General features: G+C 37.0%; 3 protein-coding genes across 5 annotated transcripts; 1 reads left to right on the top strand and 2 right to left on the bottom strand.

Annotated features, from left to right (window-relative positions):
* The first annotated feature begins 17907 nt into the window (after window positions 1-17907).
* On the top strand, window positions 17908-21913 carry LOC116163275. 3 transcript variants are annotated; one of them, XM_031477146.1, is made up of 11 exons: window positions 17908-20160; window positions 20212-20269; window positions 20316-20375; window positions 20423-20614; window positions 20677-20760; window positions 20808-20855; window positions 20902-20958; window positions 21008-21222; window positions 21268-21458; window positions 21743-21828; window positions 21880-21913. In XM_031477146.1, exons 1-11 carry the CDS (start codon window positions 20127-20129, stop codon window positions 21896-21898), a joined length of 1044 nt encoding a protein of 347 aa, XP_031333006.1. In that variant the 5' UTR covers window positions 17908-20126; the 3' UTR covers window positions 21899-21913. The 3 variants fall into 3 exon arrangements, with proteins under 3 accessions (XP_031333006.1, XP_031333007.1, XP_031333008.1); XM_031477147.1 differs by lacking the exons at window positions 21743-21828; window positions 21880-21913 and adding an exon at window positions 21515-21712; XM_031477148.1 differs by lacking the exons at window positions 21743-21828; window positions 21880-21913 and adding an exon at window positions 21502-21711.
* A 13572-nt stretch (window positions 21914-35485) lies between these two features.
* Window positions 35486-46495, bottom strand: LOC116163269 (phenoloxidase-activating factor 1-like). Its single transcript, XM_031477139.1, has 5 exons — window positions 46332-46495; window positions 36737-37247; window positions 36497-36687; window positions 36349-36444; window positions 35486-36295 (listed from the first exon to the last, which is right to left on the bottom strand). Exons 1-5 carry the CDS (start codon window positions 46390-46392, stop codon window positions 35973-35975), a joined length of 1182 nt encoding a protein of 393 aa, XP_031332999.1. The 5' UTR covers window positions 46393-46495; the 3' UTR covers window positions 35486-35972.
* A 336-nt stretch (window positions 46496-46831) lies between these two features.
* Window positions 46832-48492, bottom strand: LOC116163270 (phenoloxidase-activating factor 1-like). The gene is made up of 5 exons (XM_031477140.1): window positions 48332-48492; window positions 47777-48272; window positions 47528-47724; window positions 47383-47478; window positions 46832-47330 (listed from the first exon to the last, which is right to left on the bottom strand). The coding sequence occupies exons 1-5, from the start codon at window positions 48375-48377 to the stop codon at window positions 47005-47007; spliced, it is 1161 nt and encodes a 386-aa protein (XP_031333000.1). The 5' UTR covers window positions 48378-48492; the 3' UTR covers window positions 46832-47004.
* Window positions 48493-53290: the final 4798 nt, after the last annotated feature.

The raw sequence follows: 53290 nt of genomic DNA on the forward strand, positions 1-53290 counted from the left end.
CACTAAACGTGAAACAAATATTGGCCACGAAATTGTATCTTGCGCAATTTATTTGTAAGTCGCTCAATTCTTTATCCATAGTACGAGTATTATCAACATTTGAGATAACTACGGAAGCGTTTGCGTTTGAGACAACGTTTATTATTGACTTTATAAAAACGGCCATATTTTTGAAAACGATCTTTTCACTGTTGGGTCGTAACTAGTTACAGAAAGTTGACTTTTTTCTCGGTAACACAATGCGATATATGTGGCGAATACCTTGCTTTAGTAATGTCATAATCAAATTCCTTCGTATTTTGCTGATTTCTTGCTATATGCCCTGCCCTATATGATGGAGCTACGCGATAAACTTATTTATTGGTGAAAAAGATCCAACGCGATCGTTCTCTTTCTGGCCATTCTCATGCTTAAACTGGTTAGCAATTTTGAACACCGCATTTTTCTTCTCTCAATGATATGTTTCTGATGGTTCTGCACCAGCCGGGTGGTCCTCATTATCGACCCGAGGTACAACAACACTGAGCCACAAGCCGAGCATATTCTTGAACATGTACACAATTTTTTATCGAGCCGAACCTCGTGCAGTCAAAAACATCGTCACGATCCACGTAATTTATTTCAGTATTAACTCTGGAGCAATGTAATTCCAAGCATCTTATCGCTTCAATTTATTGAAACGCTGGGAATGCGAGAAGTTCCTTTGATTCATATGGGGTGATTAGTTGGAGACACGGACACGGCTTTTTTAGACATCTAGGGATGTCTACCCACATGACAAAATTGTGCAACATTAGCGTTTAATAAACGTTTAATGGTGACTTGTAACGTTAGCGTATAAGTACCATTAACGTCACCGCGACTGCTAATGTCCGCCTTCAAGAACGTTTCTCTGTAACGTCTAAATACCTACGTTTAGCAAACGTTACATCATATAACACTTCATAACATCAGCATTTAACGTTAATTGAACGTTTGAAACAAAAGCCAATGCGATGTAACTCTCTTATGTTGTATAAACGTGGTACAAAAATGTTTATTAACCAATACTAAATTACGTTTATATAATCCTTATACATTGACGGTTGGTATTATTAAAGTCATATTTACTATGTTGTAACCTAACAGTGTTCTTAAGGAATGCCTTAACAACACCGTTAGCTGACAACAAAGTTAAGTCTGGCTTTATAATACCGGCCGTCAAAGTACAAGTATGACATAAACGTAATTTAGTATTGTCACAGATCGTGTACTTTAATAAACATTTTTGCACTTTGATACTAAAGTGCACAATGTAAAAAAATTCAAATTCAAAATAATTCAAATAATTTTTTACCAGAAATTTAATGTATAAAAAATTATTTCATTCACATCAATCACTTCACAAAATTGTTAAAAATGTCCCACCATTATAAAGAATGCACAGTTACACACATATTTTCATATCATCGAAAATTCATTCTAACATTACTAGTGTAATGTTCATTAGTTCCTCTTCGATTGCATTTTGAAGCTCCTCAGTGATGTGCAGACGATTTAAAAAAATATTGTATTTCACAATCAGAAAGAAAATCTAGCGGGCTTAGATCTGGAGAACGTGGTGACCACAATCCTCTGCTAATTAATCGATCATCGTAAAACTGTTGTTCGGCATCATGGAGTATTTGTAAATGGAAAATACCTTGTAGAAAAACGTTGCATATCAGAAAATTCTTGATAGAATTGCTGGCGACAGGACTGAATTGAATACGTCCATGTTCCATCCTGTAGACTTGCACTTCGACAATGTTCCTTTAAGACGAACGCGTCATGTTTTGGTGAAAAAGACATTGTTGAAGATTCTAAAAAAGTAAAGTTATACATCCATAAAATAATTTTCGTCCTTTACTTACTTTTACATACTGCTAACGCCTAGGAGGAGCCCTGGTAGAACTGCTTGATTTAAAATAAAAAGATGAGCGTACAAGGTGGAAAATACAAAGAGAAATTCAACACGTAAAAATCGCCGTAAATGGATAGCTTATTCAGCTTATTTGTTGAAGTCGTTGTCGTTCATCCTTGATGAAAAAAACCACAATCGCCAATGTCTACCCCAAAAAACTCCACAATTTTTAAGCACTTAATTCAAACTATCCTCCACTTATTTTGAATCACATCACTCAATTCACAGAAAACCAACATTCAACAAGCATGTTAAACTGCAAATGAAGATAAACCGAGTGATGAGTCACCGACCAGCTATTTTTTTCGTTGCGCAATGCCCAAAGGCACATTTTTAATATTACAAGAACGTTACTGTAACTGTGCAACTTAACAGTACCAAAATGTCGTTGTTGTAATGTTAAGCTTTTAAAAGTTGAACTAACGTAGTTATGTATGGTTCCGTCAACATACGCTAATAACATCACATTACTTAACATTATAATGACATCGCAACAAGGTTTTGCATAAAAACGTTGTCAAAGTAATATTGGTATAACGTTAGCCTTCTGAATGTTATTTTAACGTAATAATGTCCCGTTCCAGCGATGCAAGTCCAAAAGGTTACAATTTTTAACATTACAAAAACGTAGTATCCACGGTTTAGAAAGAATAGCCATTCAAGTATCGTTGGTATAACGTTGATGTTTTGTTTACTTGAGTTGTTTCAAAATGCAACATTCGTTTAACGTACCAAACGTTTTTTTAACATTGCTTGTCAAGTGGGTAGGTTCATATTCACCGACAAGATTGCGACTGGGATTTCGTGGAATTGGTCGAAATATGAGTTGCGATACTTAGAAGAACGAAACTTATACAGAGAACCAAGTATCATCTCCATAAAAGCTGTCGCACCGCTCGGACGAAAGATCCAGCAGCACTTTGAGAACGAGGTACTCAAGAATTTCCACTACAGCGCGTTTGTTTCGTGACCGGTCCATGCAAAACCCACCTGGGAAGTCAATTCCATTACCACATCGAATCAACAACAAGCCACGCTTAAATTTCGGTAGGTCTGAATACGTCCAACTGTATCTGAGTTCTGGGGCCAGATCCAGACCATCCACATTGAAGCATCCACAAAAGCGCATGGCTTTGTACCGTAGTTTGTTCCGTTGTAGTTGCATTAAGAGAGTGTTTTTCGGACACCAATAATAATTGTTCGTAACATTTTCGACTCATGCCTAGACATTCTTAAACTATTGACGTATTGCAGTTCGTTTTATTGTTATTGTAGGCACCTAGTATTTGTAAAAATATAAATAATTTTCTTTTAGCACCTAACGGTGACTCATTTGATATTAATTTAGTTTCGCACACGATTATAAATACAGTTTGAATATTTCCTACCATTTATTAAAATGTGTTCTCTTACAGTAAAGGCGATAGAAAAACAAGAACTAATTCACAGTTAATAAAGAGTAGTGACTATTATTAATCTTTTACCCCTTATGTTTGAGGCCAGGTTATTAACCGACGAGTAGCCGAGGCATATTAATATAATTACCTAAGAAGAACTACTAACACCCAATTTAATTAACCAGAAGAAGGAGAAAAGGAAAAACCGAGGGAAAAACACTTTGCATGAAGAATCGACACCTGTACGGATTCAAGGAAGAGTCCTTACACGACACGAAAAATCATACCGTTCGAGCATTAAATTATTTGCACATAAGATGATGTTGATGATCTGGCAAATAAATACCTATGTGCCTTTGGAAGGCGCTGTTATGACCATTTTTTCCGTTCGTCCGAGGTCTTAAGTACTCCTACAGTTTTCAGATATTTAGTTTGCTCTCTTTGCATTCGGTAGCGAATAGCTCCGGCACCTCAACCAAGAAAAATCTTGACGATTAATGTGCGCATGCGCATTCTGCGCAATGTAAACTTTCTTATTTATGGAGATCTTTCTTTCATGTTTTAACCACAGATTCTTTTAGTAAAGACCAACGTATCGCATATTTTGAACATCATGAGTGCGGTTGTAATAATAATAATAAGAATGGAATTAACGTAAAATCAAAAATCGAAAAAATCGTATAAAACTCTTGAATTTAGAGCGCTCCATCCTCTCCCGCTCTTCCCCTGAGATAAACAGAACATAATTTTGCCTCAGCGAAGTCATTGAATAAAATTTTTTATTCAATGATGAAGTAATGCATGATGTTGAGATTGGTTTATGAAATAATTGATCAAGTAAATTAATTAAATTTGCTCAAAAAATCAAGAAAAGTCAATAACCGTTCATTTTAGTTCCGCGATTTTCCAGCATTAACTTAAAAGAAGAGCCGCCAGCTCCAATTTTGTTTGAGAGTATTTCCCCGAATTATCCGCGCGCGATTTGTCCGCACACCCATGTGTGCGCATGCGCAAAGTGTAAATAAATAGTTCATTATATCACTTTCCCGGAAGTACTGCTCAATTTATAGAAAATGCGCCTTAAGGCGTAAACCTTTTTTTTTTCATTTTTCTGAATAAGGTCTTTTGGTGTAGTTCTTGGGATAAATCGACTATGCTCCTTTTGAAGAGGTACGTTTTGTTCTTATGCAGATCCTTTCACTCGTTTCACGCGGAGTACGTCGGGGAGAGATTTTCAGCAATAGAACTGCAATTGACCGTTAACGGCTTTTATCCACTGCTTGGAGAGTTACCAGTTTCCATGGTGAACTGCAACCTCACACATTGCTTCAGCTGTTGAACAACTTTTGTACTTTTGATGGCGAAAGAATTCGTAATTCTTGTTGTCCGCAAGTAATTACACTACACTTTGTTCTGAATAACCAACACATACCTATTTAAAACCACTACAATTCCTATCATTTTAGTTTATTTTACATATATATTGCAACAAACAGTTTGACGTAAAATGTGATCCCAAGCGGCGCTTTCCGGATGTGGCCGAATGTTTGGTATTAATTGCATGAGGATGCCTCAGTATAACAACCTACGCAGATTAGTTCAGAAATCAGAATCGAACGTTTCTAAACTCTTTCACTTCTTTCCCTATAGCAATAATGTATAAGCAGCTAAACAAGTCCATTATTTTACTATTTTTAATATTTATTATTTAATTATTAATGACATGTCATTATTAAATGTAATCTATTCTCGCAGGTGCCCAACATCACGTAGGTACTTATTAAAAAAGGCAATTAGCATATCATTGTCATTTCATTCTTACATTCTGTTCAACACGTCCTCTTGTTTCCATTGCCTTAATTGCGCACTGTGCTATAAACTGAATAGAAATTTTTTATTTAAAAAAAGGTATGCTAAAGTGAAGTAAGTGTTATTAGGAGTAGGTACATACTCTTAATTAAGGGCTCATTAATCATATCTCCATAGTCGGATTTATGGACCCACCTGCGCCTTGGTCACCACTTACGCCCAGGGTAATTAAATGGGCCAGTTTGACCTTCAAATTGCTTTTCTTAATGATGATGTCACTATTGTTAATAAAGGTGAGGCAATTGCGCCCCACAAAACAGCACCTTGGATGAAAGTTTATCCAAAATTTGGACAAATATTTATTACATCAGTTGTTACGACAAATTCAAACAAACAAAAAATGTATACGTACGGTTGTGCTAGACACAGCCGTCCTTAGCAAATGCGAGGCCAAGAGCGAAACATTTTTACAGGTCCTTTTTTAACAATGATTATCGGCGGGGGGAGGAGGTACTCCCCCGGAAATTTTTGCAAAATTATACTTGCCAAGTGGTCATTTTAAGCACTGACTGTGAATGACTTACGCAGCGAAAGGGAGGGGAGGAGATCATGCAAGAATGACTCACCGGCAGCGCGTGACTTGGGCTCCGTCACTCGGCTCCCCGCCCCGTCAATCAAACGATGTTTTGCATTTGTATTTTTTTTCGCGACTGACTATCTCGTACGAATGAGAATCGTATATGTACAGTGTGTAAAGCGATGGGGTATACAAGAGGGAATTTTTTTTAAAATATTGATTTATGAAAAAAATTTATTCTTCATGATATGTTTTGCTTGCTTTGAAAGTACCAATAACGTTTCGATTGTTTGTGGTTTGATAGCAATACTCTATCTTAATTATAACGTAGAATGATAACTTTCAATAAAAAAAATTAATTTTATTATTTTTCCAGATTTCTATAAATAAATTTTAGATTATCGAAACCTTATTCGTACTTTCAAAGCAAGCAAAATATATCATGAAGAATAAATTTTTTTCATAAATCAATATTTAAAAAAAAATCCCTCTTGTATACCCCTTCGTTTTACACACTGTATAAATCGATACAACTTCAATATATTTTCCCCGTCACAGAAAACAAGTATAAATTGTGCACAACTCTTGTGCAGATAACGCGTATTTTTTTAAACCGAAATAGCTTTTGTTTTGACATCACCAATGGATATATTTCTTGCAGACGTCTCAATCGCCCTTTGTGAGTACTCTCTCTCTCCCGACAATCCGTTCTTGAGGTATAAGGGAATATACCCGATCACGATAAAAGGTCGAGGAGGAGGGCTATGGTTGGTAGAAATTCATTCCCTTCGTTGAGACCTTTCATTAGAGTACCATGAAGGATAAAACTAGTTCCACTTCCCCCTCCCCCTCCGCCCCGTACCTGGCCCCGTACATTGATAAGAGGACAGAAAGAAGGGCAGTAGTTGGTAGAAAACGGTTCCTTTCGTTGAGACCTTTAATTAGAATACAACGAGAGATAAAATTAATGTTTACCCCACCCCCACCCCTCCTTCAGGCCCCGTCGCTCATTGATCTCGAAAAAGAGTCGCACGAGAAAGAGTATAGTTTGTACAAACCAATTTATTTCGATGAGATCTTTCATTAGAATACCATGAAGGGTAGAACATGTGTTTACTCTCTTCCCCTCCAATTTTCTAAAGTTTAACTAACCACTAAAGGCATGCGTATGCAAAATCTGATGCCAATTGGTTGTTGTATGTAAAAGTTATGCACGTTTTACTTTCAAAAACAGCATCTCAGGAAATAATTCGTGGGGGGGGGGGGCCTTTTAGACAGCGAAATTTGATGCCGTCTGACCACACCTTCAAGGTATAGACTACCTACTGCCAGTGGCGGCGCGTAGTGGTGCGTCTTGGGGGTGCACAATTTAAAAAAAAGGAGGAAAAATGGGACCACGGGCAAAGCGCCGTTGGCGAAAATTTTTTGAGTGTCATCGCAACACGAAGTTTTTTGGGCCTATTAAATGGCATAAAAAAGCTTACTGATGAGACCTCTAAATACTCCAGGGTTTATTGAATTTTCTCGTTTTGTCAATGGCTGCGGAGAGCAGTTCCAAAGCACCACAACATTTTATACGGTCTATAATTTTGGATAAAACATACCTGTTCTTTTTTACTTCCTCGTTACGTTTTTCGATACTCAAACGGTATGCACTATTTAACTGTTGCCGTATATCTTGCTTACCTAATTATCAATTTAGCAGATATATGATGTGCCTTTGAAGATTGATATTTTTTAATTTATTCGGATAAATGCACTAAGTCTGTAACGCCATTCTTTGTCCATTCTGATGCCTCATCACCGAGCTCATTCCCAAACAACAAACACGGAAAACAATACAGACTATTGTTAAAGTTACAACTGCATAACCAGTCAGTTTTTTCATATACATGTCTATGTATTTTAATACGATCGTTTATAATCCCGACTTCCCTTTGATTTTCGATATTTCCAAACTCGGTTTTGGGCGACCCGCATTTTTTATTTTAATTTGATCTTCTAATTTTAGTAAATTAAATTTAATAAGTGTCTTTAAATAATGAACGGTAACGTCGCAACGTTACTTGTTAAAACCGAAACGATCAACAAGCCCTACTTCGTAGTCCGGCGAATACTGGTACACAATGAGAGTGTGCTCTTGCTATACTTTACAACTTGGACCTTCGCGGGGCGCACGGGGAAAGGCGACGTAGCGTTTGAACGAATCAGAGATCGTAGCGAAGTGTGCACTGCACGTGAAGGCGGGATGGGAATAATTCTTAATACACGTTCAGCGGTGTGTCAATGTACCCGTTAGGTTTTGCATTTCAGATAAGATAAGTGAACTATTTTTATTGCGAGATACGAACGTGCAAGAATGTTAAATACATAAATAGAATTGCTATTGTTTTCGTTTTTTTAAAATGATTTTTGGGAGTGCACGTGCTCATGTGCACTTATTGAGAAACCGCCACTGCCTACTGCAAACAATTCCAGGACTCTAGGACCTTTCCCCTAGAAGTAGTTCAAAACGGTAGAAGTGGGTCCGGAAGGACGGACGGTCGGCCGGACAAAACGCAAACAATAGTACATTTTTAAGTTCTTAAAAATGCGCTAAAAATAGTGTATTATATACGGGGAAAATGTTAGATTTTAGCTCTCGAGCTCAAATCTAATACTTTTTTCCCTTGTATAATAAATAACTATTACATTTACTTATTTTTTAGCGAGAGTTAAGCAGGCCTTCCACGTGCATTCATTTCATCGAACTTTGAATTAACGCCATGTCTTCGAACTTGGAACAGAATGTTGAAACACCACTTCCACGTTCGCACATGGTTCCTACAAACTTGGCGAACAAATACACGTACGATTGTGCACGCGAAGACAACGATATGCGTTTTCGGTTCCTCATATACTACAATGCGTAAATCTATCTCACTTAGGTCTAAACTCCAGGAGCAACAACCACACCAATTTAGGATTGGCAAAACTCTTCGCTCCGCACCAAGAACGATGCAAACTTTGCGCGATGATCCCTTCCACGTTCGAACTTGAACTGTTTGCAGGAGTGTACACTCAAAGTTCGATGAAATGAATGCACGTGGAAGGCCTGCTTAAGGCCGCTCCACTCGTTCCACCCTAAGCACGGTTCTGGTGCTAGGGTGCCCATATGTCGAATCAAACACACTAACTATAGCAATAAGGGCGCAGCCCAATTCGACGTATAGCGAGAAAGGGGATCCACCGACTCGCGAGCTCAAAAAATAAAGGGAATTTTCAAATTTTATGTCCAAATGATTAAAAGGTAATTCAAACCCGCTTCGATACGGGATTGAAAGTGCTCTTCTCTTTATCTAGCCCCTCTTTTAGCGGTTCAAAACCTACCAAAAAATTAGGAAAGCGGCACACATACTCCATCTAACTTAAAATTAAATAATAAACTAATATTAAAGCTAATGACGACATTTTCCCGGGGATGAAGTACAGTTTCGAACTTCAGGATGCCATAAATAATTTTTTCTTCAACAATATCTAACTAACAAACCAAATTCTAAGAAAGATAAAGTAAAAGTAATGTAATATTAAAGAAAGTCACAAAATATGAGTATATTGCGTTGGTAAAGGACATCAGTCCATTTACAAAAGTAATGGTCGCCGAAGAATAGGTAAATCCTGCAGTATACAAGACCTACATTTGAATATATTGTGTAACTGGGAAAATACGAACCAAGAAATTAAGGTATCTGATCCTTTGAAGAAACCGACGAAGCCTGATGTGATAGGCATGCTGGTTGCTTATGCTGCAGAGTTTGCCTATTAGTCTATCATTATTTTTGTCACTGAGCGTACTAGTCAGGGCCATTAATGTAAAATTTTTAATTATATTTATCAGCCGAATACAAGCACCAAATTTTGCATAAAGCTTATCAAGACCCTAACAAACAGTTTCCGAAGGGGGGTCAGTGGTAACCCTTTTTATAAGGGTTCGAACCCTTGAACTACAGTTTATTGGCCGTGAAAAGACCTTTAATATGGTACCATGGTATACCGTCCACTTCCGGTTGCTGATGTAAACCATAAGTTGAGTGACATGTACCGTTTTAACGCGGGTTTTCTGCATTATAACTGCGATTACGTACGCTTAAGACTCGTTATTATTCAAACTGGTATATTTAATGTATTAGGTATGTATAACCTACTGAGAATTATTCCTCAAGTTTTGGTCACACGGAGCCATCAGTACTGCATAATATGTTACAATATTCGACCAATTGAAGTAATTTTGATACATCATTGTATCCATCCCCTAAAGTTCTTGACTTAATCTCATGTCCATCCTTTAATTTTACTAAACTTTTGCCTATTTTATTCAGGTGCTTTGCGCGCAATGTTAGCTTCCCGCAATGCAGTAATTACCGAATTCTCTGCAGACGTTTGATATTTCTGGTATTGTGATCCACATCAGGGGACCCACTTCTTGTTGTCAATTTTTGGTATACCCGCAAATTAAAAATTAAAACAAAAGTCATGGCTATTGCTACTAATAACAGAAATGTTGAAATTTACTTTTAGCGCATTTTTTAAGAATTAAAAAAAATGTGCTATTGTTTGCGTTTTGTACGTCCGTCCGTCCGGAAATACTTCTGCCGTTTTGACCTACTTCTAGGGGAATGGTCCTAGAGTCCTGGAATTGTTTGCAGTAGGTAGCCTATACCTTGAAGGTGTGCCAGACGGCCATAAAATTTCGCTGTCTAAAAGGGGGCCCCCCCCCCACGAATTATTTCCTGAGATGCTGTTTTTGAAAGTAAAACGTGCATAACTTTTACTCATCGAAATAAACTGGTTTGTACAAACTATACTCTTTCTCGTGCGACTCTTTTTCGAGATCAGGGAGCGACGGCGCCTGAGGAGGGGGGGGGGGACATTTTATTATTTTATTTTATGTATTCTAATTAAAGGTCTCAACGAAAGGAACCGTTTTCTACCAACTACTGCCCGTCTTTCTGTCCTCTTATCAAAGTACGGGGCCAGGTACGTGGCGGTGGGGGAGAGGGGAGTGGAACTAGTTTTGGGGGGGGGGGATTAAACATTAATCTCTCATTGTATTCTAATTAAAGGTCTCAAGGAACCGTTTTCTACCAACTACTGCCCTTCTTTTTGTCCTCTTATTGTCAGAAGAGGGTACTCACAAGGGCGATTGAGACGCCTGCAAGAAATATATCCATTGGTGATGTCAAAACAAAAACTATTTCGGTTAAAAAATGCGCTTTATCTGCACAAGAGTTGTGCACAATTTATACTTGTTTTTCTCGTCTAATGATATACGAATTAGTTTATTTTCAGGTGTATTTCTCATTATTTTATCAAAAATTCGGCAATAAATCCTACTAGCAAAATCATGTTAAGCCATGGAAATTTCCTAAAGAATTGAAATAGGTTTTCACACAAACGGAATGGGACGGTCATTAAAATGCACGGAAAACAAATATCGCGTACTAGAGAAAATATTTCCGCTGTAAACGTTGTTTATTATAAATACTTTTTTCTCAGTGAACCGCATTTTACAAAAAAAATTAATGCCAGTTGTCATAAACTGATATTGATTTCGACGTTTGAATCTGCTTTTTGTCTGACTAGTCATGGCTTAATATGATTTTGGTAAGTGGATTTATTGCCGAATTTTTGATAAAATAGTGAGAAATACCCTGAAAATGAACTAATTCGTGTATTATTAGACGAGGAAAAAAATCTTTCGATTAGTGTCATTATAAAACCCTTATTAGCATGGGGAGCAACTATCTACAAAAATCCTTTTTCCCATGTTAATTCCCTATTCAATTTGGGAATATTCACCCGGTATGTTTTACCATTATTGACAAAATTGGAGTTCAGTATTATGTTGTAAGATAGTGAAATAGTTCATACATTAGTGCGACTGGTTTACCATAAGGGATTCGATGCTCAGCTACGGTGGAAACCCCATCCACAAAAGTAAATTGAGGAAAAATACATAAAAATTGGCAATGGAATGTCTATAAGAATTCAACAGAAATTCAAATATAGAATTTAGTTTAAATTGATGCGATAAATTAGTACGGAGCGTGTCCGGAGGTTTAACATTTTCAACTTTTGTCACTGAATATCAAAGGTCTCGTTATTTCCCGTACATCAGTTAACAATATGAAATGACTCATACTAACGACTGGGAAATCAAACGAATTAATTTTGTAATTGTCATATATTTTTGTTTCAAGGTTCGCAGGAGGTATAGAAGTACCTTGTAATGTATTAAGTATTACAAAAAAAATATTGCACAATGGTATTACCATTCACCAGAGAAATCGTTAAGATTTAGAGTCAATCAAGGGCAAAATTTAGTGTTGTGTTCTGTATTAACGGCGGTGGAGTTGCGATACAAATTTTCTACATTAGATCAAATTTGGCACGATAAAAAAATGCAAAAAAATTCTCTATTAAAACCATATGATATATAGAGAGTATATAATAGTTATTTATGTATTAAGGGCATAAAAGCGATGTTTATATTCTCGAGGGCGACGAGTTAAAAAACTCAAGGGACGTTTTCTGGTTTGTTCTTTTCTTAGTTTATGAAGAATTAGTTATTTGCTCAATATATTATGGATTATGCTCAAAAATGTTCTATTTTTATACGTATAATGAACGTATAGAAAAAAAAGGCATACGCTCTCGGATATGAACCTGGGTTGTCGCGATGTAAGCCAACGGTTATACTATCTGCGCCAACACGACGTATGTTTTACGTACCTATACTTATACCTATATTATATAGTATCCTTAATTGACTTATACCGATATTAAGCGGATCCACATAATCTTGCCAACATCCCTAGATCCATACACCACCTAGCATCTAAGTAAAGGACTGCGAGTTTGACGACACGTAAGAGCCTCAACTCAAACAACAGCGTTTCCAGACTTGTGTATACGTCCGTGATCGATACGAACGACGAAAGCTAGTCGGCCATTGATGATCGGCAGTTTCTCAACGAAGAGGAGTCGACGGGTTCTCATCGGGACGGGTTGTGCGCAAGCGCGATGAGTACAAATTTTCGGTTCTGCTGCTCATGCGCGCACACGTAACAAGTAGGAATATATACAGACACGGGTAACATGATTATGTACAGAGTATTTTCATTAAAAGAAAAACGAAAGGATATTTTATTCTAGTTTGGGGACGCAACATCTGTAGTAAATGTCTTTTAGGTCAAATTTGATCATTATTCAGTCATAATAACACTATATCAAGATACATTAATGCACTCCACCATGTCAACCCCAATTATGCATAGCAACGGGCGTTATTTATGTAACGCCGCAACGGCATCGAACTTTTTTTTTTCAAATAGCACCCTAAGCTGTCAATTTTGATTTTAATACTTGAATCAAGAGAAATGATCAGAGGTTATGTACCTACGCATAACTTGGTAGGTTTATTTGAAAAACAATTAATTCAGGAACTTCCGCCCCTATGATGAGTTATGTGCTGCGTATTTATAAAATGGGATGAACTACACTTTTAAAATACCTGATGTCATTGACGAGTTCAAACAAGGGACCTTCCGTGATACCAATATTCTGCATGAGCATTAATCAGGCTCTGGTTTGTATTTAAAGTATCTATACCTCGGTCTAGGACTGTTCAGCGCCGCCGTTTCTTCGTCGAGCGGTTTCAGCGCCGCCGTTTCTTCGCCAAGCCGTTTTATCGCCGAGGTCGTTTTAATGCCGCCTAATGTTGGGAAAACAAACGGGAGAGCCACAGTTCTCCCGAAAAGTTCTGAAAGCATTTCAAAAACATAGTCTTGCATTATAAATTCCTAGAATCTCATTTAGCAATCTCTGCCGTTACACTTATCATTATCAAGTAGGTCATTTGTGTTTAACTAAAACAACCTTTTGTAACAGCATTTTAGAGCTTAATTAGTAAACTGCGAGTTAATGTGCTTTTAAAGGGCAGTTTAATGTTGAGTCTATATAAGGTGAGTTTTGCCAAATTGACTTCCAATATCTCGTTAACACCTTAAAATAAACAATTTTATTGTTTGTTGTAATTATAATGACAGCGTTAATTAATTGCCTATAGAAGTAAATACTATACTGCAACAGCATTACCACAACGTTTCTTGAAAAATAAACTGGCTGTATCTCTAGAGCAATAAAAACTTTTATCCAGTGCGCTCGCTACAATATTAAATACAGGGTGTTTTTTTGGGAGCTTTAGTTAAAAGTTTCTGAGAAAGTAAAACAGGTAGGTTTTTGAAAATTTGTACTTAGGAGTTACTCTGAAGGCCGAATCGATGTAAAATATTTTCAAAATGGCCGCACTTCCGGAAACACCGGAAATAGATAGTAACTTCGTTATTTTAAATGGCAACCCCTATTTTTTATTGCATTTTTGGATTCTACGTGAAATTTCACTTCTTTTGATACCCATATGTCGATATCTACCATTTATGGTTTTTAAGTTATTTTGACTTTAAGAAAAAAAATGGCGGATGCAGATGGTACCTTGATAATTGATTACTTGCAAACGGTTTTAGTCATGGCAACCTATTTTTATCAGTGCATAGAGAATGAATAGGGCTTCCTTTTTGTGCACTTAAAAAAAAGTTAAGTTGCGTACGACCGCCCCTATGGATATCCAAATTTATGAAACTTCAAAGACTAAAAACTCAGTTTTTTTAAGTAGAATGACCATGTTCTTACTATTCCATGAGATAGAGAATCGAAATGGGCATATTTTGACAATACATGTTCCTATAGCTATTTTTAACAGTTTCTGACTTATTCCCATTTTATTGAATTGACACTATTTTTTTAGGATTTTCTTTTTAGTAGTCGGCCATGATTCTATAACAATTGAATTTTAAACAAATCTAGTGACACTAATCCATCACCCACTGTTATAGGTTAACAAGTTTTTCAATAATCGAAAAATGACTCGCAGTGGTTTCATCTATTTTGAAATTTAATTATTATTTATGGTGAAATGGGCAGAATCGCGGCGCGTGCTTTCCGTACATTCATTCGAAAACTAGAACGAAATTGTATGAATTTTGGAAATTTTGTACCCCTAATGCACTGCAAACCGTTGAAACACAAGTGATACAAAGCTCTACAAGAGAATATTTAAGATAATTAATTGAATTGAAAATGCAAGATTAACAAAATAAATTCAATGCAAAATATAAAAAACTTCGTTGAAACATTTTTGGTATGGAATTGTTGCTAGAACAGATATCGTATTACCTCTCTTAATTTCCAGACTTATACGTTGTTTAAGAAATTCAGTTGAACGACTCTGTTTAGATTTTTCAAAAATTTTCTGTCCTATATCCTTAATAAATGATTTATTTATTAATGAATTATTTAGACTAGAACTAGAATCAGTGGTATTAAAGAATCCATTCCTTGATTTGTTTAAAATTCGATTGTTATAAAATCATGGCCAACTACTAAAAAGAAAATGCGAAAAAAAATGGCATCAATTCCTAAATCAATTCAATGAAATGGGAATAAATCAGAAACTGTTAAAGATAGCTATAGGAACATGTAATATCAAAATATGCCAATTTCGATTCTCTATCTCATGCAATATTAAGAACATGGTCATTCCATTTAAAAAAACTGAGTTTATAGACTTTGAAGTTTCTTAAATTTGGATCTCCATAGGTGTGGTTGTACGCAACTTAACTTTTTTTTAAGTACACTAAAAGAAAGCCCTATTCATTCTCTATGCACTGATAAAAATGGGTTGCCATGACTATAACCTTTTTTAAGTAATCAATTATCAAGGTACCATCTGCATCCGCCATTTTTTTTCTTAAAGTCAAAATAACTTAAAAACCATAAATGGCAGATATGACATATGGGTATCAAAAGAACTGAAATTTCACGTAGAATCCAAAAATGCAATAAAAAATAGGGGTTGCCATTTAAAATAACGAAGTTACTATCTACTTCCGATGTTTCCGGAAGTGCGGCCATTTTGAAAATATTTTACATCGACTCGGCCTTCAGAGTAACTCCTAAGTACAAATTTTCAAAAACCTACGTATTTTACTTTCCCAGAAACGTTTAACTAAAGCTCCCAAAAAAACACCCTGTATATACACGACGATAAGTGCCGATTTCATGTAACTGGCGATGAACCGGGCCGGCGCTGAAACGGCGGCGATGAAACGTCCCTTTCCGTTTAAACCTACCTTCATATTCACAAGGAATTATTTGTAGCATAATGGATTACCGGAAGCCCCAATTCGAAGATTATTGTTTTTACGAGGAGAAACATGTTTCGTACAACAGATGTGCTATTTTGGTTGAAATTGTGCCATTATGATACTAAGCAATAACATATTGTAAACTCGTTGACACTAAGATATGTATTGTCGTAGCACTTAATAATTACCGTTTTGCATTATTTATTGATGATAATTCGTACAAGAGCTCTTACATACTAGGCATTGACTGACCAAATTGATTAAATAATGGCTATATAATAAGTATACGTTAACTAATACAACACCTCTTGCCCTTAAATTTGCAATAAAACTATAACACTTAAACTTCGTTTCTAAAACAGGAAGAAAGTTGTTGGATGTAGGCCCGAAAAGCGTAACGAAGTCCAAAAAATTAGATTATGTATGCGAAATAAAATGTTGTATTCCATTTGACAGCATTTCTGCAGCCATAATTGATACATCGGGATCGGATTTAGACAATAATTGTACATAGAAATTGTACCTACATACACATCACAATAAATAACAACCTAATAATGATCTCCTTAGGTTATGTAACAATCTCAAACTTAAACAATGAAAAATGAATGACAACCATTTACATTAACAATAATCTTACCTGTAAAATTACGTGTTGAATTAATGACGTTTGCTGGGGACTTCTGGCCGTTTGCACCGACAAATTTAAGCGGAACTTAGCTTAAGCGTAGCTTAAAATCAATGGTAACGATTATTGAGACAATCGTTGCCATGGAGTTTACGCTACGCTTAAATTTGTCGGTGAAAACGAGCATTAATAGGATAAATTGCCTATTTAGTTCGCCACTTACATTGCGATACCTAGGTACATTCTTAGACTATGAAAGAAAGTTCTCTAAGGGTACATTGAATTAGATTTGAGGTTAGGTAGCGTCAACGAACACAAACCATAGGTGTAGGTACATACATTCACATTGCGCTGTCTCTATGAAATTGTCACGTCTCCAAACATCCAACTCATTCGATTCCCGTATTTACTTATATGTAGGCAATTAAATAGTCGTAGATGATAAAATAGCGTATTTTACTTGCATAATAAAGGCGATTATGACACTCGGAAAAACCTTCACCTCGTATCTAATCGCACTCCTATAATATATGCTCGTACATGTACATATAATAATATAGGTACTAGTGTTTCTTTGACACTGTACCCATGGTGGTATAGACACTGTACCTAACAAGTATGTATAATGTTCTTTACCATAATTTAATCTTTGCTAGATTTCTACATGAAAGATAAGCAATTTGGATGTAATCTGAAACGAACATTTTGTAATGTAGTAGATGTTACAAAAAATGAGATTAGACTTTATTGCGAACGCATCGTAATATTTACCAAGAATCTTTTTGACGAAACATGATGCACTGTATATTTATCATATTCATCGCCATTTTAAATGTAAGTAGTTTTTACTAACGCCATATGTAATGATGTAACTACTTCACCTTTTCTAGCTGCAGCATCAAATACACGCAGGATGGGAACCGATAGATGAAATTTGCATTAACAGGCTTAATCTGGATCGGAAAGTGATGGAACCTATTGTAAATAAAGCCCTTCACACATTAGAAGATAAAGATTATCTGTCATATTCAGAATGCTATTGGAAGGAGTCCAAATTAATAAACGATAACGACGAAATAGATTGGGTACAAATCGAAAATATAGTGCCGAAAAGATTAAAAAGAATTAAACATATTTCTAATGTCATTCAATCATGTAAAAAATTAAATCTTCAGGGTAGGAATAACGGTGAAACGGCCGTCCAAATTCAAAATTGCATTTTCTTAACGCCTCTGTTTAGAGTATTAAATGCTGTCATACAACAAAAAAATAGTTCCGCAAACACAGTAATTGAAAATTGAAATACGCGTATTACTAAAATGTTTACAAAATCTACGTGCCTACATTATGCAAACTTATTTTTCTATTTTTTGGGTATGAAGTTTGGAAAAAAAGTCGGCGCGGGTTACTGTTTTGCGATTTTTCTCAACATTGTTTTGAAAACTGTAATTGCAGGCAGTCATGATTTTACTCTAACCTAATATAACCATCAATGTTTAAATTTCGCGTCACAATTTGCTATTTACATTTTGGATTAAACGCATGGCGTGGTCCAAGCTGTTATTTCTCTGTACCTTTATAGTAATTGTTTGTTAACCTATATTATACAATATACATGCATCTCTGGACTCTGGCTATGGATAGGTTCTCTTTATTATAATAATTGCAACCTACATATTTGGGTTTCACACTGCAAAATTTAGCATAGGTATATATTAATGGTTTACACTTCTCTATTAGGTATATTTATTCATTTTCTCGAATGAGCCTAATGACATTTCAAATCAATTTTGATACTATTACATGATTGAAATAAACGTAATAGCGAATAAAATTGAGCCACCGTCCAAAATGATTGCTGTTCCAAAGTCGAATTTATTTATTTATTTATTTTGCCTTTATTTTTGAGTCGGCGGAGTTTCAGCCAAGGCTGCTCTACCAACCCAACCCACTATACATTTGCAAATATCTATGCACGAAACCGAATTCGAACTAGGGACACATCGCACCGCAATCTATCAGCTTCATCTGAAATGCGCCACACGGACTGGAAAAGAAGGACACGGACACCTACTAACCCGTATCAACTGGAAAGTTTCAAACCGTCAAATTTGATATATTCTAAAACTCTCCTTTACTATATGATCATGTACCAACGCGCACTGTAATTCTGAAATAATGAAAGGTCATTTGATTATACCTACTTAATTATCCACTTTTAAAAACTACAATACGCGAGGCTTCAGATTCCAATCGACCCTAGACTAGTCCCGACTAAAGTATCTCAAAAGAAAGCTTCGCCCTCTCCTCCCTCCCATCCAACATCATGGATCTGCACTGATTGGAAATTGTCATCAACACCTAATAGCCTGCCCTATTGCTTTGATTACTTTGTATTTACTTTACTTTACATTACTTCGAGCCTAGCGTTGAAACTTAGGTCCAGTATCGCCTCATCGAGAAAGTTGAGACAAGAACTAAGTATTTCTGTTTTCTGCTTCTGAATCCACCTGGTAAAGCTGAAAGTTGGCGTATCATCTCTATTTAAAAAAGAATGTCTATAGTGCTTCCTTTCGGTTACTTCGCGACCATGATTTTAATAACGCTCTTAGGATTACGTTTTACGAAAGAACGCGCGAATTTAAATCAAAGTATGGTTAAGTTTAGGTACGTAGTACTACACATTTGCATTCGAATTACGTATTTTTTGTTTGGATTATGAAAATAATATTATAAGTACAAGTAGGGGTATTTGCACCATTATGCTCCTCTTCAGTTATAAATATTGACTAGCCTAACATTTAGAGCAAAAATATCCTTGCATTTAGGTAGGTTAGGAATTCGCAGGGGAATTCGTGATCAGTAAACAAATCTTAAAACTTTTATGTTCAGTTTGTTTGTTCAGTTTGTTCACGATTTTAACAATCATGATTATATAAGATCACACTTCGTAGGAACGCGATTTGACAATCCAAAGGCGTTTGGATCACCGAAAGAAAGCGCCTTATATCACAAATTGAGGAAACCCCAAAATAACAATTTTCCGGGTTATTTACAAAAGACGTAATTTGATAGCACAAATGTATTTTACCCCATTAATTAAGAAAAGCTTGACAAATACATACTTTGATGACATATCTTTCCCCATCGTCCTGTCACTGCCTTAGATGCCCGTATGAATAAAAGTAAACAAATGCTTATACTTGCAACATTCAAAGTAAATACTCGTAACTGCCCCTTCATACTGGTCTGTTCAGCATGGTTTAGCAGCGCTGCACTGCGTCCTGTCCTTCTGCTTAGAAGCGCTGCCCGCCCCAGTGCGAAGGGGCACTTACGAGTATTTACTTTGAATTTTGCAAGTATAAGCATTTGCTTACTTTTATTCATACGGGCCATGGTCTAAGGTCACCGCCCATCCAAACAAATTATCATAGTTCCCTGGTCAGATGTTTACATTTTTGATTTTTGTTTTGACATTTCCATTTTTCCCTTTTCAAGTATACATTTAATATTACAGTTCAATGCAATAATGAGCAAATCAATCACAAATTTGAAAGTATTTGGTAAAATTGTTCGATTTTTTGTAGAGTCTAATGGATTAGTATGATTTTTAGTTTCAGACGAAGTACTTAACCTCCGATTAGTAGACATCGATCAGCTCCCGAAGCTCAAGTAAGGTATCAAAATCAAGTACAATAAGTACTAGTAAACATTGTAGAGATATCGACGATATTCCGCTCGGATTAAACCGGAAGAGTGACATCAAATACAATGATGTGTATGTGTGAAAGGGGAACTACAAAAAATTTAAGTGAACTTTTAAAGGTGTTTGTTGGATTGCTTGAAGTCTAAGCGGCACAACCAGAAAGCACGATCGAGAGCTGTTGATGCGAGGATTCGTAGATCTCATTCCCTACACCGCCGAGTGTGTACTACTCAATCGAGCGAGACACTTGGTAAACCAGTGGACATGACAATTAAGAAATCCTCTTCAAGTACTCCAACTGTCAACAAAGAGTAAGTTAGATTAGTTAGATTGTGGACCGTGCAAAAGTAGTTTAGGTCCCTACTTTACCTAGATCTTGCGAAAACGAGAACCAATTAGAAACTCCGACAGGAAGGTCGTTTATTGAAGGAGAAGACATCAGTACTAAACCAAATTAGTAAGTGCTTACACTTTTCCACAATGATAAATAACCAACACTTTTAGTGGAGAAGTTTTAAATGCATTTGAGAGCGTCGAAAGAGAAGTTGATTAGTAAGTAAAAATGTTTTCAAGTATAGTGAAAGAGCCCAATTTGTAGCGATGATTTAAATTCGTTCATTAGTGAAGACGAAACTATAAAGGGCGACGAAAAATTGTGAGTGGATTTAATTTTAGACGTTGGATTTTGAGTAGGTGCCTTTCAGTAAACCATATTGGGAAGACCCGCGATACACACCAAATTCCAATAATATTACAGTCGATACATTACCTTTGTTGCCAAACCTTTCAAAATATTCCGGTCAACTGCTATGCAAAATTGCACCTCCAAAAAATCTCTCATATAAGTACGATCAGGAATCGGATGTATGTAGCTGTTCTGTAATTAATAATGGTTATAATCGACGATACCTAGAGCAAGGTAAGTTAAAGACAACCAGTATATAGATCAAAACCCACATTTTAGATTTTCCATTATTTTACCATTTGTTATGCTCACTAATCAGTATAATTATTGCATCTTGCATTTTTTTCTTTATACACACGTTTCGATGGGACGTGCAAGATTTTCAAAAAGAAAACAAAAGACATGGAGGTGTTTTGGGCTACTTGTATCAAATTCCGGATTATCTACTGAAAGAACTTGGCATTGGCAAGGTATTCAATTTTTTAAATTCTAATGTTGTACAAAAGCGTATAGGTTCCAAATTAAGGATCGATACCACAAATTTATAACGAAAAGTCAACGAAATAGTTTCTTTTTGTCTTTTACGCATTAATCACAACTATCAAGATTATGTACTTCAAAAATTTCTGAGAGACATTAAAACATACCTCATTTCTTCTTCTTCTAGATTAATCGACTCTTAGAATAATTCGTCCTGCGAATAATTTTTCTGAGAAATCTGTACAAATTTAGTAGTATATTTTTTAATTTACAGCAATTACCAGCATCCCTTCCCAAGAAGCATTACTGGTGGTATCATGTATATCTATACATATGCAAATTAATAAATAAATGTGATGGGTGAACTGAAACTTATTTATTTACTACTTTTATTTACTCTTTATTTTTCAGTTTTATTATGACAATGTAATAGAGCAGGGGTCGGCAACCGGCGGCCCGCACGCCGTTTCTTAGTGACCCGCCAAGTGTTTTAAATTTTACTAAGTATACTATAACCCGAACTATTCAACCACAAAAATCTCATTAATTTTTTGTATAATTCTTCTTGTTTACAATAAATGTAAAACGTTTCTTATTCTATCCCTTTTGCAAGTAATAGTATTTTAATTTTTTCCTCAAGAATATTAAACCATTCTTTCAGGAACAAAAACTCTCTTTAATCCCTTGTTACTTAATATACTATTTTGCTGTCGCTCCAACGCAAATTACTACATGAAAAATAACTGTTTTGTACTCATTTCGGGCGCTAAAACTGTGAATTCGAATTCAAATTTTCCAGGGGAGGACCCTCGGACCCCCCTCCCCTTGAGAGGTACTCCCCCCCAAACCCCCCGGTGGCCCCTCATACACATCACAACTACACATTCGCCCACATTTACCAAAAGGTTGCCGACCCCTGCAATAGAGGATTCAATGACACAATAATAACTTCGTACAAGCTCGTTTATTCCACGAAGAAGCATGAAAATTTCACTCGATGCGCATAGCTAGCGAGTGGAAAAGCATTCGGATAGAAAAAGATAACCTCTACGCGCGACGACTGTCGTAAAACAACTTGACAAATTTTTTTTATTACACGCACTCTTACGACAAATGGCCGTTTGCACCGACAGATTTAAGCCGAGTTTAGCTTAAGCGTAGCTTAAAATCCATGGAACCATTGTCTCAATAATCGTTGCCATGGATAAGCTACGCTTAAGCTAAGCTCTACTTAAAATTGTCGGTGCAAACGGCCATAAGTACATTAACTAAACAGTAATCGAAATAATTCTGCCCATTTTATATCAATTATTAATGACCATTATATTGGCATTAGGATTTGTCATAATTTTATAGAAAATGTAATTTTAATAACCCAGTAAAGGTCAATCTTAATAATACTTTCAACGTATGGAGAAATCCCCCACCAGTATCGGCCACTGTTTACTGCGCATCTAATAAGCGGGGTTACACTAATATTCTCATGCTTCTTCGAAGAGGAATAAACGAGCTGTAATTATTTATACGCCACGATTCTCATGCAACAGCACTAATGAGTACCGTATGTTGCGAACTCTAACAATAAGTCACGTCTATCATGTTCACAACACCATTGTAAGTTTACCAGGAAGGTGAAATTAAAAAAAAAACTCAAAGATAAGGTGTGAATGATACTCCAGTGGTACTTACAAAAGCTATAAAAAATGTCAGTTCTAAAGTGTCTTCTCAAACAAATTTTGGCCATGATAATCTAAAGAATTTATCTGGACGATTGGAGCAACTAAACATATGTCATTCTTGAACCAAACATTATTCTGCTGGTGATATGTGCAAGCAGGAGCATGTTTGAGAAATCCTGCTTCCAGTGTTGCTGAGAGGGAAGTTAGGAACTACATTTAAAAAATTCGTATCTCTTGAACGGATTGTGCTGCTGACGTGAAATTTGGAGCAGGATGAGGCAGAATGCTAGCAGGATGAGGTTTTAGTGATACTGATTCTAAAGTGTTGTAACTTCCCTCGCCTATCAAAATATAGTTTGCGATTAAACTTGGATTTCATTCCCATTCTAAACATTTGAGTATACACGCGCGTAATGCTTTCTTTTGTAACACGAAACTGCTCCATACACAGATTACATCCACGATTACATTACAATTTTTAGCGCATTTTTTAAGAATTAAAAAATGTGCTATTGTTTGCGTTTTGTCCGTCTGTCCGTCCGTCCGGACCCACATCTACCGTGTAGAAGTACTTCCAGGGGAATGGTCCTAGAGTCCTGGAATTTTTTGCAGTAGGTAGCCTATACCTTGAAAGTGTGCCAGACGGCCATCAAATTTCACTGTCTAAAAGGGGGGCCCTGGAACTAGTTTTATCCTTCATGGTACTCTAATGAAAGGTCTCAACGAAAGGAATTAATTTCTACCAACCATAACCCTCCTCCTCGACCTCTTATCGGGTATATTCCCTGATATACCTCAAGAACGGATTGTCGGAAGAGGGTACTCACAAAGGGCGATTGAGACGTCTGCAAGAAATATATCCATTGGTGATGTCAAAACAAAAGCTATTTCGGTTAAAAAAAATGCGCTTTATCTGCACTAGTGCACAATTTATACTTGTTTATTTTACCGCGATTACAATCCGTAGTTACAATGTAATCTGGGTTCAAGACACTTTTGTCTTAGAACACTATTCCTATCGTCTGTCCGGTGTTCTGTTTGTCCATCATACTATATCCTAGCCCCTACATTTTTCGCGCTATGTTGTAGCAGCGTAGCTTATTTGCTCTAGTACAGGGCTGCATGCCGTTAGCCTCCACGGGCCTTGGGAATACACTTTATGACCGGGCTCCTATAATGATAAAATTGTTTGTTCATCACTCTCATCTTAAACTAGACATTTTGATACAGCCACAGGAATGTTCATAATTTATTATGAATTTATCAGAATTTAAATAACCAATAATACCATACATTTTAGTGCTTGCTTACAATGAACGTATACGTAAGAAATGCATAAAACTTAAAAATTTCGCAAAGTTGAACTATATAGAAACATACGAAGGTGTTTACAATGAACGTAATTTTTACGTACGTATGGAAGTCTTGCGCATAGTCCCAAAAGTTGAAAATGTTTCAAAGTTACGTACGGTCAATGATCATACTACTAGTATGATCTTTGGTTTATTGTAAACAGCGAAGTAAATTTACGGAAAGGATACGGATATGTACGAGTAAGTGTGCGTTTACAATGAACGTATACGTAAATATTTCATAAACCGTAACTCGAACATATCCGTATCGTTTCCGTAAATTTACTTCGCTGTTTACAATAAACCAAAGATCATACTACAAGTAGTATGATATTTGACCGTACGTAACTTTGAAACCTTTCAACCTTTGCGACTATGCGCAAGACTTACATATCGCTTATACAGGGTGATTCCTATAGTACCTGCCACCGTTTGGGAGCGTGTAGGTGGTGCGTAGGGGAGTATTTTGATATAGGACACTTGGGGTCGGAAATCTAAAATAAGGGTGCCAGAGCCAAATTTACCTTCTGGAATTTCGCGCCTGTAGGTAGGCAACCCAACCGGCCGGCGGTGCACACGGAGCGATCTCAGGCGGCGATGTGTGGCTGACACTTGATCAGAATTTTGTTTAAACCCACGAAATCCCGTCTGCAACGACGCGTATTAAGTGAATAAACACTATGGCACGTTTTACTAACACGGAATACGCGGACATGCACTTCATGTACGGATTGGCAAATGGTAACGCACGAGCTGCACGACGAGCGTACGCTGAGCGGTATCCAAACCGTCAGTTACCCTGCAGACAGGTCTTTCAAGAAGTTCACTTCCGACTGTGCGAGACAGGGCAATTGCAGGTAAGCTGACGGAGGCTTAACTTTACACACAGATTCGTGATGCACATCGATACTTGGGTCATTTAAGCACCCATTTCGAAAAGTTTGTTTGTTTACACCGACCTCCTCCTATTTCGCAGCCCACTAGCGCCCGTGATCGCGATCGCCCGTTGGTAAATGCCTTAGAGGAGGATGTGTTGGAACGTTTCGAGGCAAACCCGCGTACTAGCACTCGGCTTGTAGCAGATCAGGTGGGTTGTAGTCAACACACAGTGTGGAACATCGCCAACAACAACAACTTACACCCCTATAAGTTTAAGAAAGTGCAAGAGTTACGGCCGGGTGACCATGAAAGGAGGCTGGAATTCTGCAACTTAGTCGTCCAGGAGGAAAAAGCTAATCCGAACTTTCTGAGGAGCGTGCTAGTTACTGACGAGAAAGGATTCTCAAGAGAGGGAACCTTCAATCCTCGTAACAGCCACTACTGGGCGGAGCACAATCCTCATGAAACGTTTACGCGAGGATACCAGGACAAGTTTTCTTTAAACGTTTGGGCTGGCATCCTGGGGACAACCTACTGGGGCCTTACATCCTCCCTCCGCGTCTAAATGCCCATAATTACCTGATTTTCCTGCGCGAGGTGCTACCAGAACTTTTAATGGATGTTCCAGTGAACTTGTACTGGGACCATTGGTTCCAGCACGATGGGTGCCCTGCTCACTACGGGCGGCAGGTGAGGGAACACTTGGACCAAACCTATCCGGACAGATGGATCGGCCGTGGAGGTGCGGTGGAGTGGCCTGCCCGCTCGCCCGACATCACCCCATTAGATTTTTACTTGTGGGGTGTGATGGAAGCGCACGTCTACGAGACTCCCGTCGAATCCGAAGAGGACTTAATTGCGCGCGTCGTCATGGCCGGAGAGGCTGTTCGCCAGGACATAGGAGTCTTCACGCGAGTTCGAGGGGAGTGGTTGGCTAGATGTAGGAAGTGCATTGAGAACAACGGTGGCCACGTTGAACACTTGTAAACGTTATTGCTTTTGACTGTCGTTTTCCCTCCTTCCCTCCCATGTCGCTTCCTCGCGCTAACTCGCTCTGCATCGCTCCGCGCGAAACGTCGGTCGGTTGGGTTGCCTACATACAGGCGTGAAATTCCAGAAGATAAATTTGGTTCTGGCGCCCTTATTTTGGATTTCCGACCCCAAGTGTCCTATATGAAAAGGCTTCCCCTAGGCACCCCCTATACGCTCCCAAACGGTGGCAGGTACTATAGGAATCACCCTGTATATACATACGTACGTAAAAATTACGTTCATTGTAAATACCTTCGTATGTTTCTATACAGTTCAACTTTGCGAAATTTTTACGTTTTATGTATTTCTTACGTATACGTTCATTGTAAACGCACACGTACGGTTTATGAAATATTTACGTATAGGTACGTCCATTGTAAACAAACACTAGTTTTTTTTCGTAATTTTGGGCTACTTTGATCAGAAACAACAAGTTTTTAAGTGCAAGAATATAACCTAGAAGTATATCAAAAAAACAAAATTTGTCAAGATCACCCACTCCATTTCATTATTATACCAAAATTAAAAATGGAAACACCACCGTTCATCTACAGATACGATTTTTATCGTGGAGATCAAGGCATAATATGTCTCTTGTCTTTTGTTTTATACACTTATAAATGTTTTATATACTTATATGTTACGTTTGTCACTAACTAATTGTTTGTATACGATTTACTCTCCTGACGACCCTATATTACTAATGTAATCTGAAAGGGAAATAAATAAATATGAATATGAATAATAATGGATAGATAATAAATAGAGAATATAAAAACAAAAACCCATCTGAGTAGAATGGCCAGAAAATGTTGTTGCAGATCGGAGACAGTGTAAATAAATTCTGCATTTAAACTATTTGCTTTTTCATTACAATAGGTACTCGTAAAACTAGACAATGTAGTGACGTGGTGAAATAGGGAGCAGAGCAATGAATATTAATTCGATATAGTTAAAAATTGGAAATACTCTTGTGCTTTTGTTTCGAACAAATTTTTTTTTTATCGAAACATTCAGGCTTAGGCCGGTCCTACATTGGAAGCGGAATTTCTCCCGAGAGCGGGTCTGGTCGAGTCTGAAGAAAACAAACACATGACGCACCGTCGCCCCTTCTATACTGAAGCCAGTGCACGTTCCGGGGAAGAGAGTCGGGTCTGAACTGGTCTGATAACAATCAAACAGGTTTGTTTTTTCTTCCAGTTGTATCGAAGCTTTGGTGAAAACTACCTGCAATGTAGGAGCGCCGAGTCTGGACTGGTCTGGTCTGGTCGGATCTGGTCTGGTGGCCAGATCAATTCCGCTTCCAATGTAGGAATAGCCAAGGCTCCTCTGTAGTAAATTTGTATTTTAGTGTTATTGCAATGGGTTAGATCACCAAGAATACACACTGCTACATGATCTTGAGTGAAACCAACGATGTATCTATCCTTCTCGCAGTTTTGCATATTCGTTCATTTATTGTTAAACACAATAGACCATGTATACTTAATGATCAAGGACTAATCATGTAAACAAGTTTATCGAAAAGCTGTACAATCTTTGACTGGAGATGCACAAATACCTATTTCTGTTACCTTTGAATAAATTACTTATTCAATGCATTTACTTCATTTTTCTATAATGACACCTTCTGTAAATTACCTGGTTTTCAGGTAATTAGTCGACTAGATTATCATTGATTGTTATAACATTTTTTAATTACCCCTTTATTTCTTGTGATTTGTTCTAATCATTTTTACTGATTTATAGATTTTTGTAGTTATTCACTAATCACTGAGGTATGGTAGATCCTAAAAAAACCGGCACTTCGAACACCTAAAATAAATCTTTCTTTACTTATATCACAGACAACATATAAGTATATGTTGTCTGTGCTTATATACAAGGGTGAACAACAACAAAAATTGTATGTTTTTCATAAAAATGGTAGCTAACATTTAAAATTCTGTTACAATGATTAAAAGTATAACATTTATACTTTTTCTAAATAAATCCTTATCTTTTCAAAAATTAATAACAATTGTACATTTCGCGTATTACTTATTTATACCTATGCACGACCCATGGAGAATTTTTCCGAACATCTTTTGTGCGGTAAGATGACTTCACTTTTTTGCCCTGAATTCAATGGTAAAATAGTTATTTGTATCACAAGTCCAGAAAATGGATGTTTGCGAGTGTGAGTAAGCTTGCAGGCCAAAGCGGAGCTGAGGCCTGCAATACGAACACTCGCAAAACATTTATAGTATTTGAAGTAGAGTGCTCCGTGGCAGAAATTATGACTTCCGTGGGGGTTTTGGTGTCACAAGCTGAAATTCACAAAAAAGAATAACAAATTTTTTCGTATATAAATCAAAATTTTCTTTGTACAGTGAAAGTAATAATAAATTATCAAACGTTTCCAATTACATTGGGTCTTACGGAAGAATTAAACTTCAAACGCGATTATCTCAGTTCGATATCCCTAAAAATTTGACACATTTTGAACAACTTTTGCGTTTACATCGTATTATTTAATAAACGGAAGCCTAAATCAAAAAGTTTTACTCTTAAAAAAAGTTTCGCTCATCGTTTATCTTTACATTGCACTAATTTTATGTGCAATAGTAACCAAAAAAAACCAAAATATGTAATTAAAAGTAAAACAACGAACTTTTTACTCACTTACAAACGAAGCGCTTTCGTTCCGGTGAATACAATCCATCTGTACATTTCCCGTTGCTCCATTTCGCTCTTACTCCTAGGTACGTTCTCGACACGGGCATACCAAAGCTTTGCCAATATAATTGATACAGATAATTATTAATTACATAAATCAATGAATGTGAAACTCAAAAAGAGACCAAACCATAATTTTAAGAAACATAAAAAAAATTGTAGATACAGAACATCGCCTTATACTTACAACCCCAGGTAGCTTTTTAAATGTGTCATACTAAAAGATATGCACTTAATAACAAAACAATAATGCCCTAAACTAACACGTAACACTAATGTGATTTCTTTTCCTACAATTCTTGATTAGGGTACTTACCTACCGCATTTACATACAGTGAATTTTTTTTAAATGCGAACATAGGAGTTTGCATGCAATGTAATTTCCCTATGTTCGATTTAAAAAAAAACACATCAATCTATTGAGTAGTTCAAATGAGTAGTAGATACAATTGACGGCTGTCACATTTTTAAAAATACCGCCGTCCAATTTAATTACGAAATCGATTAAGTTATTGCCACAGAATAAGACCTTCACAGAACAGAAACATAAATGGCGCTAAATTGTCACTGATTACAGCGTTTCCCGTGGTTGTACGGAGAACTATTTATCGCAGACTCAAATATTTTTTTGCAAAACCTGTAATTTTGCTCGTTACAGGAAATATTTTTACCGTCAATTTTATACGTACACATGGTTTTACACATGTCAATTTTGACTTTTGAAAGATTTATAGTATTTTACATTATTAGCCAGGTAAGTGAGTTTTTACTGGCGATAGGAGAAGTTGACTAGCGAGCCGTTAGGCGAGCTTGTCATCTCTTAGAGCCAGTAAAAACTATTACCTGGCGTATAATGTACAATATTTTATTTGTTACTCATTTGTAAACGTAAATAATTAGTTCTTAAATTGATCACGAAGGAATGTCTAAAATATCATATTATCCATGTAACAGAGACTTCGCATTAATTCTGGCCAATGAAATTACTAGATTACTAACTTGTAAAATTTTTACAGGTCTGCTGTCAGTTTTACAGTGCTGTCAGTTTTACAAGTCAGTAGCGTTTAAACATGACGTTTACCCGTTTGCGTTTTGTCTTGTTAATCAACGTTTACAACTGAGTAACAAATAAAAATAGGAACAAGTTATGTAACCGTAAAAAGTGTTGTGTGGCGGATTGTAACGATAAAATATCAAAAAGGCATCGTTTCCCATATTTTGAAACAGATTGTTTTGTGCTCGAAACGCGAAGAGGGTTGAAATGTGCTGTTATTTCTCTCCTATTTATGCAAGGTATTGAATTTATAAATTACCAACGGTATAGGCGCAAAAGGGTGTATAGACCAGGGTGTAGACTTAAGTTTTATATTTATATAGACGTAGATACTTATATTGTAATTCCTTTTAGATAATGAATAAAAAATACGTTTTAGATAATTCAACAACTTCCACCCTCGCTTCTCAAGTAACAAGTAAGCACCAGGATCAAGTTAACATTTGTTGTCAAAAACTTGTGTGACAATTTGATGAAACGGTTTTATTACCTCTTGGAACAAAAAATTTAGTTCTAAAGATATTTTTTAACAAAAATATGTAGTCCAAACAGCAATTAAAACCAAATATTTCGTACGACAAATCGTTATGTAAGGATCTTTCTGCATAGTGTTAACATCTACAAAGCGTAAGTTCCACTCACTTCTGAGTTTTATATGTAATTTAAGTTCTCTGATGTGTTAAATAATGTAATGTGATTGTATCTAAATACACTTTAATTTAATAAACTGTGTATTCTTTATCGATATTTATGAATTGGATCGAATTGGGGAAATTACTTCATGGCTGGTCACCAGATGGCGCTGCTCTGATTTTGATGCTTTAGTTCACAGTACACCCACCAGGGTCCGCCAAAATACCATACAAATTTGTAACATTGCTGTTTCTATTCTGAGAAGGCCGTATTCTGTGGTTATTGCTTAGAATGTCAAAGAGGACACTTTGAACATTTATTGTAGTTGTTTTCGCTATTTATTTTCTTATTCTCTTCGTTTATGTATTGAATAGATCAAATTAGTAGAATACCAGGTGCACATGACCTACAAATAATTGAAGGTTGGTTCACAATGAGTTGTGGTGTCAGTGCGTGGCCTGTGAGGTCAAGTTATCGTAAGTATAAGAAAAATGTTTCCTAATGTTGCTATAGCCTCACATGGCTTCTTAAAAAAAATCTTACCGAGTGCTCTTCATCATAAAGACTATAGAGTCGCTGTTCATAGTCACACAAGTTGCGCGATTTGGGAATGTGAATCGCGCACACCTCATAGATTGATGTGTTTTTTTTTAAATCGAACATAGGGAAATTACATTGCATGCAAACTCCTATGTTCGCATTAAGAAAAAACTCACTGTATACGTATTACTATGTTACCAAGCCATAAAGTGCTTAAAATGGAATTTGCACAAAAAATATGCCTATCAATTTAATTTAAAATTATAAATGTCATTGCAAATTAAATCAGTTCCAGCAATCAATTTTTAGTGATATTTTTGCCGGCCTAGGCCAGCAAATCATAACTTTCTGGACTAATTTGGCTACAGAAAACAAAGCTTTGAAGCAGGGAGACACAAAAAATTTCTTTCTCCAGTTTCCAAACGTAGCTACATTAAAAAAAATGCAAAAAACAACAAGTTTAAATTTACCGCCAAACACTATTGACAGACAGGGACACCAAACCATCGCCTTTTTGACGAACTTGTTTGCTTGGCTTGACTGTATCTGTATATTACGAAGAATACACGATCGCGTCTGTAGACATCATTTATACTTTCATTTCAAGTAAAGCAAAGCGGCAAACTCGAAATGTATAATTTTACGTAATTTATGGTGCTCCTTTAACCGATTATGATGAGAAATTAAAATTGTTTAGATGACATTACATCACACTCTCGTAGCAAGATTAAAATTTGCACAACAACAATTGTAATGTCCATTTATTTGGCACGACCAGAAAACGGTCAAATGCATGACCTTGATACAAAATAAATGAATTCCATGTACATTTGGTGCATAACCACATATATTTCTCCAGCACAACCCAATTTAATTATTCCTTTTTAATTTGTTAGATACTTTTCAAATGTCTGTACGTTTTTACAAATTTAAATCAGTTTTTTCAGAACTTGTTTTCGTTATGAGAAGAACGCACCGTAACAGCTGCTCGTGGTATACGCATCGATGTAAGAGAGTGCGCATGCGCTCTCTTCATGCGATAATTTTAAAAACGCAGGACTTTGGAAATGAGCCCACTAACAAAGGCTAACCATAACTTTATCATTCACAAATTGTTCCGGCTGTGCCAATTTGAATTAATTGCAGTTTTTGTGTATGAGGCAGCGCATTGTTTTTCGTTCTCTTGTTTTAAAAATTTTTATTTCTTTCACAATAAACATTTGTGATGTTTTGTCCGTTGCATCATGAGAAAAGGTACAGAGGAGCACACTATTAATGAAATCTAAAATGCATAATTTAAAAATAGTAGTCATTGGGTACATTCAGCCCACCCAACTGTTCAGTATGTTGAGACGTTGACTTACCTGAACGACGAATGGAAACTTCTGGTGGAAGTCAACAGTTGGTAATAATTGGCACCTAATTTGGTGGTGTTCACCGTAATATTATAACCTAACATTTTGTGTCTCCCTAGAACGTTCAGTGTTATCTTCAAATAATTCTTGCACAACAATATCCATTTCTTGTCAGCACGAAAGGTTACGTTTCCACACGCGGCAAGCAGCTTGGCAAGCATCTCGGTAAGCTGCTCGGCGAATCACCGCGTACAAAGCAAGCTGTTTACACGCATCTGAGCACAACTCAGAACAAGCTCACAACCAAACATAGCGGACGTAGATGTTATTGCAGCTGTTCCGTTCGGTTTGACATACGTACTGCTTTTATTGGAAAAAACAACAACAACGAATTGAAAAGAGACGACGAGCTCGGAGAAGGTGGTGGATGATAAAAATTTATAGAAATCGCACCAAGCCCGTCCACGCATGTAAACAGATAGGTACACGAGCGCAAACAGATTCACCCTTTGATCTTTGTCGAAAAACCGACACTAGTCCGGATCGGTGACCAGCACAAGCAAAAGCAGGCAAGCAGAGGCGGGCAGAGGCGAGCAACCCATTTACATGCTCGTGCTCGTGATCGTGCCCGTTGAATGTCGCTTGAACGAAAGGCGAAAGCATGGAAACGTAGCATTAAGATACAAGATGGTAAAACGCGGTGTCAACAGAACCGTTCAGGACTTCAGGTATATGTGGACGTTTACTAATAAGTACAAGGAAACACGTTTACACTATTAGTCAACAGTTGCGTCGGCTGAACGTACCAGAGACTTGCTATAACTAGACCGCGCGTAACGTAGATTTTACTATAAACGCCTGTTGTCAAGATAGGTTAGGCAACCAACTGTTCATCGCGGGGCAGACGTACGTTCTGCAGCTTGCTTTAGCCATGTTTATTCTAAATTTTAGTAGCAAAAAAAGATAACATATAGCTTTTAACTGTTTTAATCGAATTTGTTGGTATTTTATTTGAACTAAATTGGTATATAACTGCCTTACTCTAGTCCTAATTTGATTTATATGTGTATTTTGGTGGTGAACACGTATGGGAAAATATACTCTTAAAACTAAAAATGTAAGTAAGTAGTAAGATATGATTATTTAGCGGATTTGTTTCAATATATGCCTATCCAAAAACCCAAATGGGCTGTAACTGTTATTTATTTTTCTGAGACTGCTGATAACCATTTTGTTTACAACGCGGTGTGGTGTGGATTGAATGAAAAACCTGAACACATTTTCAGCAATTTGGCAAATTTTTAATGCATCGCTTGATACGTGCAACAATCCTCCACGATTTTTTCTTTAAAAGCTTTGAATGACTCTCTGATGCGAATATCGCATCTGCACATATGGAACATTTAACAGACTTAGCTATTTTTCTTGTAACAAAACCTGAAATATACTTAGTACCAGTAAGTACTTAGTTACGTCTATACCTAATAGGCAAATAGGCATTGCCGTTGTCTTGCTGGTAAAGGATGTCGAATAATAGTTCTACGTTATTTTAAGTGAATGGGAAAGTCGAAAACGCTCGGCATTGCATTATTTTTTAACACCTTCGTAGGTATCTTTCTAAAATCGGCTTCATTCCCCGCAAATGCACTATGGTGGGAGTAAATTTTTCTCTTCGAATGGCTCTGATCCATTGGCCCTTTAAACTTTTATCCGTTGAAAATCAGCATATTATTAAAAAATTTATCGACAGAGTACATGTTGATAGGCACAAGTTAATCTAAGTTTATTGGTTTATTCTCAACAGAAATTTATCTGTTCACTAATTCGAGCTAATCACGAGAATGATTAATGAACGGAACATCTAAAATAACAGCTTATTTCATTATATTGCATATCATCTCAGCGATTTTTGCCCCGCGGTGCATTGTGTGTTGCATACTGTGTCGACAACACCTTAGATACGTTAAGCGCGGTCTAGTTATAGCAAGTCTCTGGAACGTACACATTATTACCTCAAAATGATCACAAAGCCGCAGTAATAAAATTTTAATATTGGCACTGTGAAGTTAGTGTCATCTGAAAATTAGTAGCATGTACCTAATTATATAAAAATATAAATACTTAAAAGAAGATGTGGATGTTGGCACTTAAGTGTGAAGTTTTAACGATTTCATAGCAATAATTGGTACTAAATTATTTTTTTTTATACGTACGTCAAATGTGACATTTCGCTGATCATTCAAACAGGAAAGTATTGTTTCGTTGATAAGAGCAGCTCTTTTCTTCGTCGAAATTTCCGTACTCTACGCCTAACTAAAGGCGCCTCTTGTAGGTACATAGGTACGTAAAACTTCCGACTTATCACCGAAAACTGACTACCTACTCGTCCTTGGTAAACAATATACCTATAGGTAATACATACCTACTACCACATATTTTACGTATATCTGTGCTACGATTTTTTCATGGCGAGTTTATACAATAATAAAATTATCTGTAGTCCACTATCATTAGATTATTCAGAAATAGCCAACAGTAACAAAGGTATTGGTAAACTATAAAGCTGTAGTGTCAACCAAAAAATGTAAAAAGACCAAAGTGGTACAAAATTATGAAATGTTCAAAGACAAAACTGCCGTTACAACTTTAAAAACCCTAACTGTAAGCTATATAGAGCTGAAAACTTTTGATGAAATTAGAGTTATTTTTATAAATAAACTTTCAGTAGTTTCTCTACTAAGGGCATGTATTTCTTATCAAAAGAAACAAAAATTCATTCTCCCAAATATACTGCAATACAAAATTAAAACCGCTTTTACATAACACATATTTTGATTTTTTATTGTGTAGTATATCTATATTCTAATTTTTTATCACATGTTGTATGATCAGCCTGATTTTAACGTATTTAATGTAAAATTAACAATAACGCGATCGACGGTTTCATATGGCACATCACATTGTAAAGTTGGATACCTAATATAACCAACGGTATTAAAACACCACAAACTTTGATATGTTCTGACCGAACAATTAATCAATTAAAAAATGAATCCGCCTCCACAAGATAAAAGAGCAATGGGTTGAATAAATGTAAAATGATAAATAACACCTACATAACAAGTGCCTTACAGAAATGGCCCAATCCACAACGATCCTTAAAGCTGCTTTACAAATGCACTCCAGGTAGTGAGTAGGCTAGCAAAAATGCAAAAGGATCGAAGTTCCTATGAATCCCATTTCAGTAACGCACTACGGTGATTTAACTATTATCCGAAATATTATTTAAAATCCAATTGATGTATCGAGACACACGAGTGTATATTGCAGGGTAACCTGCGCGTGCGCATCCAACTCCCCAGGAAACCACGCCCTCTTGGTACCATTGAGATTGCAGAGTCCTCGAATCTTGATAGGTTCTCATTAAAGGGCCACCAGAATCTCCCTGACAAGAGTCCCGTCCCTGTTCTCCCCCTGCACACAATTGATTTGAACTAATCGGTTTGCTAGAGCTTAATTTTCTATTGCACACATCATTTGTTAGAATCGGTACTTCTACCTTCAATTTAACGTCGGACGATGTTCCTGAAGCCAATTCGAATTAGAGACTTACGGTTTCAACTAATCGACATACATACCATTTTCAGTTGCTCCCCAACCAGCCACAGTGAGCGGTGTATTAGGCGGTGGATTTGGTAAATTAATCGGTGGTAAGCAGACTGGTCGAATATAATCTACACACAACACATGAGACATAATCGGTAGGTAGTCAAATCTGATATGTACCTGTGAATTTGATGTCATTTTCCAATCGAAGCAAAGCAATGTCATTGTTTTTGGCTTTATTACTGTAATAAGGGTGAGGAAGTTTCTCTTTTACTTTCATTCTGAGAACCGATGAACATTCCGAAATGGCGACACCGTCAATACAGTCCGGATCTGTGGAAATTTTCCAATCGCCCAACCGAACTCCCGTTCTAAAAACATTTATTAGTAGAAATTGAACAAAAGAGCATTACAACTAACAGTTCAAATTCTTTATCCAATATGCAATGGGCGGCAGTGAGTATATATCTGTTATTTATAAGAGATCCTCCACATCTAACGCCTGCATCTTCTCCCGTAAATTTTGATTTAAATTCCAACGCTACCATCCATGGAAACTCATCCAAATCAGCGACTGTTCCTCCAATAACCCGTTTTGCTTCTTTCTCCAATCCACACACAGTTCTGTCTGGTAATGCATCCGTTTTAAAATCTTCTAATATCACGTCTTGGTTTAGGTTACTGGCTTGAGTAACCGTCTCTGGTAATCTTGTAAATATATTGAATATACTATTTTGTGTTGTAGGAGCATGGTAAGCATCGTTTCCACAGCATACCAACGGCGACGAATCATACCCACATTGTGACTCTCTTGCGAAGTTGATTGCCGAACTATTCTGTGTAACAATCGCATCGAAAATCACTTTACAATCTTGTATTGCTGTGCAGGTAGCTTTTTCATTGTTTGGAGTTGTGCACGAATCGCCCCTATCTGCAACAATTTATAGTTTCAAAAATAATACACTCGTAAGTCGTAACAACATTTTCTATAGTACCTATAATATGTAAATATAAATTGTACTATATTTTGTACTGTGATTCTTGCATTAAAAGGAACCAATCATTTCATCATGTTTTCTGGACTCTAGACTTCAGGCATGCAGCATAACATAAGTAAGTATTTTCCATCAATGCCGAAAATCGTAACGCGTATGGATCACATTCACTTCTTATTTATTGAAGCAATGTACTATGTGATCAAAAATGAGTTGCTGTCGAGTCACCTTTGACATTTTTGTTTCCATGGGAAATATCGTACTTAACTTGGACTTCCAAAGGCGACTCGACAGCAACTCATTTTTGATCGCCCGGTATTTCGACGTTTTCCCGATGAAACACGGAATAAATAACAATTTTGACACCACTTGTCCTTGCTCACGTGCCCAACAGAAATGTAACAAATTCATTTATTGAACTATGCACATATTTCCAACGAAATCGGTAACGCATACTAATTTTGATGTCTGGACATGTAGAAGAGCAAATAACATTATCGACGAAATGCTCCATGTTTTAGCGCATTTTCCAACGAATTTCCACGTATCAGATATTCCACTGGGCAAGTTAATAATACTACAATTCATAAAGTAGAACAAAGTATCAGGCATAAATGCTCGTACCCTTCTTACAATATAGGATTACTTTTAGCATTGGAAATGCTTATGTTTTGTATGGGTATGAATTTACCAGGTTTACCGAGTAGAAAAAAGACAATGGTGTCGCGTCTAGTGTTAATTGTACTCGACAGTCGACTGCAATCGGTAGATTCAGGAAAAGTCGCGGATACTGTCGATACGGTAATTCATGTGTATATGTAGTAATCTTGTGTTATGTTTAGAAATTTACGAACAATATGGCATGTGTTGATAATGATTGCTTTTTGCAAATGTTTGTATGTGTTTTTATCTAAACCTAATAGTTGTAAATTGTGGTGTATAACTCCGGTAGCACTAAGAATAATGGGAACTATAACAGTAGATTTCATTCTCCATTGCGTCTTAAGCTCGGTAGCTATATCGGTGTATTTGCGGTGTTTTTCTGCATGTATTTTAGTTAAGTTGTTAGTGTTGGGTATGGTAATGTCTATAATACAAATGGATTTTTGCGTTATAAAAGTATTGTCGCAAATTGTGTATTTGTGTTTGGTGCAATAGTTTTATATCTGTAAGTCCTCTACCTCCTTCCGAACGAGGAAGGTAAAGTCCTATAGTAGAGGAGTGAGGGTGATGTATATGGTGTTTTGTTAATAGTGTACGTGTGTTTCTCTGTATTTGTTCTAAATCTGTATTTGTCCAACGTATAATCCCAAAAGAGTATGTAAGCACTGGTGTGGCATAAGTGTTAATAGCCTTGATTGTATTTCTACCGTGTAATTTTGTTTTAAGTATACTGCGTACTCTTTGTAGGTATTGTGTAATAAGTGTTTGTTTTATACTCGTATGTTTAATGTGTGTGTTTTGCTGAAAACCAAGATACTTATAAGTTTCATTCTCGTCCATGGAATTTATTAAATTACCCTGTTCTAGCTCATAATCTAAAAGTTGTCTTTTACCAGCTGTGATGTGTTGTGTTTTACATTTATCGATTCCAAAGTCCATTTGTATGTCACGTGAGAATGTTTCGGTAATGTGTAGAAGGTGATTAAGTTTTAAGCTTGTGGAAGAGTATAATTTAAGATCGTCCATGTAAAACAGGTGTGTAATGTTGTGATGTATTTCGTGGTTGTGTTAAATATTGTACCCAAAGTTAGTAGTGTTTAACAAATATGAAAGTGGATTAAGAGCAAGACAAAACCAGAGCGGACTTAAAGAATCGCCTTGAAAAATTCCTCTTTATTTTTTATTTTATTATTTTATTTATTTATTATTATGGTCGGTGTTTCTTGTGAGAGCTCAGGTCTAGCCTGGTTAACTAATCGCACAGATTAAAATCAAGTAACGATTAGTATCTGTGTCTGTGTCTGGTGCAGTGTTATGTAGGGTGCATTGGCAATCTAGGGATAGTATGTAATTCATACTTACCAACATAGGTATTGATGGGCACAATAGCCAACGCTATCAAAAAAGAGGAAAACAAAACAAAATAGAATCATTATAATAATTCCTGAAATTTTATTAAATGGATTTAATTGTTTCTTTGGCTTTGCGTTTGGGTTGAATACGAGTGGGTTGTGATAACGTGGTGTGTTTCTGAGAAGAAGGAGTATTGTGTTTGTTAGCTGTGCTAGGACGTGTAACTTTATTGGGTGGACCTGTCTTTGTGGTGCATGTTGCGTTACTTGTATTTATGGTGTTTCTTTGTTCTTGAGGTTGTATTTGTGTGGTTGCTTGGGTTTTTGGTGGGGATATTACAGTCTGTTGTGAGCATGTAGTTCTGTTAAGGTTGTTGCGTTTGGGTTGAGTACGAGTGGGTTGTGATAACGTGGTGTGTTTCTGCGAAGAAGGAGTTTTGTGTTTTTTAACTGTGCTAGGACGTGTAACTTTATTGGGTGGACCTGTCTTTGTGGTGCATGTTGCGTTACTTGTATTTATGGTGTTTCTTTGTGCTTGAGGTTGTATTTGTGAGTTTGCTTGGGTTTTTGGTGGGGATATTGTTGTTATTATTATATAACAAAGGTTCCCATGCGGGGTTCCTAGTCCCCCATTGGGCGCCTCCCTAGGTGGCGGATAAGGGAATGCCTCCCAGATATGGGAGGTACTGGATTTATCCAGGGCAGACCAAAACTAGTATGAATGTGTCTGTTCTCAGTGAGGCGGCTTCAATAAGGCGTCTGTTTCCCTAGTTGGGGCGGCCAGCTATACGTATGTATAGCTGCCAGTGGCTTTAAAATGGCGTGTGTTCCCTACGTGACAGGGAAAACACAACAAGAAGGAAGCAGAATCGAAAACTGAACTACCTCCGGAAACGGAGAATCCTCCACCGATGTCACGGTCAGCCCCACGGATTCTGGGGGGGGGGGGGGGGGAGGGCGAAACTGCCAATATCGATCGTCGAAGACCCTCCAACTCTAAACCAGCCCGATCACTTCGCAAGAAGCTTTAAAACTATAAGATCGCCACCTGAATATAAACAGCTCTCGGAAAACAAATTAATGAACCAAAGCATAGTGATAGTGAGCCCACCTCTAACAAGAAGAGGTTCAGTACCGAACATAAGATCTGAGGATAGTATTGTAACGTGATTTATAAATTCGGGTTCGATTTATATCAATATTTATTAAACAAAACTAAACACTTACAAAAAAAACCGTACAATTTAAATCGATTATTTATATCACACACTTCGCAATTTATATTTCCGCGCTCTAATGTTTCATACGTACTCGATCTCGTTCGATAGTAAAACTGCCGCGATGTTCGGTCCGCAACCATTTATACACGCAAGCAATGTAAGTCCAGAACATCCGCGTACATTCTCGAATATTCCTACACAAATCCCACTATCGCGCGCGTAGAAAATTCCAGAGCGCCAAAGGCGACGTCATGTCTGAAGCGTTTCCGTTACAGTATCCTCATCGACGACGGTACTGAACGTGACTGCCCAAGTTACACACACGGAAACGAAGACAGACAGGCAATAAAAAAGAGAAGACGAATAGAAGACCAGAACGAGGATGAAAATAATTCGAATGAAATACAGGCTGTACTAGCCAAAAGAATTGAGAAATTCAGAGAACTCCTTAATACCCTCGATACTGAAACTAAGAGACTACAGGATGAAATACGTATCAGTACAAAGACTAAGAAGGAGATAAGAGAGCACAGCTCCTATGTAAGAAGCGTCTCCAACAAACAAAGACATGCTAGCTATCCTTAACACAGACCTATTAGCAGGAAGAGAAGAGGCAGAACGTAAAATATTAAACAAAAAACAAACCCGAGAAATGGAGACGCAAACAGAACCGCGAAAAGACGTAGGACACAGAGAAGGGACCGCAAACCTTGCGCTAGAAGATATAAAAAACTACAAAGAGTTTGTGGAAGCCTCAAATAAGGACTGGTCCGGAAAGTCTTACGAAATTACTACGATAGTGGAAGGAAATCCAATCAGAGCAAAGACTAAAAAAATGATCCTGTGGATAGAGAAGGATGACTTACATATGAACAAAGGCCTACAGCAGCAGTACAAAGAAAGATACCCAGATATAGAAGAGGTAAAAGACGAAAGATGATCTATAACAATTACTACGCGTACCTACTAACATGAGCAATGGGACGGAACAAATAACCGAGAAGCAAATATTCAAAGTGGGGCCGGTTGAGACCGAAGAAGAACTATTCGAACAGCTCATGCTCCTTAAAGAGGAGAATAAAATCGGTAATCTTGAACCCCTAGCGACACACAAACCAAGTATTTGCAAACTAAATACATACAGGAAAATGATTGAAACAGTTTTATCAACCACAGCGACGAAAGTGAATATACACATCCCACCTAAATTCACAGATGAGCCAAAAGACAATAGACCCCTAAACACGAACCACATAACAGGAGATGCGAGGACAAAAGATCAGGAAATGCAACGGACGCAGAAAAAGAAAAGCAGGAACAGAATAGACACCATAATAGTAAAGCCAAACGAAGGAACTACATATACGGATATAGTTAAACGGATGCAAACTGAAATTGACATAAAAGAAATGGGTGTCAATATCAAAAAGTTAAGTAGAACTAAAACGGGGGCTGTGAAAGTTAGCATTTCAAATACAGACGGCAATAAAAATTAAGAACAAAAAGACAAAATAATCGCAACGACTAAGCTGGAAGCAACCATCATAACGAAACACAGACTATTTTCATAAAAGACATCAATGAATCGATAGAGAGATCTGGGGTGCTAAATGTACTCCTTAAAGAAACAGGATTAGCTGAAAACGAAATATCGCTACGTATGCCAGGTCGAATTAATAAAGTAGGGATGCAATACGCCATAGTCGGTCTCCCCCTAAAAACTGTTACGGAGCTAGTTAAAAGGAGATATATAGACATAGGTTGGGGAAAGTGGAGAATCGATGAAGTAATAACGCCCCTCAAGTGCTACAAATGTATGAAATTTGGAACTTTGCAGCTGTTTGCAAAAACGAAGAAGCCGGAGGTGGTTGCTTCAACTGCGGAGAAAATGGCCATAAGGCACAAAACTGCAAAAAGGAGAAGTATTGCTATACATGTGATATAGCAGGGCACAGAGCTGATGAATGGGCGTGTCCGAAATACAGAGATCTCATAGGAGAACTAAGGAGGAGAAAATGGGACATGACCTATAAAAATGGAACTTAAAATCCTACAAGTCAACATAGGTAGGGGAAAGGCGGCGATGAACTTACTCTTCCAAACTGCCCATGAAAAACAAATAGATTTTCTATTGATCTCAGAGTCAAATAAAGCTATGCTAAACAAAAACACGTGGTTCTCCGATAGAAATCAAGAGTCGGCAATTAAAAAAATCAACAGGAATATCAAAGTGCTAAATAAAGGGGAAGATGGAAACGGTCTTGTATGGATAGAGGTCCAGGACTACCATGCATTCGCCTGGGGGAACAGGGAGGATAGAAAAGGCCAAACTATGCACGAATGGTGTATTGAGCAAAACCTCCACATACACAACAAAAGTGGAGTAGCCACGTTCGTCAGAAACAACAGCAGGACCACTATCGACCTCACAATAACATCTGAAGGACTCATACCATACGTCATGTAAGTAAATGGGATGTCATGAAGGAAGAAAACCTAAGCCTACACAAAAGAATATACTTCGCACACCAAAACGAAAACAAAGAAACCAGCACGGACGAACTAAAAGGATGGAAGATACAAGAAAAAAAAGCAGACCTCTTTAAGGAGAACCTAAGGCTTGAAATAGGACACCTTAACGATGCTAAACCAGAAAGCCTGAATAAAGCACTAATAGCCGCTCTCAACGAATCGTTTCAAACAAGGAAGCGGGCGCAACGATGTCATGTATATTGGTGGAACGAGGAAATTGCTTTACAAAGGAATATCTGCATTAAAGCAAGAAGAATCAGAACAAGAATAAACGCAAAAAGAAACACACTGCAAGCGGAAAGAAACCAAGCGGTTGAACGGTATAAGGTAGAAAAAGAAAAGTTAAAAAAGATTATTCTTAAGGCCAAACGCGAATCATGGTTGAAGCTCTGCAAAGAAATAGATGAGGATATTTGGGGCAAGGGCTATCAAATTGCTACAAAAAAGTACCGGCAAACGCCAAAAATAAATCTCGGCGGCGACATGCAAATGGAAATTGCGAAACAGCTATTCCCAAAAACTAAAACTGTGATACCCAAAATAGACCGGAATACAACGGGAGACAGGTTTATCTTGGATGAACTAAAAAAAGCTGTGACAAAAATAAAAAATAAAAAATCACCTGGTCCAGGTCTTATACCGCCAGAGATAATAAAAATATTGGCACAAGAACATCCGCACGTTGTGCTGAGGATTTTTAACCAGCTACTAGAAGAAACCGTATAACCCAGTCCGTGGAAAATTGGGAAATTGATTCTAATCGAGAAACCGCGAAAGGCAACAGATATCAATGTTTCCTACAGGCCGATATGCCTACTTAACACTATAAGTAAGTTATTTGAACAACTCTTAGCCGACAGAATAGCGAAGGAAATTGAGGATAAGCTATCAGTGAACCAATTTGGCTTTAGAAAGAAGCGTTCCACCGTAGACGCAATACAAAAGATCAAGCAACACCTAATACAAAACAAGAATAAAAACTGCCAATACCGAGATTTATATGTCCTCATAACGATTGACATTAAAAACGCGTTTAGTAGCGCACCTGTGGAAGGAATTGTCCACGAAATGAAAAAAATGCAGATCAGCAACTACCTCATCAAGCTTATCCAATCGTACCTGGTGAACAGGAAGCTGCAAGTCGGAGAGAAATTGGTGATGGATGTCGCCTGCGGAGTTCCACAAGGATCCGTCCTGGGACCAATCTTATGGAACATCTTTTACAACGAAATCCTCAAGATACAAATCGATTTCAGAAGTAGAGGGAGAAGTAAAGATACTGGGGTTTGCAGACGATACCGCAATCATGGTACGAGGCAGAACAAAGGCAGAAAAGAGCGCAACAAACACTCGACCACCTTATATGGGTGCTAAAATTGAAAAAATTAGAAATTGCTCCAGATAAAACTGAAATGGTTATTCTATATGGGGGTAACAAGGTGAAAGAAATGGAGATACATATAGAGGGGCACCAAATCAAAGCTAAAGAACAAGCGAAATACCTGGGAGTGGTTATAGGTAGGAATATATGTCCATGAGTAAGTAAAGTGCACAATTATAAAGGCTAAAAAGACAATAAAGGAGCTTAGCATTCTAATGCCAAATATAAATGGACCGTCGGCTAGCAAAAGACCGGTTATGTGCTGTGTAATCCTTTCAATGCTGCTATATGCGGCCCCAGTCTGGAAAGAAACGGCAGGTCTGCTAAAATATAAGAATATGCTCCTGAGCTGCCAATGACGCGCAGCCCTCCGCATATGTTGCGCGTACAAAACGGTATCAACCGAGGCGGCGCTTGTAATCGCTGGAGTGGCTCCGATAAACCTGCTGATAATAGAAAGAGCACAAACCTACGGCATGAATGAAGAAGAAAAGAAAATATACAAGACAAACACAATAAAAGCGTGGAAAAGGGAATGGGAGCAAGTAACAGGTTAAGCGGAATTAACATAAATGCTGATAAAAGACCTAGAAGTATGGATGAACAGACCGCATGGAGAAGTAAATTATTATCTCACACAATTCCTGACAGGGCATGGACAATTCGGCCCATATCTACATAGGTTTAAAATAAGATCTAATGAAAAATGTATGTACTGCGAAATGACAGACACGGTGGAACACACAAATCACAATAGTACGGTGTACAAGATTTACAGAGGAGCGCAAGAAAACCAAAGGTATTATTATACATGCAGAAATAGGTATAGAAAACATCATAGGGATCATCAACGGATTTATGGCTCAGTGGTAGAGCATTGGGTTATAAATCCGGAGGTCGGGTGTTCGAACCTGGGCTGAGGTGAATTTTTCATCTGTGGCGGAGATGGAAATTACCTACCTTAGACCACTTCCGAGCATTCTACCGGCTCCTCCGAATTAGGTTTTCCTGCAGTTTTCCTAATTCGTAAGGTAAATACCGGAGTAGTATAGACCAACTTAAGACCTTCTGCAGAGGCACCTCTAAATAGCATTATGCGGGTCACTCTGTAATTGGGCGCATGCCTGTTGAGGGCCCAAAACAAGAGAGGGATAATAATAATAAGAAGAGAACAAATGGAACGCAATTAATAACATGATAACACAAATATTAAAAACAAAAGAAAAAGATTTCAAACAGGAGAAAATAGATGGAGCATAACCAGAACAACCCATGTACTGAAGAAATGCCTTGGCGATACCGGTACAAATTGAAAGGCGATAAGAGAGGAGGGTTTTAGTGGGTATGCCTTGGAGACTCCCACACTACCACTCAGGTGTCCATAAAGGAATTCCCTCCTCCCGTGTACAAAAAAAAATATAACAAAGGTTGAAGAATTTGAAAATTTGCATTCTTTCCCGAGATATCGCGCTGTCCCATTCCTCGGCGAATACAGTGATTACCATATAAGTTCTACTTTTTTATTTGGGAAGTTGGTATTTTCATGAAATTATTTCTCTCTTCACGAATTTCGTCCTCGGGGATAAAAAAAGACTCGTTTCTGTGATATTCAGGAGTTTTTTGTCCTTATAACCACGATAAGGGCTTTTTTCTGGCCTGGATCTATCAACACGGCGCCCCACTTGGTATCGAGCCTTAGGGCGCCCGACCGAAAGGATAGTTTATATGGTTATAGATAATTATAATAAATTTGTAATATTTTACGAATAGGTGTAATGCTACTGATTATCATGCAAAGGTTACAGTCAGTTGTTGTTTATAAAAGCAAGTAGGTATGGTGATGAAAATGGAAAATGTATTTGATTAACTTACTTTTCCCTAAAATAGCACGAAACTGCACTAAAACGAGCAGATAAAGTATCCGGCTGTACATTGTTGGCACAAATACAAAACTAACCTCTCTGGGAAATACGCTTCGAACGAAACCAGTTGTTTAGTTTATGACACTATCATGATCTAAAGGTCATCGCAGAAGCAAAGGCAACGTTAATAAACAATTTACGGTTTTTTAGTGACGTGTGGTTTCAACATATTTCCCTACATAAAAGATTTGAGTTGACGTTTTCAAGCAACAAGTTGCAGAATCCCAGTCTGAACAAGCGGGAATTTATTCTTGATAACGAAAGTGCGTTATAAAGGGTCATTTATTTTAATTACTTAATTCGTTGGGAAAGCCCCAAATAACGTAATTATATCTATATGTAGATTGTAGTACATTTCTTGATGTATGTATGATATACACACGGTAGGTGTAGCGATTGACCTTAAAGACGGGAAGTGTAAAGGCCAAATAATAATTAAAAGACGGACAATAAACATACTTTATATATTTTACTAGGTACCTCCTTTTTTTTTAATACAACCAAGTATGTGGGTTTTTTTGTTCATATTTGATCACAACTTGTGGAATATGGCACAATACGAATAGCTTATTATTAAACTACAGGAAATATCATCACACAGTAATTTACACATTTACACGTCATCACATATTGGAGTGAATTGTATTTACTATCCATTTGGAATATCGTGATATTCGTGTATACAAGCTAGGTACACCTCTTCGACCGCAACCAAGCCCTCTATATATTATTCCTTCTTGATACCATTGGTCTTCATCAAAGAGATCCTTCTTTTCAAATATTGTCATTAAGGGCCCCCCCGAGTCCCCATCACAAGCGTCCCTTCCAAGTTCGCCTCCAGCGCACGCTTGATTTGGGTTAATATGTGTATAATCGGTATAAATCTTCTTACATTTTTCGTTGGCCAAAACCGGCACCTGAACTTTCAATTTGTAATCGGATTGTTTACCTAAAAAGGTCCGTAATGGGAATTTAAAAACAACAATATTATCAAAAGTTACCATTCTCTGTAATTCCCCAACCGGCAATATCCATCATTGCGCCCTCTTTAGGTATTGGAAGTTCTGGGGGCGGTAAACATATGGGTCGAATGAAATCTGCAACATGAAATTTCATATTTGGGACTATATTTGTCCTCTTATTCACCTGTGAACTTCACTTTTTTCTCTAACTTCAGAAGAGCAATGTCATTATTTCCACTTCTCAGACTGAAAAACGGGTGCGGTATTTGAGAGACAATTTTCAAGTCGATTACTGGATCAGCACACACCATTGCGGATTCGGTGTCCGGGACACAGTCTGCAGAAGATGATATTTGCCACTCACCGAGACGCACTTCCGCCCTATTAAAATAAAGTAACTGTGTAATTTCTTCAAAAATGGACCTTTACTTACAGATCGTATCCTCGAATATTCAAACATTGAGCAGCAGTTAGAACGAATCTGCTAGAAATTAAAGTACCCCCACATCGAAATCCAGCATCACTTCCATCGGGTTTTCGATATTTTAAAGCTGCCATCCACGGAAAATCGTAGATGTCCGATATATTTCCTCCGACTATTCTGTTATCGCGTTGTTTAATTTGAATTCCGCACAATGTACCGTCCGGTAGTTGTTGGTCGTCCAAAGGAGAAAGAGAAAAATTTTCCTCCGGTTGTGGTACGCTTTGAGCGCTGGGGGTCGTTGTTGACGACGGTGATGGAGTGGTTTTGCGCCCACTTGACCCACAACAAACCAGAGGTCCATTTTCATAACCGCATTGCGATGCTTGTGCGAATTCGATAGCTTCTGGATTTAAGTACGCTATCGCTTGCCTAATTACGTGACAGGAATTGATAGGTATACATTTTGCTTGCTCTCCGTTGGGTGTAACGCAAACCTCATTGAGTTCTGAACATTCATGACCGATTGTTAGGTAGTGATTTCAATTAGTAATAAAAGAAACATACCTGCCGCGTTTAAATTAAAAAACAGTAACAGTATCCAAACAATCATCGTCGACACTGAGCAGACTGCAGACTTGTGTAGTACCTAACACAACTCGCATCGATCTACAAACGTTTCTTAGCATAACCTTTCGCAGTGTTTAATGTAAACATAATGATAAAAGTTCGACTTGAACCGGTCTTTCCAGTGACGTGTACTTTGCCTGTAATTATTATTTACCAATTAAAAGTATTACGGAGTTTCTTTTGTTATATTAAGAAGGGATTATTATTATTGTTATGTCAGTCAATCATAAGTATGAAATAAATAATAATAATAAATTGATTTGTTTTTCCGTCGTTAAAAATGAAATGCGGCAACAAACTATGCATGCACGTCAACGCTCAGAAAGACAAACTCCCAAGATTGTAAGGTGCCAAGTTTGAAATATGCAGTAAAATAGTGATCCATTTCTTGAAGTAAAATACGGCGATACCGTATAATTTTTCCAAACAGCACGGATTTGGACAAAAATTTGGATTTTGGTTCTACAATTGAATAAGGAATTTACTCAACGGATCTACCTGCCCCCTACTTCTGATTGGAACTTGTGCCGTTGGCGGATACTTTTTTTTATTGAAGAAAACTACCCCTGTTTGCAAATAATTATAAAACTGTAGATTGAAGCTAGTATAATCGAACTATAATTCAAATACCTACATTAAACAAAAATCGGTCGAGATTCTGAGGGATACTGATACATTGACGAATTCAAAATTTTCAACCCTAAATGTTGGAATAACTTAATCATAAAGTGATATTAAATTAATATTTCGTTACTGTTATAATTTTTTATCATTTATTTAAACACAATTGTTTGAATTTACCCAACTTCAAAGTAATCACTGTGGAAAATTATCCTTCCAAGAAAGACGGTTTCTACACACTTTCAATTTGGTCCAAATTAATATATTAATACAATTGAAACGGGAAATGACCCTTCCTTTAAGAGATTCTCTTTTACTACTCAGTAGGTACCTATTTAAAATGATAATAATTATTTTACTGATATCGCAATTTTGCGCATATCTGATTCGATTACAGGCTCGGGTTCTAGGGGCGTGTTCACTGAAGGGCATCACTCTTAGAACTCATTGAATGTAATAACCGGGTACTCCTTGGAGTAGACGGAAGATTAGCTTTTTGTCAGAAATTGTTAATCAAGGGGAAATTTGATAGCGAAAGCTTGTTAAACTTCAAGCAGGCGACGTCAGCAAGCAGTGTAGGCCAGTGTACGTCGTAATTAATTATAAATGCATTCTACATCCTTATTTATTTACAACGTTGATGTGGTAATTCGCATTTTTTCTTCGTAGCCACCTTTTATTTAACGTTATTACTTTGCGCCCACTCGATTTAATTAAGTTTGCTGCTTTTGCACACGCACATCGTACTGTTTAACACGATTATCATTTTTTAAATTATGGATGCGATCTCTTTTGTAGGTCGCATTCTACAAACGATCCTCACCGTGGTTTTTCGTTGAACGGCGAACGCTTAATTGCTTAATCTCTAGCTTTCATCCCTACTTTTCTTTTTCAAACACGCCTTCAAAATGGTGCTAATCGATTTCACCGGGAATCTTTGTTTGTTCAACTATAATAAACTTTCTATGTTTCGCATTTATAAAGTCGTTGTTCTGATTCGGATTATGATGATAGAATGAACTTAATTCTAGCACGATTTTTGGTAACTTTTCGATTCTAACACGTTCTTTGGAGGCTTTATTTGTTTAGGAATTGGTATCCCTGTTATGTGTGACAGCCTTCGACCATTTAAACTGGACTGCTAGCGTCGTATAATAATATTTAATATAAAAATTGAAGCCAACATCTGCAGCGCCATCACTGGGTATGACTAAAATGAGAACTAAATCTGAGGCGCTAAATATGAAATTTGCAAGGACAAGTATATCCACACAAAATATTTATACGATAACTGTTTAAGTGTATACCTGATTAAATAATTTATATAATAAATAAATTTGAAGTAGATATAATTTTTGGATAATGATAGATCGTGGAATAAGCTTTTATTTAACAAATGTACATGTTTATTGCAGCGTCTAACCAATCTCCAGGATAACGTGTATAGGTACATGACGGTGAGGTAGTTACCTACACAACGATTAAAGCGCGGTTTAGACGCTACGATAAATTGTAACAATTGAATAAAACTAATGAATTAATTTCTACCAACCATAGCCCTCCTCCTCGACCTCTTATCGGGATCGGGTATATTCCCTTATACCTCAAGAACGGATTGTCGGAAGAGGGTACTCACAAAGAGCGATTGAGACGTCTGCAGGAAATGTATCCTAGAATATATCCATTGGTGATGTCAAAACAAAAGCTATTTCGGTTAACATGACATAAATGTTTGCATTTGATAAGTAATACATATTTTCATTTCCTAATGTTACACCTGCTTTCAATGGTTTATATAAAATATAGACACATCGATGTAGGGGCGATTTAAATTAGATTGTGGTAGTTTGAAGCGTTCTAAGGGTCTAAGTTAAGGTCTAGAGTTGAGTTTCTTTAGGGGTTGAGGCGAACGTAGGGGTTGAGTATTATGAGGTGTACAAGGTGGTTTCATTATAGGACGGTTTCTCCAAAACGTTGTTTCACTAATTGTCGTTAGTGTCAATGGTTTCTTAATAGGTTTGATTAAGCGATTCTCTTTTTTAAATGGTATCCACCTTAAGGCGCCTATGAACTGAATCTGAAATGACCTATAAAAGGACAATAGTATATTGAAAGACAAGTGTTACAATGCGACCTATTGTAATACGACTATCTTGTGGCACGAGTGGCGACGCGAAGCGTAGCCACGAGTGTCCGCAAGATAGGAGTATTACAATAAAGCATTGTAACACGCGTTTTTCATACTATTTTTTCTATTTCGGTGCTTTAATTTAATTAAAAAAATCATTATCAGAAACTATAGGGAACATTAGAACTAACATGTTTTATGTTGGGAACACTTTTTATGCCGTTAAGTTTTAGGTTGGCAGCGTAGTAAGACTGACATTTTGAAGTTCAAACATGGAAGTACCCAACGAAGTACCTACTTGTACTAACTAGTAACTGCCAACTTAAGATATGAGTTACCAAAAAAAAAAAACAACTATAATCACTGTCTTTGTACAACTGTTTTCGGCCTAAAACAGTTGTACAAAATCATCATTGTGACACCGAAATAGAAAAAATAGTTTATAAAGGATACGGTTTTTTACAGTTGCTTTGGAAATTAGGTCGATGTTGGATATTGTAGGAAATATAGTACAGATTAATCCTACGGATTTTTATTTTCGATATTTATCATATTCTTTTAAATAATTAGAGTCGTTGATAAAACGAATTTAAAGGATAACTGGAGTTCTATTTGCACGATGAACATGGTTTTTGGCGATTTATAATCTGCTAATAAAGCACTTTAATCCTACGGATAGCAATTTTTTTCATCTTTTATAGAAAAGCGCCAAATTGGTAAAAAGATTTGTGTGACGTCACGAATTTTTCAGTGATTTAAATCGAAGTTAGGCAGCTTAGATTGCACCCCATACCTTCCGGCGAAATTGACTGTTGCTTTTGTACCTCGCTAATTATAGGGTAATTAGATGATTAAATATGCATTATGACACAAATAGAGGGAATTCCTTTAAATATACACCTTTTTACCATCTTGTCGAGTTCCTTGTGGCTTATACTTTCATTGCGGGTATCTATAACTTTTTAGCGCATTTCCACAAAAATAAAAAAAAAATGCGCTTTTGTGGCCACTTTGTCCGTCCGTCCGTCCGTCCGTCCGCTAACTTTGCGACGCTACTAGTTTTTTATCTTAAGAGCTATTGTTCTACTTTTTTCGCTATTTGGTTCGTTATGGTGTCGAGTCTTGTACCAAGGAAGGAATTTTTTCTGTACCGCTTACAAAAAAAGTTATTGTAAAAAAAACAAAAAACCGTTTTTTACATGTTCCATAATTTTACACTTTTGCCGTTTATTAACGATCCTAGAGATCGTTTATAATTTTGCATTGCTATCTGTCGCCTGTCGGTTGGTCTCTCCGTCTGTTCCTTTGTCTGCCTGTCCATCTATCTGTCCGTGTGAACGATAACTTTGTTTAGAAATGTTCGATCGCTTTTACATCTCCGTTAGTTATGAACTGAATTGCATGAAATTCAATATGGGCATAGCTTTAGCCATATAATACGCAATGCCAAAAGTTGAATCGAATCGATTCAAAATTCACAGTGCCCTTTTCGCATCTCGACCATTTATAAGCCGAATTGCAAACTTTTTTACTTATAAAAGTATTTGAATGAAATTTGATACATAGGCACTTGGAATAAAGGAAAATCAAACGCCAATTTCAAAATTTGGTTTTGCGCATGCGCAGTGCCAACTTTTTTATTTATGGAAGAATTTAAACGAAATTTGATACATAAGCACTTCGAATAAAGGAAAATCAAACGCCAATTTCAAAATTTGGTTTTGCGCATGCGCAGTGCCAACTTTTTTATTTATGGAAGAATTTAAACGAAATTTGATACATAGGCACTTGGGATAAAGGAAAATTAAACGCCAGTTTCAAAATTTGGCTTTGCGCATGCGCAGTGCCAACTTTTTTATTTATGGAAGAATTTAAATGAAATGTGATACATAGGCACTTGGAATAAAGGAAAATCTAGCGCTAGTTTCAAAATTTTATTTTGCGAATGCGCAGTGCCAACTTTTTTATCTATGGAACTATTTAAGTGAAATTTGATACTTAGGCGCTTGGAACAAAGGAAAATCTAACATTAGTTTTAAAATTTAGGTTTGCGCATGCGCAGTTCCAACTTTCTTATTTAGAAAAGCATTGAAATGAAATTCTTCGCATAAACTGAAATTGAAGTAGCACGTCAACAATGGATTGCC

This window comes from Photinus pyralis, unplaced genomic scaffold (genome assembly GCF_008802855.1).
Source record: "Photinus pyralis isolate 1611_PpyrPB1 unplaced genomic scaffold, Ppyr1.3 Ppyr1.4_LG2, whole genome shotgun sequence".
In the NCBI taxonomy this organism is placed as follows: Eukaryota; Metazoa; Arthropoda; class Insecta; order Coleoptera; family Lampyridae; genus Photinus; species Photinus pyralis.

Coding starts and splice junctions, on each gene's coding strand:
- LOC116163275 (XM_031477146.1), top strand. CDS start 20,127: ATGAGCAAATCAATCACAAATTTGAAAGTATTTG. Junction 20,161..20,211: donor CACAAATTTGAAAGTATTTG/GTAAAATTGTTC, acceptor TATGATTTTTAG/TTTCAGACGAAGTACTTAAC. Junction 21,459..21,742: donor AAGAACTTGGCATTGGCAAG/GTATTCAATTTT, acceptor TTTAATTTACAG/CAATTACCAGCATCCCTTCC.
- LOC116163269 (XM_031477139.1), bottom strand. CDS start 46,392: ATGTACAGCCGGATACTTTATCTGCTCGTTTTAGTGCAGTTTCGTGCT. Junction 36,688..36,736: donor TTGGATAAAGAATTTGAACT/GTTAGTTGTAAT, acceptor AAATGTTTTTAG/AACGGGAGTTCGGTTGGGCG. Junction 36,296..36,348: donor TTGGGGAGCAACTGAAAATG/GTATGTATGTCG, acceptor AATTGGCTTCAG/GAACATCGTCCGACGTTAAA.
- LOC116163270 (XM_031477140.1), bottom strand. CDS start 48,377: ATGATTGTTTGGATACTGTTACTGTTTTTTAATTTAAACGCGGCAG. Junction 48,273..48,331: donor TTTTAATTTAAACGCGGCAG/GTATGTTTCTTT, acceptor ATGAATGTTCAG/AACTCAATGAGGTTTGCGTT. Junction 47,725..47,776: donor AATATTCGAGGATACGATCT/GTAAGTAAAGGT, acceptor TTATTTTAATAG/GGCGGAAGTGCGTCTCGGTG.